The 72089-nt window shown below is 46.1% G+C and overlaps 3 protein-coding genes and 2 non-coding genes across 11 annotated transcripts in view; 4 read left to right on the forward strand and 1 right to left on the reverse strand.

Annotated features, from left to right (window-relative positions):
- The window catches only part of LOC119442530 (HIRA-interacting protein 3), a 36778-nt gene extending 29046 nt beyond the window's left edge, over positions 1-7732 (forward strand). For all 7 annotated transcript variants that reach the window (XM_049662220.1, XM_049662219.1, XM_049662222.1 and 4 more), the window contains one exon: positions 854-7732. The gene's annotated coding sequence lies outside the window, so the exon portion shown is untranslated. The remainder of the gene's footprint in view (positions 1-853) is intronic.
- A 7574-nt stretch (positions 7733-15306) lies between these two features.
- Positions 15307-15428, forward strand: LOC119443252 (U5 spliceosomal RNA). Its single transcript, XR_005190215.1, has one exon. It is a non-coding gene; the product is annotated as a U5 spliceosomal RNA (small nuclear RNA).
- A 4648-nt stretch (positions 15429-20076) lies between these two features.
- On the reverse strand, positions 20077-20197 carry LOC119443251 (U5 spliceosomal RNA). Its single transcript, XR_005190214.1, has one exon. It is a non-coding gene; the product is annotated as a U5 spliceosomal RNA (small nuclear RNA).
- A 9604-nt stretch (positions 20198-29801) lies between these two features.
- LOC119442534 (uncharacterized) lies at positions 29802-58213 on the forward strand. Its single transcript, XM_037707447.2, has 3 exons — positions 29802-30062; positions 52045-52127; positions 52532-58213. Exons 1-3 carry the CDS (start codon positions 29896-29898, stop codon positions 56356-56358), a joined length of 4077 nt encoding a protein of 1358 aa, XP_037563375.1. The 5' UTR covers positions 29802-29895; the 3' UTR covers positions 56359-58213.
- A 12478-nt stretch (positions 58214-70691) lies between these two features.
- LOC119440688 (sodium- and chloride-dependent glycine transporter 2) overlaps positions 70692-72089 on the forward strand; it is a 15840-nt gene continuing 14442 nt past the window's right edge. Inside the window, exon 1 of the mRNA XM_049663138.1 lies at positions 70692-70890. Within this exon, the coding sequence (XP_049519095.1) occupies positions 70724-70890 (167 nt within the window). The 5' untranslated portion in view covers positions 70692-70723. The remainder of the gene's footprint in view (positions 70891-72089) is intronic.

Consider the following 72089-nt stretch of genomic DNA (forward strand, 5'->3'; position numbering starts at 1 on the left):
TGTTAGTTTCTATGCTTTAATCGTACATTGAGCAGGAGCAAGCAAAATTAATTGTTTTAAAGCAGTAATATCTCTTCAGTTGCTCTAACCATTTGAATCCAAGGGAAGCATAGAGAAAGTTAACTGGGGCAGTGCATTAAAATGTAGAATTAAAAGGAAAAAGGGAAAGTGAAAGAAAAGACAATTTGCTGCCGGTGGGAACCAAACCCACAACCTCCACAGGACACATGCAATGCTTTACCCCGATTGAGCTACCACAAGTGACTGTCCACTTTATCGGGTAGTTGTGTATGTGTACTAAAACCTGGCCCAATGGAGCTGTTATTTGTGGAGCTATTATTCAGCTCCACATTAGCCAGCACAGAGCATCACCTGCGTCGTGCAGAGGTTGTCGGTTCGGCTTCCACCGGTGGCACATTGGTTTTTCTTACACTTTGATTTCCCTTTTCCGTACTAATCGCACGTAGCAATTAAAGAAATACAGTTACTTTCCTGTATGCTTTCCTTGCCTTTGTTGTCTTTTTCATACGGTTGTTACCAACAAAAATCTTGCCCCTCAGTTTTCCTTATTCTACAGTTGCAGCAGTTATCTAAATCTAGAAACCACAATTCAAATGTAATTTAACTGCTAACTTGCATGGCTCAAAAAAATTCTACATCATGAAGGCTAATTTAGGGCTATAATCATTAGCAGATTGTTTCAACTCTCATCTTCCAGCTGATACATTAGCCACACTTACCAAACAATGTGATATAAATCCTGATGGAAAAGGTCTTCCCTCTCTGAATACTATTTACAAATAATAATAAATGCAAGATATTATAGCTCTTCCACTTTGTTCTTCTGTTGCAGAAGCTCCTTTCACTAAATACTACTTTACCACATTCTCTGGCATTGCTAGAAGACACGAATTACTCTACCCCTCTGGTATGTCTTATCAAACGATCGATGAAAGCAGCTTGCAAGCTTATTTCGGCGAGCCATTCAATAAATGTTTGCTCATTGGCGAAACTTGGTGGCAACCTACATTGGGCTTGCAGCATTATTTTGTGCCTGGCGATGCCAAATTTTCTGGGCAACCCTCGAGCTACTTATTTGCTGTGTGTTTGTTTGTCCTGTATCCTGTAATGTCGCATGTTTACCAAAAAAATAATTCTTACATAAATTTTAACTTATATTTATGTTAGCTTTGGATGGCTTTGTGGCTTCTGGCTGTCAAGCGTGTGGACATGTGGCGTGTGACGTGTGTCAGTCTTGCTTTAACACAATGGTCTTAGAAACTTTACCTCAGAGACGTAACTCCGTTCCACTGCGATAAAAATATGATCATGGCATAACTCAGTTTCACTGAGAAAAAAATATGATCATGGCACACAGTCATACATTCATAATTTCAGCTGATATCTCTGCCATTTACTTTTTTTCCTCGGCTTATCATGTTGCCGAAAATTATAATTATCGTTGCAGAACTTCTTCATTCTAGATATTTTCTTGTTTGCCATGTATGTCAGGAATTCATGGTGCAATTTACACTCATGCTAACGATAAAGAGGCTTCTGCAGCAATTTTTATGAAAGACATGGGACGCTGTAGTAAAAAGCACCGCCTCGTGAATCTTTTCCAGGGATAACTTCTTGCACGCACCTTGTATGAACAGAGTTATCCGGTGTCACTTGTTGTCTTAGCACTGGGCTAACAGTGTGTCTGTTTGGACTAACACTTGTGAAAGTGATTATGAATAATGGCACGAGAGATGCATGGGCACTCCATCAAGATTGCTGTAACCGTGACAAGAGGCATATCACAATGTTTCAGCACAGAAACTAATGTGCTGACTCCTAATTAACGAATTTAGGCACTTTTTCTTAACTCGAAAATCATACATCAAGCAAGTTTGTTACTTTCTTTAGGATCACAAAAGCAAGTGCCATGACTTGGTTATTTCTGGCTGATTAAGTATGTGCAATAAAAATTAAATAGTCAGACACAATAATTCATACTTGCATACCTCAAGATTAGTGTAAATTAACAAATTCCAAGTTTAGGTAGGGTCACTATATTTTCTTTGCTGTAATTGAGCAAAGTCTTCTGTTGGGGGAATGCTAGTTGCACTCTTTGCATGATCAGTCGTAGTTTTGCGCAACAAATAAGCCAAAATTTCATCAAGCCTCAGCATCTGATGAGCTGACGTCATGTTTCTGCAAACTTAATATAAAGAATTTCATATCATGCTAAATAATAGGCTACAAAACTCAAAAATACATGAGCTATTGGAATGCATGTGTTAAAATGCCACATTTACCTAAACCTTAGCTGATACTTTTGTAAAATGTGCAGACGCAACTTTGGGATTGGCTGTAGACGTGATTCAAGGATTCTAAAAGTAATCATCAAAGTTGCCTTCGGCAATCTGTTTGATGAGCACAGCTGCATCACTATATCAAAAGACTCGCTTAAAAAGTGCACCATTTAAATCTTATCAGCATCGTTTCAGTGATCATGCATCACTAAACATGTTGCAAACTGGATAGCCTGCCATGTGAAAACGCGTCCTTGCTAAGCTAATCTCATTAATTTCTTATGAAATTGTGCATTTAAAAAGCAGTAGGCAGAATTGAGGACAGCACATTGTCTGAGGAACAGAGCAATCACATTACATCGATGCAGCTGACATGTAAATTTGGGTCATAAGAGTGAACTTTCTATGTATCATACACAATTGCCTAAGACATTTGGGATTAATGCTGTGTAGGTAAGAATGTATGACACTTTGCTTTGGTTTATATTTTGCTCAGCTCAAATTTGGGAAAAACATTTTTTGGAGAGGGAACTAATTTTTTGGAAGGGGTAGATAGTCGCAGGATCAAATCCTGGTCACAGCAGCCGCATTTCATTGATAGTGAAATGCAAAAACGCCTGCGTACTGTACTTTGGGTGTACGTTAAAGAACCCCAGGTGGTCGAAATTAATCCGGTGTCCCCCACTACGTTGTGCCTCATAATGAGATTGTGGTTTTGGCACATAAAACCCCAGTATTAAATTTTTTTGTTTTGTTTCTAGATCACAATGACTTAGCTGTTGCCAATTTCACCTGCTTTAAGAACTTGTTTGTATAAACTTGCTTGAAGCAAGTATTCCTCTTGCATACGTTCACCATCAGAACATTTGAAATGGAAGGTCAGAGACCGACCTGCAAACAGGTTTACAAACAAAATTACTTTTTCATAAATCTTGACACAACATTCGTAAAATCGTAAAATGAGCCAAAATTTGTAAACTTTGTGAAAAATTCCAGAGAGTTGGCGGGTGTGATCATAGCTTTAACTCGAATATTTATTTTCCAAACTTCGCTCTGCAGGCTTCAAGTAATGCCTTATAGATGTTATTGGGGTGCTCTTTCTCTTATGTTGGTTGCTAGTTACCATGCATCGGGCACGACAGCTTGTTTCTTTTGCCTTTGTTCTTTTGTTCAGTCTTGTTGCTTCTTGATTTTGATGAGCTAGCTTGTATAAAAGAAAAAAGAAAAGATTGGTGCATTAGAATAAATGCATGCTTCACAATGGCCTTGGATCCATATGTACATAAACACGATTCCTCTGTGCGTGCTTAGAAATGACATCTGCAGGTAGGCCTTGAGGGCCATATTAAAAAACAATTTTCCAGCAGCGTGAGCTTGCCAGCTGTTTATATGCCTTTAAGCATTGGACACAACATGAAATTTTATTTTATAACCATGTGTTTGAGCCTGCAGTTGAGTCTTCATATGTGCAATCGTAATGAGTCACATCAAATCATTCTGAAAAATGCCCATGTCCTTTGTCTTTTGGCAATCGAAGATGACTACTAACTTAATCTGAGGCCACATTCCTTTGAAGTTACTTCTTGCCACATAATTTGTTTCGCTGCAGGCCTAGAGTGCTGATAGTGGATGTGTGACAATTTTGACTGTTGGTCAAAATGTGGCATACATGGCACAGGGACTGATGTATTATTTCTTTTCAGCGTTTTATGGCCAACTAACTTTCTGACAACCAGTTATCAGTTCATTTCAAGGTTAATGGTTTACTGTTCCTAAAATCTTGTCAGCAGCTTCTCAAGATTGTTTTATTCATCCAGTATGTGGCAGTGTCGATTCAGGTTTGGTTTCACCCTTCAGTTGTGCAATGCCCTGCCCGCTGGGGCCTTTTCTACATGTCTGCATAGTGTATGAGGCGGACCTCATTTACCTCCTGCTAATAATATTAAGTTTGTGCAACTTGCTGGAAATAACCAGTGCCACCAGTAGACTGTGTGACATGCACAAGAGGCTGTCACATTGCCTCCCTTGCCTCTACACTGACTTTTTTAATGCTTTGATAGTGCTAAGTTTACATGTTCTTGTGTTTAGTTAGCATGATTATATGCTTGTGTTGTCAAGCCCAATGGTTAAGCTTGAGCCGGCAGTTCTGTTTGTCGAAGTCTGCTGTGTTCTATGTGTCTGCAGTGGAGACCACTTGTAACTTGACTGCTTGGAGTACAGTGCTGAATATTGTTTGACTTTTTCTCATGACCAGGCTTTGACCAGGCTTTCTTCCTTTCCATTTAAACTATTTATGTGCCATTTGAGGAGAAGGTAAATGGGAGTGCTAAATCTACTGAACATTATAAGCAAACACTATTAGTAGCATTAAAGACTACCCATTAGTGAAAAAAAAACAAAATGCTACTAAAGCCTCATTTTTTCACTCTCTCTTGCATATATAAGCTATGCTAGTAATGATATCATGGCATGGTGTCACAGACATCACTTTCTTTTTTCTGTCAATTTGTATCATTTTCCTGCAGAAGGATGAGACTATAAATAAAGAAGAAAGAATAGATGGTCGGGAGTTAAGCATAAGTAAGCAGATGCATCACACCTAAAGAAATGAATAAAACATAAAATATCAGCATTAATGATAACAAAACTGAAAAAATTCTCTGTCATTGTCACTCGCTACAAGTGAGGCAGAACAACTCCCCTACCTGCTTCAAAATGTCTGCTAACTTCTTCGCACGCAGTGTGTCCCATTTCACATCTGCAATGTCTTTATTATGTTACGTGCATTCTCTGTGAGGCAACAACACGTCAGACGCTGTAGATATACTGTGTGAATGTGGCATCGTGGTAGGCAGTGGGAATGCATTTGTTCACATTTTCAGTGGTGCGATTGCTGCTCGAGGTTTTTTCCAACAACATCAGAACTGTTTTTTCCCCTATTGGGCAAACATGCACTACTCTCTGCGGTAAACTTCATATCCGCCTTGGGCTGAATACTGTTATGCGCTTGCGTCATCTGCTGAAGGGCACTTTAAATGCTAATATTATTTTGTTTGTTTTTTTTTCACCTTCAGGCACAAATTTAAGGCCTTCAAATGTATATGTCTTTTTTTTTTTTCTTTCCGTGGGAACACGTGGCGAACTTTCCAGAAAAAAGTTTTGTATCTGTAGCATGAATATTTAAGTCACGTCAGGCTAGTTGTCATAATTACAAAAGTTATACATGCATTGACCTCTTAAAATTTTTGCATCACATCGTGAAAAGAACTTAAAAAATTGTTACCAGTAGATGGCTTGGGTATCATTGTGTAGAGGGCCTTCTGATGCAAGAAAGAACACAAATTAACAATAGTGATACAGAGCAACACATTGCATTTTTCACCACACCTGGTAGCACGCTGCATAAAGTACGATTGTTTTGCATTACTTCCTGCACTAAAGTTACTTATGACATTGTTTTTGGTTAGCAGAGGGTTACGTTTACATTCAAAGCCACGTTTAAGATTTTTTTCTTGTCGCCACTACTCGGAACATTCAAAAGTAAATTGCGTCTGCACATGGAGATGCCGTGACTGAAAGGGCTAAAGACTACAAAATTGCCAACCCTGTAAAATCAAAGAGAATTTTTCATGCCTTTACTTCACATTCGGAACCACTGTACAGCACCTCATTTAACCATCCATGTCGTATACTGCAGCACATCTGAATATCAAGAGTTTGAGATTGCTCTCCACCATATACGAAAAGAAAGTAAGGCTGTTTGCAATTTGCAGCGTAAATTTTCACGCTCACCGCAGTAGCTCTGTCGCTGTGGCAGCATGCTGTTGAGTACAACATTGCCAAAACAAATCCTGGGTGCACTTGCTGCATTCCACTGGAGGCAGTAGTGCTAAAACATACGTATGCTTAGATTTAGCTAGGTACAGATTAAGAAAATTCCCAGACAGTCAAAATTAAGCTGTCACCCTTTACAACGGTATCTGCTAAAGCACACACTGCAACCTTCAGGCATTAAACTGAGGACGTATTTAGTGAAAACACCCGTGTACTTAGATTTAGGTGCACGTTAAAGAACCCCAGGTGGTCCAAATTTCCAGAGTCCCCCACTACGGCGTGCCTCATAATCAGATCGTGGTTTTGGCACGTAAAACGCCATAATTCATTAAATTAATTAGTGCTAATATTCACAACTCTCCTACTGCTGTCTAGGTTATAAGTGGTCTGCACTGTATCAACTATGGTGCTGTTTAGGCTGTTCTCATCGGAGCGGCAGTCTTGATGCAGCTAGCAATAGACTATGCACTTTTGTTTCGCTGTTGTTTTTCCATGGTTGATCACAAAATGCAGTGAATCATGCCCTCACAGTGGCATGAGTATTTTTGCAGCCAGTCATTGGGTTTACCATTTAACTTGACTAAAAGTTTCCTTTTCATGGCTTTGGTTGATTCACCCAGCAATATTTCGTCGCATAAGACATTGTGGAAACTTTGTTACTCCGCTGCTGGTGCAAAATCATGTTCTCGCGTCCCTGTAGTGTCGCTTTCATTTTGACTGCAAGCCATCATCAACATTGCAAGAATGTGCCATGTGTAATAGAAGTGTAGTGAGAGCATTGGAGGAAGGGGCTGTACATATTGCAGTCTTTGCATAATGACCTTGTGTTGCCTTGGTGACGGGACCTGCAGTGTGAAAGCTGTGTTGTGCGAATGAAGGTGCAAGTTTTATTTGACACTAGGTAGGCTACTGTGTCCTTAACCAAAGCTTGTCACGGGACTGTGTGGCGGTACTGCTGCTGCTTCTGTGCGTCTGGACTTTGGATCTCCAGTGATTGCAACTGTCCCGTGCAATCATTTCACAAGCTGCCTGAAAGAATGTCAATCGAAGACAGCATAGCTTAATGAAAAAAAAAGGGGGGGGGGGGGGGACAAAGTAGCGGAATGTTAATTCAATGGAGTCCTCTCCATGTTCTTGGTGCACAAGAAGCGTTGCAGCTGGACACAGACCACACGCACCTGTGACAGCTCCCGTCAGAGTCACGTGACCTGCATATTGACGCTGAACGTATGAACAGCATCCTTTTTTTTTTGTTCATCCAGAAAGAATGCCTGTGAGCGTTGTGGAGGTTGTCATACCATGTCTTGTGGCGAGTGTGTGTTTTTGTATGTGTAGAGGTGTGCTTTTGTGTGCGTGCTTATATATGCGTGAAATTGTGGTGGTGAAAAGGGTGAGTGCATGATGCGAACCGGGTGGTTCTTTGTACATTACACTTTTCCTGACCTTCCATCCATACTGAAGACGTCTGGGCAGAGGGTTCGCGCTTTCATACGGCGTTGATATTTCTGTTTTAAGAAATACACTTGCATACACTATATACATTATGTATAGTGCTCCGCTGGTCATGTAGAGGAGAAATAAAATCCAGTGATGAAACACTCTTGCCTCCCTTCTTATCATTGTATGTGTGCTGGGTGGCATAAGAAAGCAAAGGCACAGCCTCACACGCTCGGACTACACTGGCCAGCGTCTGCTGCCACGATAGTCACGTGATAGCCACGGTCTCGTGACTAAGTCAATGCGGCTGCGATTAGCGCAGATTCTCGGTGGAGCCGAGCGAGAGAGAGAGAGAACGATTACGATGCACGAAATTGACTACGCCCATGCAAAGTAAAGCTCCGACGCCTATTCTGCGGCAGGAAAATATTGCCGCTCACCTGTGGCACGCGTTTTGGGGCTAGTGTGGCTTACCAAACAGTTGCTGTCCGAGCTGGTGGTCTTAACGGCCAGCCGCATATGGGATGTGTACTTCCTACTTCGGTGCGGCAGTCACTATATATCTCATTATGCCGTGTTGAAGTTTGCTGCAAATTATGATATGCGACCACGTGCAACATGACCACGGTTACATGACGCGGCGCAAATATTTCGTAAATATACTTCAGTATTAAAGTACTGCTCGTTTTGCCATTTTTGTTTGTCTGTGTTACGACTTTGTAAGCAGAAATGCATTCCACGCCGTTTGCTGCCTAAAACTGTTTTGTCATATGGCGAACGCTTTAATTAGAGATGATGAAACCACTCAAATATGTGTAGTAGTAGTGTCCTTAAAACCGTCCATGGCAGACCCCCTTGTTTAACGACGACGAAAATGCTTCGTGACCTCTGATATAGGCCCTCAAAACAGGTGTGAACATGTTCATTGATTCTCAATTTTATTCAAATGTTTGCACACAACGTATCATGGGGCGCCCGTAAATTCGAAATAGATGCCCGCGCCCGGCGTGACGTCAACCTACCTGCTCGCTAGCTGCTAGTGACACCGGCGTCGGTGATATGCAGACAAAAACAACTTCAATTTGCAGCTTAGAAGTGCCTCGCACATGCCAAAATGATTAAAGGCTATGGCATTGTATCAATGTACACACTTTCCACACGCACGTCCTTTGAAGGCCGAGAAAAAAATATTAAATTATAGGGGTTTAAACATGCCAAAACCAGGATCTGATTATGAGGCTCGCTGTGATGGGATACTCTGGAATAATTTGGACCACCTGTTCTTTAACGTGCACCTAAATCTAAGTACACGGGCGAGAAAAACATTGATTCGGGATATATACATGGTAATTCATACCTTGTAAATTTTGAAGGAAATGTCTATATCGGGCAAACTGAACGATGCTTAAATGAACGTCTGGAAAAGCGTAATGCTCTAAAAGGAGGCGAAGGTCACCTTGCGCCTCATTGTTGCTGGTGTGCGTGATATTTTGGCAACACGGTGGTTGTGTTTCGCGGAAGAGATCGCTATGCGCGCGGCTTTGTCGAGGCAGCAGCAGTGCTGAGTGATGATTATGAGTGTCTCAGTTCACCTTCAGCTAAAGAATTTGATTTTAATAGCGGGGCTGTTTAAGCCGACCGTCAGTCCATTACGGGTGTACAGAAAACCTCGCTGAACGATGACGTCACTGCGCGTTGCCTAGCAACCTCGCGGAGAGGCGTGCGCTTCGCCTCCTCTCGGTGCCGTGCACATGTTTCCTTGACATGGCACGTTAAGGAGAGGGAAGTAAAGCATGCGCGCGGCGCCCGCTATGCTCGGGAGAGAGAAAGAGAAAATGATAGCGAGAGAAAAATTGTAGCAGCACCAACGAGGCAGAGTTGCTGACGCCGTCCGCGTTTCCCCGCGTTCGCACCGAACGCGCGCGGTGTCCGTGACTGCAGCCGGCGGCTCGGCAGGTTTCGACCAGCTATGCCCCGGCAGCGTATTTCCAATTGCTAGTAGGTACAGCGTTTGACCGCTGGCGCCACGCTGCGCCGCTCGCGCGTACCATGTTTCTAGCCGCCGCCGTTGGAACGGAGGAGGCGTTGACGGAGAAAACGCTGGGCTGGTGGTGACTGCCTGCTGTTGGAATCGGTGGTATTATAAACGCATCACTGTTTTGATGATCCAAATATAATCTCACTATCAGGGAGGGAGCAGTCTACCTGACTGGAGCAGTATTTTTTTTATTTGGGGTGTTGCTACGCTGCGCTCCGCAACACCCCAATGACCGCCGCTTCGCGTCGGCGCCCGGTACCACGGCTGCCGCCGTGGCACCGGGGTTCAAACGACCACGCTGGCAAACAGAGAGAAAAAAAAAGAAAAGCGTGATATTAAGAAAAAAATTCTAGCCCGGGCGGGACTCGAACCAGCGTATGCATAATCCCAAAGCGAGCGCCGTAGCCACTCAGCCATACACCACTTTTTTTTTTTTCTTTGTTGTCTCATGTGCAAAATTCACTCATTTATCAACAGCCCAGTTCAACGAAGTAGCACGTGAAAATCATATGTAACATTTACCAACCAGCATTATTGCAATCACATCAAAATTCTCTTAATGTTGCCAAAGGTTCTAACCTTGACAACCACTCCGGGGCGCATTCATGCACTTTCTGCCAAGTTGCATTCATGCGAACCAGCGGTCAAACGCTGTACCTACTAGCAATTGGAGTGTTGCGCCCCGGCAAGTGTGGAGGCGCAGCTTGGCCGTGACGTCACCGGGGAGATAAAAGCTCGGAGCCGCCGCGATGGCGGCAGAACTGTAGAACATGTAGCCTTGACATGGGACGGCCAAAGATCCGGACACCCGAAGAAGCCGCTCATCTTGAAGCGCGTGCCGCGGCCAAGCGAGAATCTGCGCGTCGGCGGCGAGCCGATTCGGAATACCGTGCCTAGCAGCACTTAGCATTTCCTAGCAAAACTTGGCCAAGCCTAGTAAAACCTGGAAGAAGCTAGGTCGATCACCAGCTCCGCTGTTTACTCCAGCCTTGCACCACTAGTGCAAGCTGCCCACATTTTGCCAGTAGAAGCGTTTAGCTGACCTAAATCTTCTATATAGCACTTCCATGACACGGTGTACCCATAAAATAGTGAACAAGTCGTAACTGCACCATCGGCGCAAACTTCAGTTTTAAAGACCCCGGTAGGTTTCTTTCTCAGGGGATTTATGTAATGCATTTAAACACAGTGCGATCACTTCTGTATATTATGTTCTGTTTTTCTTGTTGCTGTTTGTGTGTAAATTTAAAATTACTGGCACTAAACATCTGTAGTTAGCGCTTAATGTGCGCCTGTCGTTTTGCTTCGACGCCCGTCCTGTTCTGCGCTAAATCTGATCTAACACCTCATTTTTAATGAGTTGTTGCGTTAGAAACGAGGGTGGGAGGCGAATAGGCTTTTCTGCATGCTGTGTCCCTACTAAGGGTGAACCCAAGAGTATCTATAAACGTTGGGTGGATCTGTAACATATGGAGGCGCATTATACAACCTTTTTATTATTATTATTATTATTATTATTATTATTATTATTATTATTATTATTATTATTATTATTATTATTGTTATTATTATTATCGCCTGTGACATGGGAGTGCCAGCTAGCACATTCCGAAAAGTGCGCGTCAAGCAAGTAGCCCGGGAATACGTTGACTATAACAAGGCATTTTGTAGCGTTAGCTACACTGGCCTAGGCAAGCCCGTTTCGCGTGGCACATCAAGAGCCGTGCTGCGCATGCGCAAGGATCAGTGATGTCACACGGCTTGCGCATCACCGGAGCCACCGGAGCCGGCACCTCTCGCGCACTCCGCCGCCGCCGCGCGCGACTCACCGTCGCCGGTCTGCGCATTCCAGAGTAGTGACGTCGTAGCCGTGGTAGATGCACTGGCGCCGGCGCGCGTTCGCTCGCTGTGCAGTCGCCGTAACACTGCGCTGGAGCCGCTGCGCTTCTGACTGGCGTTTGCCAGTGTGGTATAGCCACGGAGAAGGAGAGCGCAAATGCTGCTCAACAGCGCAGAAGAACGGAGAAGCTTGACTCATCGGATCCCGAAGTAGTTGCCTGGCAATTAGCGGTTGAGCGTAGGAGGAATGAATACATGTGCCACATAATACGTATACCGCGTGTGTGTCATTGGAGCAGCAGTAAGCATGACAATCAAGCTAATCCTTGACAATCTAGGCAACTAGGAAAGCTAAGAATAATCAGCTGAACCTTTGCTAACGCTACGTATATCCTGGCATAGCCGAGCTAAGCCACTGCAACTTTTTTTAAACAGATTTTCGAGGTGGATGTCGCTAAAATGAAGCTAGTCTCTGGATTTCTGCTAAGCAGACATTATATTCATTACTGCTTGGCTGGAATTTCGGAACTGGGGCACGTGTGGTCAAGTACATATTTTAGTGAATTAGTGAATCTTCTTAATTAGCCACTAGACATAGCGATTTGTCGTGCTATAGTAACGTCCGCCTCTTCGTGTAATCAATGCGCTCCTGGCGATTAAAAAAAAAAAGTTGAAAGAACGTTTAGAAACCTGCTAAGCGGATTAGTCCTGGCACTGCAGCACCTCAATTTCTTGAACTTCTTAACAGAAAAAAAAATAAAAAAAAGTTCTTTTTCTATCTTTCTTTTACCGCTGAATGGTGGAGTCCCCTCTACTTCGGCACTTGCGGAATGGACGCATCCTTTAAGCGGAGCACAACTCGCCAAATTGGACGCACATTTGCGACAAGCATTTAAAATCCAAAAAACAGTCGCCTACTATCCCCTTTGTTTCGAGAGTGTTCGAGCAATTACGTAAGTTCCCTCGGAGGTTTCTCAGGCGGCCCTCTCGTTTGAAGGTGCAGCGGCGCTCGCGTTGGCGCTGCACCTGAAGCGATAAACGCCTCGGGTCGAAAACAATCAGCCACCCGTGTCTGAACGCGAGGCTAGAGTGACCTTAGCGAGGCGCGCGTCCGGACACAGCAACACCCATCGCCTTCCATAAGCATCGTCTCCGTCTTGCGAGGAGAACGGCGGTTTTTTTTTTTTTTTTTTTTTTTTTCGCATCGATATCGGAATGTAACTAGAGTTCTGCGTTTTCGGACTCGTCCTTTAAAAAAAAAATGCGGGTAAGTGGTTTGTATTTATAGTAACCACATACTTTAATTATTCTCTTAATATATTCTATTTTGTGTTCACTGGCGGACCTCCGGAAAAACTCAGAATTTCGGAGCCCTCAGTTGAGATCACGTGAACGTGACGTGATATATACCAGAAAATAAACTTCGAGAAAGCGAAGGCGTTCGTCTAGTCAACAAACTCCTCGCACAGCGTGATTATCAAGCTGAAGTTCCTTATGTAGAGAGAAAAGTTTGATGATATGAAAGGAAGAGAGAGTTGGCCTGGGATGCATTCCTCTAGCCTGCTGTTCGGCGCTGGGGAAAGGGTTAGAGGGAAACAAAGAGGAGCATTATGGGTGACGATGACGTGTTCTCTTACGGGCAGCAGAAAATAGCACCTTCCTTACTGTCGAAGCGGGCAATGTCATCAATCGACCTCTCGCTCTTCCACGTACTGAGGCACCCACATAGCACATGCTTATAAACTCGTGGACATGGCACAGCTCAAAGTGTGGAAACACTATTTTTTTTTTTTTTTTTTTTTTTTTTTTTTTTTTGTGGTTGCCTAATTAGGGTGGCTAGGTCAGCCACCCTAGCCTAATGTTGGGGCCCAATCTCTGGAGGCGTCTGCGGCGAAATTCCGGATTCTCCCAGTATTTTTCTGTCGCTTTTCGTGTAAGACTTGAGCGAAAGCAGTTGGCGTCCGCTCTGAGGTCTTCGATTGTAAAGTTCAAATGAACTGCTTTAAATAATTAAGCAACTAGGAGCCGAGTGTACTCTTCGCATTGTGTGTACCGTGCACCTTTCCGTACATCCGCAGGTACCGTTAAGTCGATGGAAGGACGCATTTGTGACAACCTTTGCGCAGACGTTGGCTTATATCGTTGACTCGCAGAAACGATGTGAATTCATCAACAGCTTCCAAGAGTACTAGGCTGTTGTTGCATAGAAGTGGAGCCGTGCCCTACGGTGAAACATTCCTCACGACTTGTACTGTGCATCCGCGAGTCATTCTTGTGCCGCGCTCTGATCGTGAACCCAATCATAAAGCTGGAACTATACCAGCAGCGTTCGACACGTATGGGCAGTTGTTTTTGCCACTGAAACATGCCACCTTGCCGGCAGGCTGTAGTGTCATGACGCGTAAGCTGGTGAAGAAATAGTTGAGTACCTATAATTAGGGGTTTATGAATTATTTTAATGTTATAATTAGATCAAAAGTGTCAATGAGAAAATTGCAGAGCAACATGAAAGAAAGAAATTATCACCGCCCAAGCACTCCGCACAGCTAGATGGTTAACCAGTGAAGCTGAAACGTGCAGCCCCGTTGTTTATCACTGGGTTAATCCCGACGGTTCATTAAAGTCTATCTCAATTATTGGTTACGTCTTTGTGTTTCTTAATGAGGTTACACACGTTCGGCTGCGACGGAGAGAACGACGCCACTGACTGTATGGCCGCAGCACGCCGTTGTCGCATTGCCGCTTGCGATTCTTCAAAATCAAATTGCTTCAAAATTAAATCTGTCCATCACGGTAAGACAACGAATGCCTCATACCCCCTTAAACAATGACTCATACCCCCTTAAACGCGACCTCCCCATTAGGACGACAAAAGAGAAGTGAAATTCTACGCTGGAATGATGAGCGGCAATGGAGCCAGCTGTGGAAGAAGAAGACGACGCTCGAGCCGTTGCTGATGATGATAGTTTCTGCGCACATCGGACGGACGGATTTTGGTTTTGCTGTAAAACTCCCAATGCAGCTTTCTGTTGCTCAATACGTGCTACATAAAAGTTTTTTTTTTTTATGTTGTTACACAGTTGCCGCTTCCCGGCCACACAGTTGCCGGTCGCGGCAACTCCGATGGACGAAACTTCTACTTTGACTTCTCGGTCAGTCGCTGCGCCCGGCTCCTTTGGACGTCCACTCAAGTACGCGAACGAGGTCGAAGCGTCATCGGAGAGACGTCGCAATGCTTTCGCATTCATCCACGTAGGATATACCTAAGTGCCCCTGAATTTCAAGGAACCTACATGCAAACACACAACACTTGCATCTAGGCTGCCTACATACTCGAGCGACTGCGTCCGTTGTTATGGAGACTTCATACAGAGTACCCTAGGCGTGCGTGTGAAGGCTCCTTAGGGTTCCGGTGATGATGATGCTGATGATGTGGCTTTCCTCTTTGTATCGAGGGGGGGGGGGGGTGCAGTTTTGCACCCTAGCCGTTACGTCACAGCAAAAAAAAAAAAAAAAAGAACAGACGGGGGCAACACTGGGCGCCCTGTGATCCGTTTATCGAAAGCTTGCGCCATCTCTCGGTCTATTTGTCATTATAACACCAGATGCCACCGCAATCGCCTCTTGCAAGTTTGCAACTTTTGTGTGTGTAATTCAAAATTATAGCAGTTTGAAATATCAGAAGCACTGACCTGATTAAAAGAAATATTTGAAATATGTGTTCATAATAGACCAATGAAGCAAAGAGGCTTCCTTTTAGAACCAGTCATAGAAGTTTTACTTCAAATAGTGCGGATCACTGGCTTTAGTGGCACGGTCTTCATGCGTGTGGCCTTTGAGCCGCCGAAGTCCTTGCATCTGCTCAGGTCTCTCCTCATTCTTCGAATTATTCTTTCGCCTTTTACTAAAGAATACCGTGGGGAGGGACACTCAAATGAGCCTATAGGCGAATTTTTGGAAGGCCCTGCCCGTTTGGGCAGGGCCTCATTTATAAATGAAAAATAAGATTTCATGAACATTTGCGCCTGACACACTGACCGCGTTTACATGAACGCGACAACTGGCGCATCGCATCACATTAATTTTCTAGTGCATCGCATCCATGTAAACGGGGATAATGCGCTAGGAAAGCGCGTCGCATTAATGCGTCAGGCAGGGGTGGATTGAGACGCGTAAGTCGACTTTCGCAATGCATGTAAACGCGAATACAGCGAAGCCTGAGCGTGGCATCCGTGTATGTGAGCTCTCGCCAGAAGGTCTCGATGGGAGAGATCATAAGAGACCTCTGCAGCCGCTGCCCGGCTCCGAGGATTATATGTGGGGACTTTAACGCACACCATACTCTTTGGGGCGACAAGGTGACTGATGCACGTGGGAAGCAAATTGTGAGTGCCATAGACACTGAGGGACTCTGCGTGGCGAATGACAAACAACCAACGTTTTTTCGACCACCGGCCTCTTACAGTGTCATTGACTTGACATTATACTCAGCAGACATCCTCGCATCGTCAACGACGAGTAAAGATAGAATAGGTAGTGACCATTTTCCTGTCTTCGTCAACATTGCTGGATATACAACCAACGGCCGAAAATCCTGTCCTGTGACGCATTGGGATACATACAGGGACGGCCTAAGTGAATCATCTGGAGACCTGTTCGCGGACATGCTACGTAGCAAGAGATTAGCTACCGCTGAGCTGAAGCTACCCGACCACTTTCCCGCTCCGGATCTAAAGCTAAAAAATCTATGCGCTGCTCGTAGAAGAGCGGAACGGAGGCTGATGAGGACGAAGGGCGACCCACCAATGAAGACAGTATACAACAGAATTAACGCGGTGATTCGACGTTACACGAAGAAACTAAGAAGAGATCAATGGGCAGCATTTTGTGCAAGCCTATCGGTCTTCACGCCAGTTCCAAGGATATGGTGGGTCGTTAATAACCTTGCTGGAAACTTTCGACCAAACAAGCCATTTGAAGCCCTAGCATTGAAGTTAGGCAAGACGCTCGATTGTCTTGCGAATGCCTTTGCTCAAGTATACTCTTCTGGAAGGTCAGCCGGCACAACCAACCCGCCTCCGCCGCTATCGTCGTCTCCGATGGATGCTCCTTTTACACTGAGAGAGATGGAGCTAGCTATGAGCAGCCTCCGACGTCGCTGTGCGGTGGGACCTGACCGCATAAGTAATCAGATGCTGACGAACCTACCTATTGAGCAACGACGTGACTTGCTGGCATTTTTTAACAAAGTGTGGGCTAGAGGGGATATCCCACATTTATGGAAGGTAGCATGGGTGGTACCGGTTCTGAAGCCTGGAAAGAATCCTGCAGCTCTGGACTCATACAGACCGGTATCGCTGACCTCCTGTGCAGCGAAGCTAATGGAGAAGATGGTGTGCACAAGACTCACTTGGTCTGTCGAGCAGGGTCGAAAACTACCGCCGTGCATGACTGGGTTTCGCCAGCGTCTAAGTGCTCAAGACAATGTGCTAGACCTGCTAAGCCACATAGAACATTACAGTGCGGATGGCCTGTCGACACTTGCTGTTTTTATGGATATTTCCAAGGCTTACGACTACGTGTCTCCAACAGCCATCATCAGCCAGTTACAAGTTATAGGCGTCACGGGTCATCTCTTGCACTTCATACATACGTTTCTCAATGATCGCCGTATCAGAGTCCGTCTTGGTAACACTTTGAGCGATGAAATAGGTATATTTCGCGGCGTGCCACAGGGAAGTGTTTTATCTCCCTTATTGTTTAACATCGCCATGGCTAGCCTCCCAAGAGTACTAAACCATCGAACACCAGTGAAGATGTCTATATATGCCGATGATATCTGCATATGGGTCTCCGGCTACCAGCATCGGCGCCTCGCACGAATAGCCCAGGGAGCAGTAAATGCCATTCAAGGCCACTTGGCGACGCTTGGACTATCACTATCAGCAGAGAAATCGTCATTCATACTATTTCCTGGAGTTAAACGAAAATCTACACGCTTTAAGCTGAATATGGACGGATACCACATTCGACAAGTCACCAACGTCCGATTTCTTGGCGTTACCTTGGACCACAGGCTAATCTGGCGCTGCGCTGTTGACCACGTTGTGGCGTCATCGTCACAGAGGCTACATGTGCTCAAGCGAGTCGCTGGCATACGCTGGGGCAACCACCCGACATCGATGCTACGGCTACATACAGCGTTGGTTACCAGTCGGATCCTGTACCAGCTACCCCTGATGTCACCCTCAGATAGCCAATACGAGCGCTTAGAAGCCATCCACAGAAAAGGTATTCGACTTTGCCTTGGAGTCCCTCAGCCAGCGTCGAACAAGAAAGTGCTCTACGAAGCTGAGTCACGCCCTCTGCGACTTCAGGCTTCCCAGAGTCTCATGATCCAGTTACTACGATTGAATGAGTCTACGCCCGGGAAAGCCCTGTTAAGACGTATAAGTAACAGGCCACGGTCACATTTTTATGCAGCACTGAACACACTTCGCGTCTTAGGATTGCGCTGCTCGAGACAGAGGGAAAAGATAGAACCGCCCTGGACATTCGAGGACATCACATGCGACTTAAGTATACCACGATTGCAGTCAAAGAGCTGCATTCCATCTGCAGAAGCCAAGTCATTAGTCCTACAACATTTGCACACGACTTACCCGAACCACCTACAAGTATTCACAGATGGCTCTGTCAAAGTAGACGAAGATCGCTGTGCAGCTGCATTCTGTATTCCCTCTCTGAGATATACATGGTCTGGCCGTCTAGACTGTATGGCCTCGTCGACAGTTGTAGAAGGCGTAGCAATAGCTTCTGCGCTGCGCAAACTAAAGTCTCTGCCTTCGCAGAAGGTGGTTGTCCTTACGGACTCAAAGGCCGCGTTACAACAGCTATACCGTGGTCTGCCATCCACCAAGTTCCCACGCAAATCACTAGCCCTTGTGAAAGAACTCAAGAACAAAGGCTTCACGGTAAAGTTTCAGTGGATTCCCTCCCACATTGGTATTACTGGCAACGAGAAAGCTGATGCGCTTGCATACGCAGCGCTCTATCATCCTCCCAAAATCAAGGCTCCAAAGAGTAATCAAGTGAAAAAATCGGACATTCGAAATCACTTTGGGTCGCTTTGGGTTCCACCACATATGCCCTGCGTAACCAAGAGATTTCATCGAGAGGAAGCATCACTTTTATATCGAATCAGGACAGGATCTGCTAGTACACCGGCCTGGTTATTTAAGACGGGACGAATCAATTCTCCGAACTGTACGGCATGTGACGAGACAGGAGATATTGAACACTTTCTGTGGTCATGCCAGCAATTCCAAATTGAAAGGGACGCTCTCCTGGAGAATCTACAAAAAAAGGACCTTCCGCGTGCGTGCCTGCAACACCTTGTATTTCCCGAGGGATCAGTTATAGCCCGCACAGAAACTTCACGTCTCCTTATGGAATTCTTAAGAGAGACTGGTTTGATGGACATATGGTGAAACCATTCAGCGATATTGTAAGAGACGCTCAGGCGGAGCAATTGCCGGCCTTGATCGCCAGGCTAAACCCGCCTGTTGCTACAATCCACCACCACCACCACCACCACAGCGCATTAGGAATTATAGGAAATACAATTTGCTGTGGATCTGCTGGGCGCTCGCCGAGCTGCTTCGTGGCGTGACGCCGGAAGCGTCTGCAAGCGCTGCTTTGCGTTCAATGTGCGTGTGCCGCCACCAGCGCACCAGGGGTGATGCGCTACATGTAAACGCTAGCGCATCGCATTACACGTGATGCGCTAGGAAATGTGATGCGCTACTGTCGCATTCTGTCGCATTCATGTAAACGCTGCTACTAATGGCGCGAACGAAGCAACTATATATATATATATATATATATATATATATATATATATATATATATCATAAGAAGCCAACAAACATTAACACCAAGGACAACATGGGGGAAATTACTTGTACTTACTAATTGACTTAAAGAAATGATAAATTAATAGTAATGAAAACGGATGAAAAAACAACTGTCCGCAGGTGGGGAACGAACCCACGTCTTCGCATTACGCGTGCGATGCTCTCACCATTGACGCGGAGGCGTTTTCCCATCCCAGGGTATTTATGTTTTACAACTAGAACTAACCCTGGGAGTGTTAGCCAGCGCCACCACTCATAAACCTAGGGGTGGATGTGGAACATCCTTTCTGCCGCAGGCGTCACGAGCAAGTGATCTTTTTGGGTGATGGCAGCTGGTCAATAAACCCACATATGCTACCTGAAGGCATCAATGTTGCCGAATGGTGAGAGCGTCGCACGCGTAATGCGAAGACGTGGTTTCGTTCCCCACCTGCGGACAGTTGTTTTTTCATCTGTTTTAATTACCATTAATTTATCATTTCTTTAATTAAATTAGTAAGTACAAATAATTTCCCCCATGTTGTCCTTGGCGTTAATGTTTGTTGGCTTCTTATGATATATATATATATATATATATATATATATATATATATATATATATATATATATATATATATATATATATATATATATATATAGTTTCGTTCGCGCGCCATTAGTGTGTCAGGCGCAAATGTGCATTAAATCTTATTTTTGATTTATAAATGAGGCCCTGCCCAAACGGGCAGGGCCTTCCAAAAATTCGCCTATGGCTCATTTGAGTGTCCCTCCCCACGGTATTCTTTAGTAAAAGGCGAAAGAATAATTCGAAGAATGAGGAGAGACCTGAGCAGATGCAATGACTTCGGCGACTCAAAGGCCACACGCATGAAGAGCGTGCCACTAAAGCCAGTGATCCGCACTATTTGAAGTAAAACTTCTATGACTGGTTCTAAAAGGAAGCCTCTTTGCTTCATTGGTCTATTATGAACACATATTTCAAATATTTCTTTTAATCAGGTCTGTGCTTCTGATATTTCAAACTGCTATAATTTTGAATTACATAGACAAAAAGTTGCAAACTTGCAAGAAGCGATTGTGGTGGCATCTAGTGTTATGATGACAAATAGACCCTTCTTTCGCTCCCACTTACCCCTCCCCGTTGGCGCTGAGCCGTGCTCCCTCAAGGGCTGCAGAAGATAGCGCCAACCTTTCCCTTTCCCTCAAGAACCACTTATCATCATCAGAGATGGCGCAAGCTTTCGATAAACGGATCACAGGGCGCCCAGTGATACGCGCTCAGTGTTGCCCCCTGTCTGTTCTTTTTTTTTCTGTGACGTAACGGCTAGGTTTCAAAACTGCACCCTATATATATATATATATATATATATATATATATATTCGGCTGCTGTGCGTCGGTAACCATTCTGTTTATTACAGAGGTCCGAATTGTGTCGGTACAGGAAAAGCCTACCGACCCATCGCGAAGTGCCTGGAATCAGGCTAAGAATGCTTCGCATTGAAAGCTCTACGTCGGCGACAAAGTGGTCTGTGTACCACCGCACTCGTGTTTAACGGTTTTTAACGCGAAACATTATTTGCCTCATTCTTGGCACTTTGCGGTATAGGTAGGTAGGTGCCTGTTTCGCCTCGCTTTAATAAAAAGAAAATAATGTGCGAACGATGGCGGAATCGAACATCCGCTGTGGAGCACAGCAGCTTGGTGCTGTAACTACGATCGCACCCTACTTCTCTCGTTCCAAATGCAACCAGCTCTTTGAAACGCTCGCCACGTGTAACTTTCACGTCTTCTTTCTTTGTAACAGCTCGCGCTTCGAGGAGCCGTGTCGGACTGCACTATCTCCAGGACCGGCCCGCTTTCGCCAGCACTTTCCTTTTAGCAGTGTACGCTACGCAGGAACAGTGCGACCGTTCCGTCAACTTCATGATCGCCCAAGTTAATCATGTTTTAACATTTCTTTCCTGGAGTATAAATGCGATCGTCGTTTTAACATACACCACATGACAGCCATATATAGGTGCGTACCAATGTATAACACGTAGTTGTTGATGACATCTCAATCCATGTCAATCTCGCTCACGCTCATCCCACGAAGAAACCAACAATCATCATGTCGTAATCTCGCGTCGAACGGCCAGCGTAGATATCATGCCTTTGCTGCCATACGATTGTCTTAGACGTGATCGTCGTCGTGTATGCTGCTGTCGTCATACACACGTACTCTCGCAACTCACGCACACAACTGCTTAATTCACACGAAAACCAATTGGTTCACCTGGTAACGGTTTGCGGAACCCCAAACATTGCTGGATATAGCCAGGTACCTGCAAAAATGCTTCGCATAACATCAATTCCCACAGTGTATACGATCTGCACAAGTTCTTGCAAGCACTGAAGAATTATGTAACCACAAGCGATACGCAAGCCCCGATTGAAGTACCGAGGTCTATTGTAGTACCATGCATTCTGTATTGCTAAAGATCAATTGGCTCTGAAAGAAATTATGTCCGTGTGGCAACCACCACAAAGTGCCAACGTACAAACTCTCCGGAAGAAACCCATTTATGATGATTGTGTAAGTCATGCGAGCCCGTAAATAAATATCGCGAACAGCGTCGTCCGTGAACACTTCGCGCGAACAGCGAGAGCTGATCGACAGATCCCGCTGCCCCATCGAGTACGCATGATTAGGCAGTTCCATAACGGGACTAGGTAACGTGCTGAGCTCACAGTGGGCAAAGTAAGCCGAGGGATGGATAACGAGACCTCACTTATGAAACGAGGATAGAGACGTCATCTATGTCCTTGGGTGTGTTTTGTCCTTGAATGGTCGTAGTGCTTTCGGAAGGAACAGCAGCGTCACTCATGCGATGCCAGTGTTGCGTCAGAGTATTGATATACAGGGTGTGCCTTGTGTGTACCAAGTCCACCTTCTTTGGAACGGTTGCGTAAGGCAGGCGAGCACAAGTGGCGTATTGTTCTCGCCGACCCTTTGTCGTAGCTATTGCGTACGCCCTGTCTTTTTCCTTTTCGCACACCGGATACCGTCGGCTAAGCTCTCGCGGGACTTCATAGTTAGAAAGTTGTCATTGTCTGATTGAAACTGAATCTTCATTGACCTGTGTAACAGAAAAAGAAGTAATGCCTCTTATCATTATTTTCCCAGTGTCAAGTCCAGATCACTTAACCATACCACTGTTCTGATGCTAGAGCACTACACGGGCCGTTTTTCCTGGCCCGAGCCCGGCCCGAGCCCGGCAGTGCCATGTGTTGGCACACCCGAGCTCCGTCCGGTGTTTTCAAACCTGGCCCGTACCCGGCCCTGCCCGGTTCAGCCCGTTAGCTTAGCCCTTGAGCCTAAAGAAGCATGGTCCAATTTTAGATTATTGTGAAGACACCACCCGAATCATGAATTCAATTATGTTGGACTGATTATACGTGAGAAACAGCGGCATTATATTCAACTCGCTTGAACAAAGAATGAAGGCATTAAGTGGAAACAAGCAACGAGTTGCATTATGTGCCTTAGCACGCAACCTAATTTGTGAACATATATTCCAGAAATAATTTGCTGCTGCTAAATAAATTATTTCGTTGCTTAAGAAATTGTTTAAAATGCGTTTCATATTTTTATTGCATTAAAATGTCCCCGCGGGTAAGCAGTGCATGGCGGCACATTATCCAGTGCCACCAAAAGTATAAATATTTTTGCGCAGAAACAAACGATTGTCCAACGACTCCGCTTTAAGCACGTCTTCTGCACTTGAAGTGTGTAACCATCTGCACTGAAATTCCATTCACTACTTGTGCTTATGGCTGCTATAACGATTATTTTTAGCAACTTAAGAGAGTCTATAGGGAATTTTCTTTCTGTGAGCCTTCCACTATTCAATCAGGTTTTTGTTCTCTTCAACGCCATCGCTATCAAAATATATGTAACTACATTCGCCGTTGTCCGTCACCGCGGTATATTTATTGCACGGTTTATTCGACCTTTCGGTCGCGGTCAGCAGTAAAATGAGAACTCAATTTCAAATATGACTTCCTGATCTGTTCCGGACATATCTTCCGCGTAGTCGGGAGCTTTAGCATCAACTGACGCCCTGTAGGTATCCAGCAATTCTGTTAGTATAACTTATGAAAAAAATTCCTGCAGAGCGCATCTCACGATGAATGTCGACATTCATCGCATTGAAGCAATGTAGTGAGTGACACACCGTATTGCCGCCGCAGATATGCGTTATGCATGAGGCGTGTATGCAGTTACCCTTTCGCGCTTCCATCTTAGGGTGCCTCGATGCCAGCGCCGCCGTTCAGAACGGTGGCGCTGCCATCGAGGCACCCTATTCCATCTGGGCGTGCTGCGCTATCTAGCGCCGCCGCCTCGAAGTTCGCGCGTGGCGCGTGGGGGAATATAGTACAGGGTGCATGTTTTTTTTTTTTCTTCAATTTTTAGGCCATACATATTTTTATAAGAAAAAATATATGAGTGCAGGGAGCGTGGAGTTTTTGCAGAGGATTTGAGGTGGCAGACGTACTACGCCGCTAATAGCGCAAGCTTCCGAATATTAATCAACAAAAAAACCATTAGTTAACTTTTCTATTACTGCCTTGGAAGCAGTTGTTTAAATGGCGAATTTGCAGGCAGTTGCATTTTAATCTGCCCTATAATTTTTCTTTAATCTTCAAAGTCGCACGTAATTCGAGATATTCATCATCAAATTTCAACAGTAATTTGAGGCAATATCAGAGCCGAGCGTGTCGGAAGGGCGGAAAAGGCAGCCCCGCTGTCATATCAGACGGAAGCGCCCCGTAGGGAAAAGCATAGAGTGGGAAAAGCGCGACAAAGTTTGAAACTGAACGTCTCGGCCAGTCGCGGCAGGCATTGACACGGAGCGCTTTGCCTGGCAAGCATCTGCGCATGTGTGCCGTGTCATGATTTGCCGCGAGATGCCATCAGTCAAATTTCTTCACAGACTTCTTTACGGGTAGTTGCTTGCCGTCTGACGTAGCAGTGGGACGCGCTCGGTTTCAGTATTGCCTCGATTGAGCTTGGAAATTCGATGATGAATACCTCGAATTAGGTGCGATCTTCGGGATTTAAAAAAAAAATGGGGGTACATTAAAATATCCCTTCCCTCATATTTGTCATTTAAACAAACTGCTCCCAAGGCACTAATAAAAAAAAGCCAATTAGTGATTTTTTTAAAAATCAGTCTTCTGAAGCTCTCGTTACTAGCGCCAAATTATGCCTTCCTTGCGAGGAACTTCTCTGCAATAACGCCACGTTCGCGGCACTTAAATTTTTTTTTTTCATAAAAAATGTTTACGATTAAAAAAAGAACGCCCTGTATATCCAGACAAGATTGCCTGAATATACATATAACGCGGGTGCGATTCCGCCCTGCCCCGGATAAATGCTTAATGGTTGTTTGGCGTTGGAGGGTTGCACATAACCCAGTGACCCATATGTGACCCTATTTAGCGTCAAAGAGGCTCAATTGAAGAGCGGCACAAACCCAGTGTCACGTGCACAGTGACGCAAGTTGGCCCGGGCCTTCGGGTAACCCTTAGTAGCTGAGCTCATTCTAAAACGCTCAAGCATCCAAATTAAACACGTTAAAAGCGCTTTACTGCGCTTTTACATCCATTCAAGCTTTGCAGTATATTCGGTGCGCAGGAGAAGCGATATTCGAAGACACCGCACAGACAGTTAATTAGATGCGGTGGGTTGAAACTTTACAAAAGGTGAGCAGAGCATACGTAGGTACTTATTATTTGCCTGCTAAAATCCCGAAGCGCTTAATTATCAAACTTGTAACGTATCGTGGCAGCGCGGGCAGGAGCACTCGGGTGATCGTTAAATTATGGCAATTAACGCCTTAATAACTTTCGGCGATGTTCCATTCTGGGAATCACTGAAGGTATATATGTTCGTAAATGTACTTGCTGGCAGGAGTTGAGGTATTGAGGTGTAACCTCCGCTAATGGTGAGCATGCGCAGTGTAGTACGAGTGTGTTACGTGTCCGGTGAAATCCCGAACGCACGTATTGAACTAACGAAATTCCAAGGCGCCTTGCATTGCATTGGGCAATTCCTTGGAGGATTGATTACGAGTATGTAGCGCAAGGCAAGACTAGGACAAGGAAGGAAACAGGACGGACATTATTTTTCCTTATCATTTCCTTCCTTGTCCTCGTCTTGCCTTGCGCTACCATGCTCATAATGAGTCATTACCAACTACCAAGGTTGTCAGTCCTATTGTTTGGTGGATTGCTCTCAGCTGATGCTGTTATTGATGCGTGCCTACTATAAGCGCGTGCATCGATGAGAGCAGTGTTGCGGAGTTACCACTCCGGAATTGGAATGACTCCGGAATCATTACACATTTTCGCGACCCCGGAATGGGAAAGGAATGTCGACAACGCTTGTAGGATGGGAATTGAGTTAAGCGCCTTTTGCCCGGAATGGAATGGGAATGAAATTACGTCTTTTTCCGAAAATAGAGCGCTTTTTCGTCTACGCGCTGTTGTTTGCCAAAATATGCCGAAGAACCAACCAGCCCACGTTCAAACATTAGTAAGTCAGAGCCTCGAATTTAACAATAAAGCAGTATTTTTAAAATGGCTTGGCTAATTACAAGCACGGTACATTTATAAGCAACGCACCTACTACAATTCTGTCCTTTTAGACTGAGTATATAGCTCCGAAGTTTGTCATGCCATTGGTGTCCGTCGAGCGGAACTACGGCGACGGCATACTGCCCCCCCCTTACGCTTTGTTATTGTTTTTACCTCGGCGGCGCCTTCTCCCCGGCCGCCTGCATGTCACCCCACCCTTCACTTCTTTGTTTTCTTGCGGTAGCAATTATATGATCACTCCAAGCGCATTTCTGCCGGCGTCGCTGTCGTCGTGGCCGTGAGGTTCCGTGTAAAGTCCAACGGCGATAATATCGTCGCCGCGCACCATACGCTTTGTGTGCTAGTTGAAGCGTACGAGGGTGAGCCGGCAATCGCGGCTCAATGTAGCAAGACAGGCCGGAAGCGCGCGTTCTTCTTTCGTGCGCCAGGCACGGGGGCGAGGCGACAGAGAGGGAGAAGGAGGGGGATGAGTTCTGCTCCGTCGGCTGCTGCTAACAACGCGGCCGTGCGGGTGCCGTATCTTTAAAGCCCTTTACGTATCTTGAAAGCGATCTGCGATGTGGGCGAAGTGCACGCCCGCGCGGGCCTCATCTTCAAAGCGATCTGCGATGGGGACAAAGTGCATGCGCCGACTGCCGGTAGCTTCGTATGCGCTGTGCTTTCTACGTTTAGTTCGCGTTGAAGCGAGACGAGAGACAGCGCAAAGGTCAATTTGCCCGCTGCTGCTGGCGCGCTTTCTCCGTCATTCTCACAGCGAGTTTCCGCGGTCATCCAGCGAGATGTGTTCATGTTTGCCTGTGCGCGTGTGACACCGTGCTCGTCTATTTACTTAGTAAGCGATCGTGTGTCCACCTTCAATGTGTCCTTGTCTATTGGTGTTGTGTTCGTACCAATGAATTCGTACCAACTCGCCCAACTATCAGTTCTGCTGTAGTAAGCGAATGTTTACAACTTTATACGGCCCAATAAACTTCTATCCTTATTTCGTATAGCTCTCCACTAATTTGCTGTCGCAATCGATGCTGCGCCTTTTGGGCGAAACTGCGACTTTTTTTGCTTCTGTCGCCGTCGGCGACTCGGACGAATATTCGAAAAAGCGCTTCTCTAAGTTGTGATGCCTATTGACGCTGGCGCGATGCTTGTGTTCACAGCAAGCTTTCGCATACCAGCTTACGCGCCGTCTCACCTCGTACCCCCCCCCCCCCCCCCCCTCTCAACCCCTTTGAAATACTATTCCCCCTGTCTAGATAACGGACGCCTTTGCCCCAAACTCTGTCGACAAAGGTCTGCGGGTCAGCGCAGCACACAGTCGTACACGATGAACTGTGCGCCCTCTCCCTCCATACGCAGAGAATAAACTTCTGAAAGCAATGGTTCGGCAAGCCAGCCGAAGAAGGAGAGCCAAAGTAACTGCGCGGCCACGGCGGCGCCTCCTCGAGCCCCGACGCGACGATTCGCGGCGAAGAAAACTCGCGTTCGCTGTGTTCTAGGGAGCCCTGTTATAGGGTGGGGGAAGGGGTTGGGAAGAGGGAGGTCCTGGTGGCGCCGCCGCCTGTTGGCGGCTAGAGGAGCCCCACGGTTCATTTAGTAGTTCGCTCATACTGTGAATGCTGGACAATGCTTCGAAGGGACCTCGGCTTTCTGTGCTACCACCCCCGCCCTCCTTTCCAGCCTATTATGGCAAATAAAAAACGCTTCCATAATGCACTGCCACACTGGCTACTGCGCCCAGCCGCTCACGCACGCAGGAAGTCCGCCAACATGGCACATTTGAATCAATTTTTTTTTAAATTACCCGTGAAGAGAACAAATAAGCTGCACGCTTTTCGCTCCAAAACTATACATGCTGTAGTCGCAGTTTCATCTAATTTGATTCGGCACCTAAAAAGAAAGCACGAACGTGAGTACACGCAACAAGAGAAGGGGCTGCCAAGCCAGCCGAAGATAACGTCGGCCTTCATCGCTGGATGCAGCTCTGTGCCTGTTAATTGAAAGGCTGCTCTTGACGACGCCATAATATAAGGTCTTCTTGAACACTACTTTCGCCAGCATGAAAATACGCTACGTCGTCATTTTACCGTTAACACATTTAAGCTTAAGCAATATTAAAACATCACAAGCCGTTTAAGCATGCTGGCCATGCAAATACTATATGTAGCGGGAGAACTGCCCCTATGGGAATTTGTAGGGTGATTGTACTGTACGAGATATGTCACCAAGCTACTTTCCCTCGACCTTGATAACGTGTTCTGCGTATTTTTGCAGTTCTTAACGCGTCTGATGACATCATCTTTATGGTGTGTTCATCGTTAACTCGATGAAACTATCAAGATGCCTTTCCTACATTGAGGAATTACAGGAATAGAATTGAACTGCCTGGCCATTCCCGGAGTGGGAATGGGCTAAGTTTTTCATTCCGAGGAATTCAAACGAATGGAATTGTGGCAAGTTCTAATTCCCCGTAATGGAATTGGAATGGAATGGGGACGCCCATTCCGCAACACTGGATGAGAGGTGCTTTTCCTTTTAAGTGACAATAAATTCCTCGCAACGGTAAACTTAAGTTTATAGTGGTAGTCTTCAAATCTCCGTTTTCATTCATTTGGCAGAAAAGGGTTTGTTACCAGAGGACCCTTTGCCTGGTCAAACTTCCCCTTCCGTGAACTTAGCGTCGGTACCGCAGCGCCGACATGTTAGTGCGACACACCACAGATTGCATAGCACATCCTCATATTTTGGTTGATTTAGCACATGAAATATTCATAGTTACTTTAGAAGGTTGCCGTAATCCTTCCTTATAATAATACTTTGTTCTTCTTTAATCCTTCTCATAAACTATCGTTTCTTCTTAACGGGAGATACTGCCAGAAAAGAAAACTTTATTTGTCCTAAGATTTGTTCCTGAATTGTGCGAGCCATCGTGCCAGTTCGTCGCGCTGTCACCGCCGCCATTGGGTCAGCTCTCTTGGGTGACACTAAGCACTATCACTGAAGTGATCTACGATTTTTCTTCGCCTCTTTCTTTCACTCTATATATTCAGTGTAAGTGATAGCGTGTTATTATTATACCCTGCAGGGAAATAACGTTTTACTTTTCCACATACTCTCCTGAATGGGTGTTGGTTGGCCTTGCTGTAGGTTGCGAGCGTAGCAAATTTATTCCTGACGGTGTGTGGAGGCACGCTGTTAAAATCGCTTGTTTTCCTTTGAACGGGCGGACTTAATATATACTGAGTGAACAAAGTATCCAGTATCCGTACGTGCTGTCCTTGCCCTATAGCAAAATGCCTGGTGCGTGCGGTGCTAATTATTATACTCGACTGACAACATGCGTCGGTCACTTGCATTAAAGGGGCCGCTCGCGGATAGCATGGTAATAGAAGCCAATAGCGCTCTTCCTCTCAGCGTTGGTGACCTTTGCTTAATGGTACAAACAATTACCAAGGTGGTACCCGCGCCAAATGCGAAAGGGTGTCGCCCAACCAGCGTCGTGCGCTCCCCACAGACCTTCGCTTCTGTTCCCCGCGCACCGTATTTCCCGTGTCCTAAGGTCCAGGTAATACGAAACGAGAGAGAAAGTCGTACCTTCCCGCGTATAGCCGGCCAACCGCGTTTTCCCAATGACCCACATGCGACATCGGTAGGCGCCTCACGAGTGTTGGTAACCAAGGGATACGCGTGTGTGCGCGCCTGTGGAGAGAGAGGGAGAGGGAGCGTGTACGGGCGCTTCGGGAGAGGGGACACGTGACGGGAAGGCGAGGGCGTTGTTTCAGCGGGAGCTCGGCGCGGCACGCTTCGTCGCCGGCCGCGTTGCGTGAGCGTCTGTCACAGCGCGCTCGCGCGCCGTCCTGTGACGACGAGCGCTCCGTGGACGACTGCGACGACGCCATGTCGCGCGAAGTGGAGCTGGAACGGCCGGCCCGGGTCGAGCAGCCGCGGGAACGCGTGTTGCAGAAGCCAGCAGCGTCCAACGGTCCCGAACTCGGCGGCGACGACGAGGAAGAGGTGTTGCTGGAGAAAGAGGAGCAGTGCGTCTGTCAGATCTGCACGTGCGGGTGAGTTGCCCATGACGACACTGCACGTGAGCCGGCTGTGCGTACTTACTATAGTGCAGCGCATGCGACCTGCAGGTGCCGGCGCTTCGTTTACGAGCCGCTCGCTCTCGGAGGGCATCGCACACTAACCGCATGCGTTGAACCGCTGTGCTCTTTTACGCGCCACGTTGCGTGTCGAAACCACGGGCCTGGACTCGGTTTGTTTGTCATTGGCGCGCCGCCATTGCTAACAGCGTGTTCTCTCTACGGTGCATACACGATCCGCTTTCGTGCTCCGTGAATTCAGTCTGCAGGAGTATACGTACGAAGGAATTGTTCGTAAGAACGTGTGGCGCCGAGCCGTGTTGCGAATCCTGGCTGCTTCTTCGTAAGATCTATAGTTTATTGCTGGTCTCGTCGGTGTTTCGTATTGTGCGCTATGGCAGTTGATCGACTTGCATTCTTATAAACGTCACTTTATCGCGCGAACGTTTTGCGAATTCGAATCTTCAATGAATGTCGGCAAGTAGGAAAACAGTGCGTCCCTGTTTGGTGGATTGCTTGGAAATGTGCCCTGACGTTACACATAGATTGCAGTTGCAGCATCGCGGCATAGCGATTCTCTATGTTGAGTGAGGCCACACGTTTGAAATCCAGTACTACCAGCCAAGCGTTCATTGCAAGCGGCTACAAGCGAACAGTCGTGTCCCAACTTTCACCTCTCACGTTCTTAGCGATAATATTCGCTTCGAAAAGAGCCTACAGCTTTCTAATTTCCGTGCAACTCAAGAAGAAAAACGAACGTGAGCAAATATTGCTCGCCGGCGCATACGAACCAGCGTTTCGCTGTTAGTATATATAGATACCGCAATGGAAGCGTGTCTTACCATAAATCTGCATTTGAGAACCTTGTATCCGTGCATGCGTGCGAGTGGCTTCAGTGTCTGACCGCGTCGCACCTGAGTTATTGCCCCTTGGCACGCCAGCAAATCGTGCGACACTATATAGACTACAAGCACTTGTGTAGCTCGTGAATGATTCGTGTAGGGTGTAATGATGCTTCTGTCCGTGTTACGCGTCTGTCCCCTCCGTCCTCGGCATTTCTCTCTAAGAACTGTTCCACTTCCCATTCACTTCGATTTCTGTAGCTGTGCGGTCCGGGTGTTTTGAGTGCTGTGTATCATTTAGGTATGCGCACTGCTTTGCCTAAATTTGCGTAATTTGTTTGTTTTTTTTTTGTTTTTGCAGCAGCTTGATATTAATGTCACAGGCCCAAGTGTCGGGAAAGAAACAAACAATGAAAGTAATATTCGATCAGTGAAGCAGGACAGAACAAGTATGGTTTTATATGACACGTTTATATGCCTACCTCCCGTACGTTATACGCAAAATGAAAAAAATCATTTTACGACGTCAATCAATTTTCTCTTTTTGTTGAATACTGGACGAGCATCGCGTTCGTGTTACAACTTCTGATTTTACCCTTTCGTGAAACCTTTGATTAGACATCTATTACACTGCATAATGGGGAATGATTCTGGAATCACATTGGGCTACTATCCAAAATCAAAAAAGATGGCTGACTAATGGAGTATAGGAGGTATTCAATAAGGTATACAAAGCAACTTGTTTCTATAATATCGTGTCTTAAACGTGTGATGGCGCCGAGGAAAAGAAATATTCATATCCTTCTTCATTTCTTCTTATCACTGAGTAATTTGAAAATTCGCGGTAAAAGCTTTTGATTTAGTTTGAAGCAATAGGCTGCAATACAAAGCTTGTCAGAGCATGTTTCAATATGCATGTACATGTCGATGAAGGTCTATAGAAAATTTGTAATTGCTGTCATAAGGTCGAGGTGAAGCTTGACACATACACAACTCTTCAAACAATTATGTTTACGAGCACAGTCTATGTTATCTTGGCAACAACGATAACATAAAAAGTCCGGGCAAGTCACCATTTTTATTTAAATACAATTTTATGCCGCAGGGCAAGCGGCTCGAAAAAATTCCCTAATACCGGCAACTATTCTATTCCAATGCAATTCCTATTCGCGCGTCATATAAGTGGTCCAAGCGGCAGTCCGCCCACGTTATCAACGGAATCGGCAGGGAGTGAATGGTGGATGATAAGAAAGGAATAGAATCAGGTGAAAGGAATTCTTATACATTATACTGGCCCAGCTTTCCACCTTTTCTCCAACTTTATCTGCATTGTTGTTGTTGTTGATGTTTTTTTATTCTGCAAGATATACAAGTCACGCGGGATTCCGTTCTACGTCGTCTCATTGCTAGATTCATGACCGTTAATTTTTTAAAGATTATGATTAGGTACACGTACACGTGCGCGTGAGTATATATTGTATAAAATTAGTTGCTTTTCTGAGAAAAACTAAATGGCTGCAACTTCGCGCTTGTGATTTCCTTATCCTGCACTTGATTATCATGTATAAACAATATTGGACGTAAATTCTTCTAAGTAGCTGACAGTGCTGGTGTTAACACGTTCTCCGATCCGTCAATGCGTGTGTCATTGTGACAAGATTTCAACTAAAGCTAGATGACACAGTATCTCCACAGCACAGCAGGAAATTAATATTCACACGGTTAAAAAAAGAAAGAGAGAGAGAGAGAGGGAGACTGGTTCACTGGCTGCGACTTCGCAAGAAAGTGAGAATGTGAGTCGTCATCCTTGGAAGCAAGATCGACAGTCACTGATAATTATGCTCAAAAGTAAACAAACAGCAAAGTACAAAATAATTCACTTTTAGACGCGTATTTATTTATTTTTCACACTTATGATGACTGTTTAGAAATTCTCAGTTTCTAGCTCGGGTAGCAAGGAACATCTGCTGGCAGGGAAGTTTCTGTATGTTCGAAAACCTAGAGGATCCAAGTACCCCGAATCTTATACACACAAGGGAAGAAGGGCGGTCATGTCACCAAGAGGTTTTGCGCATGTGTGTATGCATGTGCGTCTGAGCTAACTTCAATAGGTCTGAAAACAATGCAATCATGTCGTGGCATTGTCGCCAGCACCCACCGCAGTTCTAACTTTAAAAATACCCCTCCTCCTCCCATTATTGCGATAACATTAAATACCACTTACCAGAGATACTCGTCCGCCATTTATTCTCGTCACACTGACCACTACATCCGTGTACCAATGCAGAAGCCATACCGAAGCTAATTTTCTTGCGTCTTGCGAACGTTTATGTACTCTCGTACCGAAATTTCCTTCCGCTGTTTTCTCTCTATTGGTCTGACTTTAATACGCTTACTACCTTTCCTGCAAGTTGGAATAGTAGAGTACGTACGCGGCGCCACCAACAGACATCAACATACCTTCACGCGATGCATTTAACAATATTTAAAAAATTACAAGGTCTATTACAATTCACAAGGTTAACACAAAATGAAATTTTCTGTTATTATAATTTTGTTCTCGTCGTGAACAATAGTATTCATTTTGAATAAGCGTTTGCGTAGCTGGCAGAAGAATAAGAAGAAAGGCTGGAACAAATGGCACGCGAACTTTTTTTTTTTACTTTATTAAAAAAGTTCAATAATTCCAGAGGCTTTCTGGAATAAGGGACCCTCTCACCTCGACTGTTTCAAATAAAGGTTTATTCATTCATTCATTAGTGTGCTTTAGACTTGACAAGTTATATTTTAACCCATTCGATTCTTGGCCGAACACCCGTAATCGGTATGACCCATATGTAGATGCAAACCAGCCAAACGAACTCTCAATATACTCCTGCTTTATTATTTTTTTTTCCCGCGGAGTATTCGTTCAATAAAGAAACAGCGCTCCGATGGGTGACTGAGTGGCACACATTTCAGTGCAGTGTCACGCCCTGCGTCACCTTCCAAGGTGCTAAAACGTAGCGACCCTATCTCTCTCTCTCTCCACATCTCAACACGAACGATCGGTAGTGCTGCTGTTTTCAGTGTCGCACATATCGCTCATATCGATCTTTCCCCCTCCAAGGTTTGGCGAGCCGAGACTATTCGTTTCACGAATCGGCCACGTCGATACGGAAGTAGAAAAAAAGAAAGAATATATATTGAAAGGAAAGGTAGGATGTGAGAGAGAAAAATGACAGTGAGGGAGGTGGGCCGTGGACGTGACTCGCACAATGACTCGGGCTCCGTCTGCGAAGGCCTCAAAAAAGTCTGCGCCCCTCCCTCAAACAGACCTATGGACAAGGGAAGAGGGATTGGAGTGGTGGGGCGCACTTCGCGAAAGCTGGCTTCGCTGCACAAAGGGGGTAGCTTGCGGGGAAGCCCACGTCGGTGGCTGTTTGCGGAAGCGTTGAGATTTGGTTGAGTGGTTCCCCGAAGCTTCCTCCTTTTTTTTTTTTTTTTTTTTTGCCGGTCTGCGGAGGGGGTAAATGGACAAGTTTTCTTGTATTTCCCAGTCGACACGTTTTAAATATTCATAGACCGTTCTCTCTTTTTCGTGCACGTTTTCTTAGCTATCCTCACGCGATTGGTTTATTTCATTATGTTCTTTGAATATTATTTTCCTGCTGTAGTTGGGTCTTTAGAAGAACAGCCGGTGCACTTATCAGGATGAATTATTTGGCAATGTTTGAGAACGCGCTGATACTTCCGGGTAGTTCGAAAACCTGGTGAGGCTTGGCGGCTTGCCGTTCGCCGCGGCTTTTCTCTGGAAAACTTGAGACACTATAGCCTCGAAACTATCGCAAAGCAAGGGCTACGAGCGCTAACGCTGACCTAAATTCTTGAGCTAGCAGCGGAGAAGCGTTGCTATATGTTTGGGCAGGTGTACGCGAAGCTTTAGCTACACATACTTTGCTCGGTTGAAGGAAACACTTTGCAATTTGTTATTTGTTATATCAAAGAGTTATTCGTTGGTGTTATATATGGCACATGTCTGTTAATTTTGAAAAGGCCGTTTTAATTAAAATTTCCCGTAAGCGTAACCCTCTTCATTTCACGTATTCAGCTCATAACATTTTTCTGTTGAAAGTGGACCACTACAAGCATCTTGGTCTTTGGATTTCGCATGACCTTAGCTCGACGAAACACATAGGCGCTGTAATTAGCTCATCTACCTATAAACTCTTCTATCTAACACGAGCTCTCAAACGTTCTACTCCCTCTGCTCGCCTTACTGCGTTTAAGGCAATTGTTCAGCCAACTTTAGATTACGCATCTATAATTTGGTACCGTTACGCTCAAAAACATGTCAACCAAATTGAAAAAAAAAATACAAAAGAGAGCGGTAAGATTTCTTTATAGCAGCTTTGGGCGAACCTTCCAACGCTAACGCAAAAAAAAAATTGTGTTTTGAGATTGAAATTTTTTTCAGTTAGTTAAAGGGTATTATAAGGTAGACATCTCGAAGTTACTTTCCTTCTCTACAGGATATGCCACAAGGCAGAAACACGCGTTGACAATAACCCGTTTCTTCGCCCGGAATAACACATTTAAGTTTTTTTTTTTTTCCTAGGACAATAACTGAATGGGAATAAACTTAACGATGAAGCCGTTTCACAATAATCCCTAATCCTTCTTGCCGCACATCTCTAGCAGTGATTTGTCTCGCATGTCCTGCTGAGCTTATTATATGCCCTCGTGATTGGTTCTAGTGAAGCATTGTGTTGCATTGCCACAATATGTACTTTCTTTCCCTGTATTTCTTTTATTGTTGCAGTTGTTTGACAATTTGCAAAGCCCAGCAAATGTAGCTCCACTCTGCTAAAACCGCAAGTCAGGGTTGCAGCATTTATAAATAAATAAATAAATAAATAAATAAATAAATAAATAAATAAATAAATAAATAAATAAATAAATAAATAAATAAATAAATAAATAAATAAATAAATTTTTATTTAGACTAACGCAATTAGCGTTGAAAGTGTGATCTCTGTGCTTGCTTTTTGTCAGGGTATAGACTTCTAAGACCCGCCGTGGTTGCTCAGTGGCTATGGTGTTGGGTTGCTGAGCACGAGGTCGCGGGATCGAATCCCGGCCACGGCGGCCGCATTTCGATGGGGGCGAAATGCGAAAACACCCGTGTACTTAGATTTAGGTGCACGTTAAAGAACCCCAGGTGGTCCAAATTTCCGGAGTCCCCCACTACGGCGTGCCTCATAATCAGAACTGGTTTTGGCATGTAAAACCCCATAATTCTTTTTATAGACTTCTAGTATCAGTGAAGATGTATTGAGAACAGAAACGAACTGGACTTGGGAACACGGTGTGTTTGCTGTTTGTTTCTACGTGCGTATGTGTGATTTACGATCGTTTTACGCTGGGGCGCCAAACAAAAGATAACAGACGTCACATTCGGAATATTCCGAGAGATATACGCTTTTCAGGACTCCGAATAAACGTATAGAACTTCAGGGTTGGTACCCTGAAACGTTTCGACACGCATCTAAGCGTGACCACAAGGCAGAACGGCAGTAACAATAATTATTGGAAAAAACGGCACGGGAACCATTCTGCGCGGGAAGTAAGGGGAGAAAATGAAATCTACCAATGTACTCTCTGAAAATACATGTAGCGTTCATCTCCACCAAAGAAACACGCCTCTTGTGTGAATGGACATGCGTCCAAAGCGTAAATCGAGCGAGGCCAAAAGGCATTATTCGCTGACCGAATTGGTGCACCCTTCGCTCTCCGCAACATTCTCTCCTTGATCGCAATACACATTTAGCAGAGGTGCTTCGCGGGATATGCCAACTCTATCACGGATGCACTGTGTTCACAGAGCAAAGCTGCTTGTGACTGTGTTATTTTTTGTCACCATTTCATTTACTCAATATCAATCCGCACAACCTTTTCCCTAGATTATTTCTTTACGTTACAGATTTGCAGTTATATCCACTTCAAGACATTTTGTATTGTTGATTGTTTTATACTTTCTTATTTTTTTACGGTGCAATGTTGACTTGTAACTTCCGTGGTTAGCGCCTTCCTCTGTGATGATTTGTTTGCGCTCGCTATCGTCGGAATGCTTATTAGTGTGTTTTAAGGGGTCGGGAACGCGGTCACTGTGTGGTATGCAGCGCGCGCAAACGAACAGGCCCCAATTAGTTTGAGCGTGCGCAGCTGGTGTCAAGTTCGTGTTCCGTACCGTATACATGAGAATGGAATGACGCGGTTCGCCGTAACTGTATGCTCATCATTTCCACGCAGTCGAATGAGTCCACCGGAAACACAGTATACCAACGCTGCACCGTCGTCGTCGTCCTTCGCGCTAAACTTTAACCGCACAAAAACGAACTGACGGCAACTAGCACAGCTCGCAGTTGTTCCGCTTAATCACCGACAACGCACCACGGCAACTAGAACGGCAGCTCCGCGTGCGAAAAAGCGGAACGTGCTCAGCTGCAGCCCACACGCGGCGATTCCCTGTAGGTGGCATTATAGGCGCATCTGCATCTGCCGCTGCTATATCAACCGGCAGTGTTTGACCTTGGCAGGGGCGGCAGCACGCACCGGGAATGGAGTACGAGCTCGAATACGTGACGGCGAGGCTAAGGTAGGAAGAGGGCTCCCCGACGCACCGGGGGTCGGCCCCCGGCCTAATCGTCGCATGGCGTCCACCGCCGCGACCAACCAAGGACGTGCGTACATGCTCTTGCGCGGCGGCCGCCTGCGTCGTCCCGAGAACTGCAACTGGAGCGTGTCCCAACACGGGAGGAACGCTCTCGCCTAAAAAAACCACGAGAGCTTCTGCGGCTAGCGGCCAGTGGAAAAGAGAGGAGCGAGCTTCCTTTCTTCCCTTCGTTCTGCGAATCCCTGATGTTGTACACGCGCTGGCGCCCCCTAGCCAGAGAATGTGAAATTATTTCTCGCTGAGGCAGGAGTGAGCGTTGCGTAACCCACGAGTGACGCAGTCAGTGGGCGCTTCACCGATAACGTTCTTCGCTTCGGTACGCGTCCTCCATGCCTTTGCACCGCTTGGGCGCCCACTATATCGTCCTAGGGCGCCTACCTGCATAAATATAGCGATAGCGCTGGAGACTCCGGTGTTTAGCAACGTCACTCGAAAGCAATGTGGCCTGTACAGGAACGCCTGTGTTAAACGCATTTCGTTTTAATCTTACATCTCGTCTCGCTACCGTAGCGAACCAATAGAAGACGTGCCAATCTCAGGCTGACGCAAAATGCATCATTTCTTCGGTTACAGCAAAATGAGTGACTGTACTTGACGTGGCTTGGCTCGGACAGAACAATTTAGCACCGTATTAACAAACACTCTCACGTGAGCGTCGTCCAAAGTGACTTGTTACGCTCTTACGTGGGAGAGGTTTTTCTGAATAGGGGCACTTTGTATTCTTCTGGAGCCACGCTACATTACCTAATTTTACCATTGCCACCAATGTCGACATTGCCTAAGAGCGTACAGTTGCGAGCGTGCAACATGCATAAACAAACAAAGCCCAAGTATTTTTGATGCGGTGAGCTTGAAACCTCAAAATTCTGTTTGAAGTGCGGGAAACTTAGCGCAAAGTGCGTAGGAGCATTTTTGATACACTGGATTCAATTTTCACTTGTGGATCGTTCACAAAATCAATTGCGATAAATAATAATTACTATACTAACCAATCTTAGCACAAAGTACAGATCATTTTTTTAGCGACCTGCCTCTTTTAGTTCTCTGCCTCTTTCTTTCTTTTCTTCTTTTTTTTCTAATCACTAATGGTGTTTTGAGGTTTGTTAGGGCAAGCGAAGAAAACGTATGCTGGATGTCCAGCAAAACAGACATGCGGGGTGAAACTAGTCGTTTGACCGAATGAACTACTGAAACCCGTAAGGTGTAGGCAGATTTATGAACGGGAAAGCTGGTGTCCACCTGACTGCTCCAAAGGAACTTCGCGCGGGTTCCTCGGAAATAGAGAGATTCGCAGTTGAAGAACAGAACTGGCAGACTACAGCGATTTCTTCCGATCTGAACTCATTTATGTGGAACAGCAGTAGGCTCGAACAGCAGTAGGCTCTCGTAGTGGACACCGCCGCCTCCTCAAGAACAGTTCATTTGCGACGCGCACACCAAATCCATGCCCTATATCGACGGCTGTTTTTCTGGACCGGTAGCAAAAACAGATCACGAAGGCTACGCTTTTGCTACCTGCACGCGACGGAAGCGATTGCGGAAGACAGAAACACGTCATGGACGCCATTTTTTGAATATCACTTTTCGCCTGCTGCGGCCTCCGAAATGCTTGCACAGCAGACGCTGCCGCTCTCAAAGTCTGCATGCCGCACACGATTCCGCAGAAACTGATATTGCCCGCAGGTGCGTGAGTTCAATCCTTCAGAGGCGGTCGTGGGCAAAGTCGCGTTTCTCTTCTCACATGGCGAGGCTGTAGCTGAGAATGTGGCCTGAAGATGACGTCATGATTATCACAACGAGTTGATGTCGATGACGTCACGGAAATGACGAAACGGACACAGCGACATCAGTTCATTGTAAAGTAAACGCTGCTCGGGTGTGCGAATATCGAAACTTTCGAATGCAACTCGAATATATGCTTTATTCGAGTCGGTCATCGAATCTAATAATCGCTATCTTAAATGCGAATATTTTTCGAAAAGTTGTCGAATACTTCGTATCGCCAACTGCGCGCGATCAAGCACGAAATTGGAGCAATTGTGCGACGTTATTTAATCCAGTCGGCCATGGCAGACATAAAACACGATAAGTTACGTTCTGGAGCACGCTACTTCGCTCGGGGAATCAGATTTTCCGGAGTAAACCACCATCATGCGTGCACTCTCCAGTGAGTCCTGAGTATGCGAATAAACTGCTTATTTGCTCCGAATGCTACCATTTGTGCTCACTTTACAACGTGCTACTACTTCACAACGTGTCATCTAATGACAGAAACTTGCTAACGTTGTGAATATACTAGGACGTGAAGATAATTTTTATTAACGATGCAAACGACTGATCATTATTCGAAATAAGTATTCAATTCGATTCTATTCGCTTCTGGCACTATTCGATTCGTACTCGATTTGGCCTCGAAAATCGCAATTCGCACGCACCTAGTGGACAGGTTAACCGGAATGGGATCCGATCGGCTACGCTACACTGCGAGAGGGAAAATAAAATAAGAAAAAAAATCACAAAGAACAGAAAGAGGCCCGCTATACGTGTTCCCAATCAAACCGTTTTTCAGTTAATTACACGCTCTGAAAAAGTCTAAACAAGTCGCACAAAAAGCTCTCACAGGGGGCTTCACAAACAGTTTATAAAGACACTCTACTTGTCAAACAAGAAGAGTGTCAAGGTTGGGAAAAAAGCAAGTCTTCTTGTTTATTTGTTTGTTTGTTTGTTTTGTGAGAACCAGGGAAATACCGATGTGCTATATAGTATACGGCCAAGACCGCGAAGTGAGATCTCAGTGCATGTTTTGAGCGTTAACCCGAGTCATTCTAACAATTTTTGTAAGTTTTCAGGATAGCTGTGCCGATCACTGACTGTTCGTTCGCGTTGGACAGCGTACTTACGAAATCTAGAGATCACCCGCTTTCACATGTGGGGATGAAGCTTTGAAGGTGCAGGAATTCAGAGCCTCCTACAACAATATTTTCGTTATATCATAAGGCGCTGTGACAACGTTTATTGCAACTGATCTGCGGTATACTTTTAACATTCGCAATGGGAAATCCTATTAACGACTTTCTGTTTTCATTGATAGGAATACATACTACTCTGCTAATTCTACAATATGCTATTTAATTCTAGCCTTCATCTTCATCATCATCAGCTTATTTTTATGTCTACTTCAAGACGAAGGCGATCTCCAATTACCCCTGTATTGCACTAGCTGATTCCAATTTCCACCTGCAAATTTCCTAATTATAGCCTTTAGCCGGGGCAAAATGTGCAAATCGAATACCTGCATACTTAGCAAAGTGTGCTGGAGAGAAATCTCTTTATCGAAGAAGATCATATGTCGGCGTGTCATTCGCCTATGTTCTACTACTGTTTAGTTGAAAGAGAAGAGGAAATACGTTAGAGGTTAGAAAAGGTTTTATGCCGCATTTTTGCTCCTGAATTTTAAAAAATGGGTAGCTTTTTTTTTTAATTCAGAACTTCTATGTAGGGCCTATATAGACTGTAAAAATTGGCTTTTACTGCAGGGCTTGTGTGGGTGATAAAATTAGGGAGACATTTTGGTGAGCAGAGGAAAGTGACATTCAGAGTTTTCATAGCAAATGTTCTACTAGTTGAGTATAGGAAAAGGCAGCGTTTAAGCTTACGAGTTGCAATGGGGCGGCAAGTTCCGTGGCAAAAACGATTCGAACGTTCTTAGTAACACGCCAGGAGTACGTACTGCACGTAGCTCAAACCTACGCTATAGGAGCGCAGCCTTTTCACCAGTGACGAGCGTTCTCTTCCTATTCCAATCCCCATTCGCATCCATATAGAGCAAGTTTCCGGCATTAAAATACTCTATTGTTAATACTCCCATTCATGTCGGTGACGAACGCCAATGTACCATGCAACGGTTGAGCTAGCGCGGAAACCGCGTTACTCAACAACGGAAGCACGTGTTCAATTGTGCCAAGTAAGGTCCGGCGTCTTCACAAGTCGCGGCAGGCGGAAACGCGTTCGGGTAATAAGTGTTCATCGCGGCGTCACTGTCGTATATACTTTCTTTTCTCTTTTTTTCTTTTCCTTTTCTTTTTTCTTTTTTGCGCGTGTGAGTGTGACCGTGCACAAGCTTTAACGGCGCTTCTCTCCGTACTTCCACAGCACCAGCTCGCGTGCTTCAATCCACTTTCGCCCGACTCAATCGATCCATTTAGCTGCAGGTGAGCGCTCTGCGTCGCCGGGAGCCTAATTTGGCAGCTCCGTTTCATAACAGATTGATATAACCTTTCGCCGAAAGGGCGAAGAAGGTACGCCCCCTGCTCTTCGAACAGGCTTGACAGCGAGAGAGCCGACCTCCGAGCTGGCAGCAGCCCTCGCCTTGCGTGCAACAAAGCAGCTTAGCGTATGTAGGCTCTATATGGCCTCAGCAGTGGCAGCAGTGTAGCGAAAGCCGCCGTGAATACAGGTACACCGCTACATAGCGTGACGAGCAGCCGGGTACCCTCTCACCCGCGGTAAATGGCAACCGTTACGCAAGAGCGACTCGCGCGCGCGAGGCAATTATAAACAAAGCGACGACGGAGAGCGAGAGCAGGCCGTCGTCGGCGCGTAGCACAGGGAAGCACAGCGCGTGGCGGCACCTTTTGTTGTTGAGTCAAGGACTTATTTTTTAAAAAATGGGGGTCTTCTTCAATGGCAAGGTCGCTCCGCATATTCCGCCGCCGCCCTCGCCGCCCCCGCCCGCCCGCTTCCCGACCTGTCCGCAACAGCCGGTCCCGCATTGTCCAGTCAAGTTCCGACATCCGGGAAATTCCATCAGCTCTCCCGCTACCGCGTTCTCGGTATCGAGGTTCCTGCGCGCGCTGACACAACAACGGTGGCAGGAGGGCACAACTCGCTTTCTTTGATGTTTCTTTTTTTTTTCTTATTTCTTTATTGTTTCACTCGGCGTCGTGTTGTTACGCTCGGATGAGCTGCGACAATTTCCTTTTTTTCGCTCTCTCTTCTTTCTATTTCCTGTCGCTGCCGCATCGTTCTCTCTTATAAGCCTGTGCCCATCGCTGGCACGCGCTCGCGTTCTTTACGAGAGAACCAGCGAGCGCAATGAGTCGCCGTGATTTCTCTACGCGTGTTGTACAGACGGCTCGCCAGGTATACCCCTGCCAGATGTCGCTGTAGAAGAGCCACCTTACGAGCGGCGGTGGTGACAGTGAACCGGAGGAACTGTTACGATTGGTATACCCTGTTGAGACCTCGTGTGGTTGATAGCTCTACACCGTTTACGAGCTGTAGATCACAAAGCATAATTTTTAACGACGAAAAACATACGCCACACAGACAGCACGGCACACGTACAAGCGCCTCTACCAACTCCGTGCTTACATGTTCAGCGAAGCTGTTTAGCATGTAGGCGCGTTGTTCTTTGAGAGTCCGGACTATATGCGGCCTCCGCGTTACGTCAACAGAAGAGAAGTGAAATTCAAAATGACAACGGCAACTCGTCATTCTGGTTTTTTATATGCATTCGCGTGGAGCCGGAGGAAACTAGACACGTGTGACGTTTAGATGGCACCGCCACCATGGGAGAGTGGAATGAAAGGAAACTAGATACGCAAATGCTTGGAACGCCGACAAAGAGAGGGCAGTGCGGATGTAACATGTCCGACGCAGGTCGCACAGTGCCAAATCTTTGACAAACCTTTATTATCTACCTGGGAGTGTACTGATCTTGAATACGCTGCCTATTGATAACTAATCTACTCAAAATGCATATCCGAGGGACGCCGACGAGCCAGCTGTGGAAAACGACGACGAACGCGCGAACAGTGGCACGAGCGCGTTCGCGCGGGACCTGAGTATTTGTTGACGCAGAAGAAAAATGCATGGAACCCTAGCCATAAACAGCTTCGCTGTAAAATGTGCTGGCTTGGCTACAGGAACCAGGCTGGCCGAAAAAAATTCCCAGGTGTCCTTAGCTATCGCCTAAGAGACGCGAAGTTGAAAGCTTGTAAAGCCTACTGTAATTCACCTTAATCCACCCTAATCCACCAAATCCTCCTTATTACACCTTAATCGACCTTAATCCACCGTAACTCTCCTTCATCCACCTTAATCAACCCTAATACTTCTTAATCCACCTTAGTCAACCTTAATTCACCTTGATCCACTCTAATCCATCTTACTCATACTTCATTCACGTTAATTACCCTGATTCACCCTAATCCACCCTCACCCACCACAATCTAATCACTAAGCAGCGATCATTAATTAACTTTGCTAATCGTTAATGATCTTTTATACGCGGCTGGACATGATTTGGTTCGCTTGCGGCCTTCCTTGGGTCACGTGACTTTCTGTACCTCACAACGCGACCTTGAAACATAGATATAAGGCATTCGTCTTAAAATAGCCATACGCGTCCATCAGCCACGGACAATACAGCATGACCAGTGACCATTGCTACCATTGCCGAAAGAACTCATCAGAACTCATTTCCAATGAAGGAACTCCCTTGGATCCTGCGGTTATTTACTTGTTCTCGACAAATACCTTCACATTTGCCATTCACATAATGCTCGAGATTCACCTTTGTTTCACTGGATGAAGGGAACAATGAAACTGAACATCTTGGCAAGTATTATACAAATACCTTCACATTTGCCATTCACATAATGCTCGAGATTCACCTTTGTTTCACTGGATGAAGGGAACAATGAAACTGAACATCTTGGCAAGTATTATAGCAGATCATGTATCAGTACTAACCAAACGTAAAACTTTAGTCAGAAACAACGAGATTTTTTTATTTTCCATTAAGCCTAGCATTTACGTTAAGCAGAGTAAAAGCACTTTGGCTGGGAGCGGACTCTGGCTGGCCTGGCTTTCTTTCAGAATCAGAATGAGAATCTGTTTTATTCTGGTGATTAGAAATATTACAGGATGTTAATATACAGAAGTAGGTCCCGACATCAAAAACTGCAATGGGACCTCCTTTCCAAACTAAACATAATAAAGCACAGGTTACAGCAATTGCAACAAATCGTGAACAATGAACAATTATAGGTGTTTAGCATAAGTAGCATAATTAAAGAAATAAATGTGCATAAATAAGAAGCATATAAAAGAGCACTGTAGCATAATCTCGTTAAACAATGATAAATTAACAGTATAAATGACACGACGTAGATAGCATAATTGGCGAACTCGCATACGTATGCATAACAAGGACATCATACAGCAATATAATGGTATTACAATGAAAACGAATTGAAGGCGCACTGAAAGAATGGTTATGAGCATGAACTGAGCATATCAGTATTGGACAGAATATATTATTTTAGTTGTTTCTCAATTCGTGAATTTTGGATGGTCTTATATCTAATGTTAGTGTGTTCTAGAAAACGACGGATGAAAAATGGACGCTCTGCTTACCATAGTTAGTGTGTATTTTGGGTAAAATGTAGTTCCTATTTATTGCAAACCTGGTAACATTGGTATTTATTAGAGAAGATTGCGGTATCAAGTTGTCGCATCGTGTGTAATTGATTTGTCGGAACAAAAAGTACCGAGGTTACATTTAACGAGTTTTGCGACTGAAAGAATGTGATTAGTTTGTAAAAGATATGCGGTGTTGGGGTTGTATGGGCTAAATGTAATTATCCTAATAGCCTGATTTTGTAGGATTTGCAATGAGTGTAAATGGGTTACGTAAGTGTTTCCCCAACAAGTTACGCAGTAGTTAATGTGTGAATGAATAAATGAAAAGTATAAGGATAGTAATGTTTGATGGTTAATTATGTTTCGTCTTTTTAGAAGCACCCTACTCCCGTGGTAATCTTCTGTTTTACTTTAGATATTTGTTCGATAAATTTAAGATTTCTGTCAAGTTCTACACCAAGATAATTACAGGAAAAACTTGCAGGGATATGGCTGCCGCCAAGAAAAATAGGGGGAATGGAGTAAAGTGTTCGGTGGTGGGAAGTGAATACAACAAATTTCGCTTTCTGTGGTTTTATCAGTAGCTGGTTAGTATGGCACCACTCCAGCAAACTGTACAACTCATCATTCATCATCATCATCAGCAGCAGCAGCCTATACTTATGTCCACTGCAGGACGAAGGCCTCTCCCTGCGATCTCCAATTACCCCTGTCTTGCTTTAGCTGATTCCAACTTGCGCCTGCAAATTTCCCAGCTTCATTAAAGTTATATATTAGAGTTTTAAGACATTATCAGAGTTGATGATAGTAGCATCGTCTGCATAAAATGTACATTTCAAAAAAGAAAGGCAGTTAGGCAGAACACTGGCAAATATTAAAGATAAAAAGCGGACCCAGTATGGAACCCTCGGGCACGCCAGTATTAGTAGAACATGTTTTTAAAATTAAAAAAAATTGGGGTTTTACGTGCCAAAACCACGATCTTATTATGAGGCACGCCGTAGTGGGGGACTCCGGAAATTTAGACCACCTGGGGTTCTTTAACGTGCACCTAAATCAAAGTAGATGGGCGTTTTCGCATTTAGCTTTTTGGAATAAACGCCATAAATAGTTATTCCCTGCATTCCGTCTGTTCAGTAATTTTCGAGTAACAGTAGTACTGGGTCGGCAATTCCTGATGATTCAAGCTAATGAAAGAAGATATGATGATTTATTTTCTCAAACGCTTTCATTAAGTTCACAGATACAGAAGCTGCATAATTACCCTCATCGATAGCACGCTAATTAGTTGATCTGTTAGCACAACAAGAGCAAGCTTGGTCCATTAACCCGGGCGAAAGCCATATTGTAATGGTGAGAGAATGTTAAATTTTGTAAGGTAATTAGTTAAGTGTTTTTCAATAAATGTTTCAATTACTTTGCTAAAAAAGGCAGTACATAGATGGGGCAATAATAGGCGATTAAATAGCGGTCACCGTTAAAAATTGGAGGACGCTTAAGCTTCGCCTTTAAGAGTAGAACGCGATAACGTTATCGGGACCCGTTCGCATCGCATCGTTCGCATCCGGCAAGTAGGCTTCATTCACTGCAACACTAAACGTGGGAAACCCAGCTTACAAAGAAAGACCAAGCTTACACCGATCCCCTTAAAGTCGGCTTCACTTTTAAACTGAAATGCATTGCTGGAAAGACGTTTTTCAGGGGCAATATAAGTGGTCTTATATTAAAATGTGAAGGTCCTAGCACCTTTTTTGTTATTTTATTAATTGTTTGCTATTGCCCCGACGCGCGCAAGTCTGGTAGATATGCTGGAAAAGGGGTTGGTGTTTTAGTTTCCTCGTAGCAGAATTAGGTTTTCTCGTACATTCAAATTTCAATCCGACGCCCAATCCGGTAACCAATCCGACGGCGAATCCGACGCCGAATAGTAAAGTCGTATTTTACCATTTTTCTGACGGATTTCACTGTGAGAAATTCAATTTTTATTCACCAAACCCTTGCACCACGAGGAGGGCCTGCGCGGTCGATGTGGTTGATGATTTTCTCCGCCACCCGCGATCACACGCCGGTTGCCGACGCCGGATTTTCTGCGACATATGGGGTTTGGTATGATCCTGCCTTGTTTGAGTTCCTGTGGAAAACTGTAGTGCTGGCTTTACCTCTGCTGGTAAGAAGCAGCGAAGGCTGCCACTCCAGCAATGTTACAGTGAAGCTGTTAAAATAATTTTTAGTGCCGTTCTCGTTGCTTTGAAACATAAGAATCAATGGGTGTAAGATAAAAGTTAGCTTGCGTATATCTTGCTCAAGTAGAGGGCAACTGATACGCGCGGTTTTTTGGACCGTTAATCTGTAATTGCTTTGTTCTCTCGTCGCATCTTACCGGCTCCACGTTGGAAGTCAGCTACAAACTAAACATCGCCTTTGTTTGAGCTCCATAGCGGCTGCGTTGGTTGCCAACGCAGCTGTAAAAGCTGAGCGTCGAACTTGTGCGTATTCCTAAGCGGTTGCGTTGTTTGGCAGCGAGGGTTATTACGACCGAAGTTGGCAACCAAGTATAGGGTAGCTGCACCAGGATTCATCAAATAGGATGGATGAAAAAAAAAAAAAAAGACCATGGAGATTTACGCTCATGGCAAGAAAGGAGTCAGAAAGGAAAATCTGTACGATAACACACAGAGCAGTGCCTTGCTAATGGAGGCCCGAACTGGCTGCCTGATGATACAAAATACACAGGTGCAAATATACGCTACAGGATGAGGCATGTGTCTGCTGCAGCAAACGTTTGGAAACGATCCAGCTCATGGAAATGGAATGCCAAGATATTCACCTCGCTAGAACCCTAGGGAACGTCTACCTTCCAGAATCACTGGCATTCAAAGCGGATGGAAGCATTAACTGATCAGCAGACGAGATAAGCAAGATGCGTTTACAGTATTAGTGGGAAAAAAGGAGCAAATAGATTTACATAACCAGATATGTTAAAGGCATAAGGCAACTGTACGATGCAGATATAAAGGTTTTATTGAAGAGAGAAAATAACAAGGAGAGATATGCTAAATGCTTGACTGATATGCATGTACGTACATACACAGTGCACGATTAGCTCAAGCAGTCTAGGGAACGGACTATTTGTCGCCGCCCCGTTTCGAATGGGATGCCAATAAATGATGATGATGATCGTCATCATCATCATGTATTTGATCTACTAGTTGCGTAGATTGGCATGCATCTGTGAATTATGTCTTTTTTTCTTGTTATTTTTAATTCCGGTTTCAATTCAAGCGCAAGCTTTCACGGGCCAGCTGTTAGACCTGCTGCAATGGGCACAACAGGATTCGCGTAGCGCTCGTTACAATATGCTTCAAAACATTTTATTTTTTCTCTTCTGTCTTCTGATTAGTGGAGTAGCGTGCCCACTGGGAAACATGAGGCGCCCACGCGGTACGCTTGCCGTGAGTGACGCAGCCAGGTCATCGGGCTCTGCAGCTGCCCCGTCAAGTTCCTCCTCCTCTTCCGCACCCCGATATACCGGCGGGCTCGGCGTGAGCGCGGACTCAATACTGGCTGGCCGCTTCATTGCACCCGGCTCGCGGGGCTGCCTCGGGTCGTGGCCGCCGGCACAAACTCGAAATCTGGCCACGTAGTGTGCAGTGTCGTTGCCCTGATTAAAATCATCGCGGCCACTTCGGGCCCAAGCTGAACGACCTGCACTGCGTACGCGGCCTGCCTCTCGCCGCTCGCCTCTTCACAGTCCCGTCTACTTCCTCCTTTCTATATATCTCTCTCTTTCCTACTCTGTACCTATAAAGGTTTTTGCTAGAGTTTTTTCTTCTTAGTTTTTTTTTTTTTGAAATTACACCGAGATCCCTGTTATTTTGCGACTGGCTTTGCGAACACGTCCCCCAGCAGTGCCGGTTGGTCGACACAGAAAGTCATTATTGGATGCCCCAATTCAATTTGAGGTTCGTTGGCTAGGCTTCGAACGCGGTTTTGTTTGCGCGTGGTTTTTACGCTGTCATTCCAGCGGGGCTTGCATGAAAACGAAGGTAGAAGGCTGTGGCTTCAAAGATACCTCTTACGACCACAGCTGTTACGGACTCTTGACTCGCTTGGATTTGTCTGGATTTGAGGTCGTCGACGCGTCTGTCGTAACAGGTTCAACCTTATGTGCTCGCACCGGGACAACGATTGCTGGTGAGAAGCGTACATTCACGTGCCTTTTTCGCTCGAGTAACAGTTGATCATTCCGGGTTCATTACAGTGTATACTGTAATAACTGTAATAATATGCCTGTGTGAACCCATATAAGCGAAACAACCTGCGTCGAAACTTATCCACGGGAGCGGTGACTGCCACTCCTGGAGGCAGCGTATGTTGTGATGGTTCACCATTCTAGATGGCAGTACGTCACACGCACATCGACGCAATTCGTGCACATGTACCTAAAGAAGTACATGTGGGAATAAAGAAATTGGCCAAAGCAATATTTTGGGCTAGTTTGTCTGTCACACTGGGAAAATGAGTAGTGGCAAAAGGACACGAACCGGCATAAGAACAGCGCTAACTTCCAACCTCCAGTTGTTTATTTCGATAGAAGTTAGGAAATTTGCAGGCGCAAGTTGGAATCAGCTAGTGCAAGACAGGAGTTATTGGAGATCGCAGGGAGAGGCCTTCGTTCTGCAGTGGACATAAATATATGCTGATGATGATGACACATTTTTATATGGACCGGATTACGCATGGCTACTGGGGCATGACATCATGTCAAAGATGGAACACGTGCTGGACTACTCAAGAACGCCAGTTACTTTAGAGATGGGGTCGTTTTAATGCTTTAGCACTCTTAGGGCACTTCACGCGCTTTCCGGGGGCTAACTATCTATTTATCTATGTTTGCATGTAACCGTTTCCCAGCCTATCTGAGTCACTAGGGTAGTCCGTGGTCGAATAGGTAGCGCATCGGGCTGCTATGCTTGAGGTAACAGGGTTTGAAACCAACCACCGGACCAACTTGGGTCACTGAGTACACCCTTAGCACGGTAACGTTTAAGTTAACCTATCGTGGCACTGTGTACATATGAGCCACTCTTCAACGAACCTCTTTGACACTGACAACATGGGTCACTGTAAACGCACGGCTGGGTAGGTATCGCTGTTCGAAGAAACTCTTTGACGCCCACTTGGAGCACACTGCAGGGTATGTGCCACTCGGCCTGTGCTGGTCTTCAGTGGACCTCTTTGATGCCAACTTGATAACTGGGCATGTGCCACTGGGAATGTTCCACTCTACAGTGACGAAAACGATCGCTTAAATTTATCCGATGTTGAGCGGAATCGAGCCCACGTCGCAAGGGTTCCTCGAGGACAGCAACGAGACACGTTAGCGAGCTGCACCGTGAATGCGCTGGGTATGTGCCATTCTTCAATGAACATCTCGCCGATTTGGGTCACAAAGTATGTGCCTGCTGAGTGTGCGCTATAAGCGAGGGAACAATTCTCAGCGTTCACAGGCACCGGCAATCCGCGCTTCTCGTCTCGGAGGTCACGCGTGGACTTCTCCGCAGTGCTACTAGATGGCGCAGCGTGTCCAAAAAAAAAAAAGTAGGGAGCCTACATGCAACGCCGGCGTTGCATGTAGGCTCCTTAAGGAAGACGCGAAAGAGGAATCCCTCTGCAGTACACGCTTCATACATAAATTCGTTTCGATGGTAGCAATGCGTTGTGTCGCTATATTGATTCTATGCTGAATATTGAATGAATTCATAATGAATTCATATTGAATATTTATAATAAATTCATATTGAATATTCATAATGAATTAATATTGATTCGACAGTAATCGTGAGATGGGTTCTGCCGCTTTTTTTAGCACGAAGCTTTTAGCTTCGTGCTACATACGGGTGGATGTCAATTTTTCCTTTCATGAACCTTCGTCCACCAAGCGAAATTCCGTAGAACTGATTTGCTACATACATACATACATACATACATACATACATACATACATACATACATACATACATACATACATACATACATACATACATACATACATACATACATACATACATACATACATACATACATACATACATACATACATACATACATACATACATACATACATACATACATACATACATACATACGTTTCCCCTAGCATACCGCTATCACGTCCCTCTCCATCCCATTATGTTTCTTGACGAAGAACCGCTTTTTAATACCAAAGCAGTCCTAGGTTTCTTGAATGACGTCGTCATTGCCATAATCTTATTTACATGGAGATTTTACGCACTTTACAGCGACTATTTTAGGCCCCCTTACAGCCACGCCAATTCGAACTCATTAACACTGGCCCAGCGCTGTTTGGCCATACTTGGCCCTCTCGCTACAAAACACTACATTCATCACATATATACATACAAACTGACAATCCCGATCGGGATTGGCACAGTATGTGTACATAAATTGATGTATGAAAAAACAGTCTTGATTACTGAAACTATAACCGCGAGCACAAGGCGAGTGATACAGGGTAAGTAGCCAGATTTCCAATAATGTCGCAGTTCCTGTGGTAACTGCTGAATTGTGCTAAATGAACCATTTAGAAAAGTTCCAAGTTAGCTTCGTAGCAACCAATGGAGGATCACGCACTGTTATACTACTAATTAACGCGTGGCTAGTGCAGTGTTCTTGCTTTCGTGATTTCCTTCCCAATATCCCCGTGGTACGAAATGACTGTCTGTTTACCCAGCTGCCCAGTAATCACCATTTTATCAACATGAAGGCCCCCCGAACGACATGGAGGCCTGCACATTGCGGGAAAACCAGCTTAGCAATTTTCTAAACGTTTGCTCAGATATGCTCGTAAATATGCGTGTGTATCTTGCCTCGCTGCGCAGAATGTACAGAGGAGGCTACGGTCGTGATGGGATCTGTTGTTAAATTATTCATATTTTTTTCTTCCACGCAGGAAACACCGCTGTCGTTCTGCCTCAACCGGCTTCTTCGCTAACGATGCACAGGAAACTCTGCAACAAAGAGCACGCACAAGCTGTAAGTCCTCTATAATAGACGTCTATGAGGTGTACTAAAGAGATGAGTTTGTTGCGATTTATTGTTAAAGGAACAACTTTGTTTTCTCTTCATGCGAAGTATTATAGATAGCTGCCTGTGGCATGTTGATGCGAACGGATGGATGATACTAAATGACGTCAAAAAGGCGTTGTGTGTGACCTCCAGGAGTGTCACAAACATAAAATGTGAGGAAGTAGGCATTTCTATAGAAGTATTCTCAAATGTTGCACTATGTACCGTAGCAACCAATATGTCGGCACTTTCCGATAGGCGGATTTTAAGCGCTACTGAGAAAACATGCATTTCTCGTGATCTGAGTATTAAACGTTTTGGTTCATGTTCACACGGCGTGTTCATGTTCATACTGCACGTCGCTTTTCCAGGTGAAAAAGAAGCCGGAAGGAGGCAGTGGGAAGTATCACCCGACACTGTACGCCAGATTTCGAAATCTTATCGCAGCATCGAGCGTCAAGATGACGCAAGCGAAACGACGACCGTCTGCGAGCAGAGAATCAAAAACCACGAGCGTGCCTCCGAAAGCAAAGTCTTCCATTCAGACGCCATCGCAACGGGAGGAAGGGGTCTCGGCCATGAAGGCAGAGCCCAGACTGGCGGAGGGGTCGTGGACGGGCTCTCCTACGAACAGGCAGTTATGCGCGAAGATGTTGCGGCCACCCATCTCGTCCAAAGTTCCGAATTCGCAGCTCATGAAGCGGAGGAGCGCACGAAACTGGAGACACGCCACTGCCACCACACCCACCATCACCACGACCACCACGACCTGCACAGCTCATCGGGGAGGGGGGAGGTCCAAGGCAGAGTATCGTCGCTGTACCGTCCAAGAACGTCGCTGAGGCTCGAGGGTCCGGGCGAATACATTACCACCAGTTCTGACTACTTCTCGAAGATCGACCAGAACCCAGTCTCGAGAGCAGAACAGTATCGCTTGGAGCGGCAAGATGTTGCTGCTGCTGCTACTGCTGCTGCTAGTACTGACGCTGCTACTGCTGCAGCTGCTGCTGCCGCTACTACAGCTGCTACTACTGCTGCTGCTGCTACGGCTGATACTGATGCTGCTACTGCCAGATCCGGTTTGCGGCACTACCCACTGACTCGGCCACAGACCAGCTTGCGAACTGGCGGCAAGACTCACTACTCTACCACCACTGGCGAAGACTTCAAGCACCGGGAACAGACTGATAAGGTTACTAGGAGGCTGCGACCACGAAAGTTCGACGATCCATCTTACGACAGCTTGCACGCGGACGTAGAAACGGACGTCAAGAAGAGGCGTACCGAAATGGAAGCCGAGGACCAAGCTTCAGCGGATGCCGTCCAAGAGGAAAGAGAAAGAAAAGCCATAGATGAAGTCGCTCATGGCCGCGAGTTTCGGGAGGACAGGGGAAAAGCAGCCACACAAGAAGTCTTTCAAGGCCACCAATTTAGAGGGAAGGAAGCAATTTCGACGGAAGCGCAAGCGTTGGGAGAAGCGCACCTCGAAGCACGTCACGATCATCGGGCAACATCAACTTATGAGGAAGCGCGTGACGAATTCGAGGCTCCTCTTTATCAAGACGCGGAGAGACCGAGGCCAGTCGACCGGCCATCGACAATGGCGAACGCGGAGGCGTACTATCGTCCCGAAATGTCCATCCCGTTCTACCCCAAAGACAACCTTGCGGTGTCGTCGGGTCAGATGGATCTACGCACGACGAACGACCTAGAATTCTACAAGAAAAAGATGGAACGAGTCAGGCCTGTCAAGCCCAAGTCCCTGTCAAAGTTGTTTGGCAGCAACGGAAGCTCGTCCGAAGGAGATACCCAAATGGCAGCCTCGCGCCGCCTCAAGGAACACAGTGTTGGAAAGAGCTCGAGAGTGGGTCAGAATTACAGGGTGGAAAAGTTACAAGCAGCCGGGCTTAGCTCCACTTACGAAGACTCTAAGATGCACTTGGGTGCTAACAATGTACTCATAAAGCGGAGGTCCAAGGGCCAAAGAAAAGCCCACTTTGAGGACGATAGCGTGAGGTGGGAAGGTCCCGGCACGTACTCAACGACGACTAAAGACTCGTACAAGAAGCCCGAAAGTACGCATGCGAATGTCGCTCTGTGCAGGAGGCCACAGAGCCACGACGTCTTCCACAGGTTTACGCAAACAGGAGATGAGTTACGAAGAATTAAGGGGAAGAAGAAAGACGCCGATGAAATTACCATGTTTGGCCGAAAGGATTCCGCAGAGCTGATTGCCGAAATACAGGGTCTTTTGGGCGCAAGCGGAAGCAGGCGCTCTGAAAACAAAGCAACCAAACAAGACGCATCTGCACGCAAAAAGGGTGGTGTAGAGTCGACATCAAAGAAAGAACGCGCTGTTCAAGCAGTGCAAGCGGACAGTTGTAAAGAATCGCGGCAAGGAGCGCACGAGCGTCAAAAAGGACAGGATAAGGTTAAAGGAGCTAAGAAACATGGACATCAGAAAGCCCATTTTGCTGAGCAGGAACCTATCGTTGCGAATGGAGAAAGTACAGCGGCACTCAAGAAAAGGAGCGCAGAAATTTCAGTGGATCAGCGCAAAACTGAAATGCGGATCAGAGAAGTTAGCGCCGGACAGCAAGAGTATCTTGAGTCTGCTGCGACCGCGAGGAATTTGGAGGCCGTGCACCAAATACGAGCGAAGACAGAACACGACGTTCATAGGAGTGAAGAGATCATTGTGGAAGGTAACGAAGCACAGGGCTACTTTGGTCAGGGTGCCTTGAGTTCTGAAGCTCAGCTGCAGACCAGGAAAAGTGCCGAGACGGCCGTTGAGTGTAGGCAGGAGGCTTCGCGTGCCTGTCCGCATGTGAGCAGCGCAAACCGTGAGAGGCTTCGCTTCTCTACGACTACATCGGACAGCTTCAAGGACGTTAGCGAAAAGATACAGCCCGCAAAGCCTTTTTATCCTAAGCCAAATCTCGCGCCCGAAGGAAGCATGAGCTTTGAAACAGTCCACCACGGAGAGTTCACTCCCAAGACAGTCGACGAAATGCCGACGCCGGTCAGGCCTGTGTCGACGCTCAAGCTGAGCGATGACACCTCCTACGTGACCAGAAATGAAGACAAAATTGGCTACTCCAAGACGGCTCCTTTCGTTGGCGGAACAAGGTACTCTGTAAGGAAACCGGAGTCCACGCTTGTACTCGGCCAGGACTCCGCAGACTACAAAACGACTTCGCAGCTCGAGTACAAGGCACTCGAGGCCCACGAACTAGAGGACATCTACAAGAAGGCTGTCAAGGTTAGGCGGGACAGACACAGGACGTACATACGAGGACAGCACGCCGGAGCTGCAGGGTTGCCAACAGGCGGGGCGCAGCAACAACGCCGTCGTACTTCCTCAGGCATCGAGGAAGTGACGACGACGTCGCGGGAGGCCTTCAAGCCAGTGACCGTTGAGCGGCCCCAGCCGTATAGGCCGCAGAGCTGCCTCAAGGTGCGAAGCGCAGAAGACTCTTACGCCGAAATCTCGACGACGATGAGGGACACGTTTAGGCGTGTCACGCCCACGGCAAGAGTCAAGCCCATCAAGCGCGAGGCATCTCTGAAGAAGCTCGGCGACGACACCGACTACACGCCCAGAAAGACGACTACCGGTGAGGCCTACAGCGAAGTGAAAATCCCGCCGAAGCCTGTGGCCTACCGCCCCACGGACAACTTGAAGGTGACCGGAGGGATGACGTTCTCGACTACGACTCAGGAATCGTACGCCTCGCGGTCGAGCCTGCAGCGTAACGCTACCGAGTTCGTCGAACGCGCCAAGCCGATCAAGAGAGACGCAGTCGCCAAGGACATCATCTTCCCGGTTGACTCTTCGGGCACACTCGTCCAAGGAGGCGCGGACTACTGTTCTATTTGCAAGGCAGAAGAGTCGGCTGGAGTGCTGCGGTCTCTGGAGAACACGAGTTCTTATGCGCGCATCAGCAAAGCCCCGCGCGAGAGACCGCGGACGCACCAGAAAGTGGGAGGAGGCGCGTTCGAACACACAACCACGTCCATGGCTGAGTACCAGGACCCGAGGACTCAGTCGTGGAAGCAGCGCCCGATGGCCACTGGCCGCCTGGTGCGAACTGCGAGCGCCGAATGCCCGGCCGCGTTCCTGAACACGGACAGGTCGGAGTACGTCTTCAAGGAGGTCGTCGGCAGCCACAAGTTCTACCTTCCCGCTGTGCAATGATATGTGGGCCGGTGCCTGCTGGAGAAGTTTTAAACTGGGCGCCCCGTAGCAATGTCTTGGAAAGTTGTCATCAGGAGGAATGATGCACTCAGGGGTAACGTTCAATGACATGTGTACCAAACGGCGTTGTGTTTACGAGAGACAAGTGCTTTGCGTGTCCTCCAAGACCCACAGCGAAGCTCACGCATGGAGAGCGCGCAGAGCTGAAACACCAATATAATTTTCAGTGCATGCTTGGCGCCAGCTTCGCACAAATTGGTAAACACGTGGGCTGACAGTGATCGGTAGATGATTTACTTATGCTATGTTCAGACGGATTCTTATGAAGTTTCCTTATGCGACAGGCATGGTCACTCTTAGTTTCTGTGCTAAGCCGGGTAATTATGGGGATGACAAGCAATTGCGTTTGTTTAGAAGCCGTTCATCTAATGTTCATTTGGGCCTTTTTTCAAGCTCAAATAGGATATGCACTGTGTGTGTTCGTTATGGTTCAATTAAAATCTGATCACTCATGAGAGTTTAGGCATATCTCTAACGAACATTGTCGCTTCCAAGCTAAAAATGTTACTTGCGAATTACAATTTCTTTTGGTGGCGAAAAAGAAAAATGAAAGACGACGGGGGTTTGCGCATTGCATTGAACTTATCGTAAAAACATTGATGGATACTTATTGCTCTCTCGTAAGGTTTCTGACAAGACAATCAGTTAATGTTTTGCTGTTGGTCTATCTGCATCACAATAATGCGGTGACTTTTAGTCGGGGTCCCAATCACGATTACATGGGCTCGTAAGCCTCGTCTGATTTCTCGCCGTGAATGAAATCATGATGGAGGGCTTTTTTTCGGTGAGTGCTCGAGGATGCATCAGCACTTCAGAACACACCTCGCTGTGTTCCCCCAAGTGCTCTAATCCTCCGACCGCAACTCAGTTTAAAAGTTTACTCGCGTATCAAACTTAGACGTTAGATAACCGATTTTGCAAAAGGAAATAATTAGGCAATGCGAATAAAACAGTTGAATAACTGGGAGGTTATGGCAGGAAAGTATTGGTTCTTTTGGCACTTATCAAGTTCTTTGATCTTATCAAGTTACTTTGACCAAATTGACAACGCAGAAGATAATAATAAGAACGAATACCAGGTTAACCTTACGGTAAGCTACGATTTTGATGGAATGAACGGCGGAAAGTGTTTACCCAGGATATGGTATCCACTGAAGGAACGAAGAGAAATGTAACTAGCAGTTGCATGCACATCGCTTGAATAACGCACGCTAACTTTGCCGGCATAGGTTTTTATTACGAGTATAGCTTCCAATAAATGCTGCTTCGCGCTATTATTCGTTCTCGCTTCACTCTTTTCGAGCATATTTAGTGTCGTTTTAGCAGAAATTACGCCAGGAAAACGTAATAAGCGAATAAAATAAGCTACTTTTCATGATGCCTATGGATAAAATTGGCTTTTTTTTGTTTATACCACTGGTGATGTCTATATATTTGCATGTGTTACATGTGTCACGTGTGCCACATGTGTCACGGGTGACCAATGGTGACAGCACAATGGAAGAAGCGTCAGCCTGTGGCCAACGTTTTGACAACAGGACTTTCCAGGCTGATACGTCCCTTGTTCGGCGTTGTTCGGCGACTATAGATCACTTCTTGCATCCATCTTCCTGTAAACCCATTGTCACAAGTACTACATGTGTGAAGGTGCATCGGTCATGGTATAGAACAGCCTGAAAGCCTCCGATGATTTGAAGCAAAGGTCATTATTGAACCTGCTTCCACTTACGTATAATCATTACGATGTAGTAATGAACGCAAGAATGGTGAAAATAAAACAACCGTTTTCAAAAGATCTGTTTCGTTTCATCACTTGCCTCTAGAGCGGAGAGACTTCTTGGAGACGAGGTAAGGAGTGATGACCCGCCGTATGAGTGATTTGAAATTAATTGATTTCTGACCTACAGACAACGGACCACGCAACTGATAACCGCTTCCTCGATGCAGCACAATTACACACGTGGAAATAGTGGATGCAACAAAAGTTGATGTATTCTTGTTAAGGTTGAGTGACTACGCATCTGCATAGCTGTGCGCGATGAGCTGATATTGAGCCGGGCTGGCATAGATGCATGCTGACGGAAACAGCGCAGATAGACGCGGGATGAAGAAACACACAACGACGCTGTCTGAAACACTGATCTCTACTAAAACATAGTAGAGATCAGTGTCTGTAAACAGCTATACTTACCATTTATCACATAAGCAGAACAGCAATATAGAAAATAACGGAAACACGCTCACAGACATCAGCGCCCATACAATAATACTTGCACATCGGTAAAACTAATTAAACTTGAAATGCTATCCGCGAAAAGCTAGGATTTGTAGCTGGTATCTCTGTGCCGCCGTTTACTTTCCTCCGAAGTGCGCAGTAAGCGCCTTGGAAATCTCCGAGGTAACCTTGGGTTCCCTGTAGCGGTTTCCTACCAAATTTCTAAATTCTAACTTAATATTGACACAAGGTGCCTTCAAATCTCGCGCGCCAGCTGTCTCCTGCGCCCGTCCATGTGTTTACGGTTACGTAGGAAAGATAGCAGCAGCGAAGCGGCCAGCACGTGCTCACAAGGCACGTGCGATCGGATCAAGGTGTCATCAGCGCGGGGCACGAGGAAAAAGAAAAAGACGTGTGGAACTCTTGCGAGAAGACTGTGTACGTTGGAGCGAGACTCTCGCTTAGCTGTTTGTCGGGCACAAGTTCGCCCAACGTAAGCTAATTAAAGTACCTTCACTCAACTGTGCCTTACAATATGTTTATTTCTTCACCAAATTTAGTTTGATTCGTGTTCTGATTTATTCTTTCATTTTCATTATTACATACTCGCGAATATGTGGTTATTTTGATTCTAACCTACCTCTCTCCTCAACTTGGGGTTAACTTGTCTGCATTTAGTGTATTCTATTATATTGGGCTGCCCGATTCTTGGCCCATCCCCCATTGTAGGTACGTGCCATGTTACAAAGTCGCATCATTATCATCATCACCACGATCATAGAAGGATAAAAGGGATCAGCCAAATTAAATATAGGTAGTACTGATCAATAAGGTAAAAGGAAGCAACAACTTCATATTATATTTCCATACCGCCCAATTCTTGGCCGATCCCCCACGGTGGGTATGTGCCATTTGTACTGTGGATCATCATCATCATAACCATAATCATCATTGCGACCCATAGCCAGTCCCCCCCTCGTGGGTACGTGCAATGCCTTGAAGGAAGAAGAAGACGAAGAAGAAATCGCCCACGTTCGGCATTAGGCTGCTTGCTTGAAAGTAAGCGCTTCTCCAGTTATTTCTTCTGTTGGACTGAAAAATTCCATTGCCACTTCCGTCAGACATTCCTGCACAAGGTGAGTCAGTGTCGCAGCGGTAGTGAAAACAAAACGCTATTCGATGAACAGATGGTTTCACATAGTAAAATCTGCTTACCCGGTGCTCGTATTCACAATACCTCTCTTGCGGAAGTGCACCTCATGATTGGCCGGCGCACAGACGTCGTGAGTGAGTGTACTGACCTATGGCCGGCCATCACCGCGGCGACGGCTGGTCACAGAAAACTACGCTTGTACAGTCGAGTGCAAAAGTTTACGGACCAGGGGTGCCGCTAATATGTTTTTATTTTTTCTTCACAGCCTAGGCATAATGGCTGAAATCAACTGGTACTGCCTACGCGCGCCTGTTTGAGCAGCGTCATGACGCATTAATGCAATTTCACGTTGCACCGCTGTGCTAAAAGTGTTTTTTTTTTTTTTTTTTGCTGATGCCGTGGTCTTCAGAGTTTTGTACTCGACTGTAGGTAAGAGAAAATATGTCACTCTGTAGCCTAAGCCTCAAAGCTGCTGGTTCGCTGGAGCGTTCATAAAAAATAGGCATCAACCGATAGTCAAAGCGAACAAGCCAACCAACTACAAACAGCTGTCACAAACGAAATGCGCATTTGGCCCCTGTGGCCTGGTGTATTCGCACCCGTCTCGTGAATTTGTGCTCTTCTGCAACTTCGGATGTGCTTTCAGAAGATCAACGTGATCCCTGTCCATTATTCATTGTTATATATTTATATACATGAACTAGGAGAATTCAAACATATGGGCTCGATTTTTGTTAATCACCACCATACAAAGCCAGCAGGCAATGAAGTCAAAAAAAGCATAGGGGTAATTAGTTGTGGTTGTAATTGTATGTAGGAAATGCTGAAGAAAAGAGGAAATGGACGTGGACGAAAACATAAAATTTCCCCATCAATGACAACTTATCTTTTCATCCACTTTCGTTCCCCCTTCATTACGTTCTACATGACAATTTTAACCATGCAACCACTGCTAATTAATTACCCCTATGCTTTCCTTGGTTCCATTGCCTGCTGGCTTTGTATATATATGAACGAGAAGAAAGAAAACCGAGGGGCTCGACTATGCTCAACTTTCTGTTCATTAATTGGGATAAATGGAATCACACTTAACGTAAATAGATTGCTTTCGCGTGTAGTAATCTAAGTAAAGGGAATCCTTTTTACGCTATCTCACGCAGCAACGCGCCACATCGCGCGCAAATCGAGATCCCTCCCCATTTCTCGTTCCCGATCTTTATGCAGTCGAAGCTTGTGCTGATGTAACAATCGTGTAGCACTACCGCGCCCGCTGCAGTGTTACTCGTCGTCATTGTTTGGCACGCATATAACATTGACGTGGTCGATTGTGTTTGAGGGCAATGCACCCCCGCGTTGCGCCCAACCGCTGCACTCATTTGAATACCCGCCCGGACGCAGCCATGGAGGAACGAGACCAGTGGGGGAGCAAGTGCACTTTCCTCCTCTCCCTCATCGGAATGTCCGTCGGAATGGGAAACGTCTGGCGGCTCCCGTACGTCGTCTACGACAACGGCGGTGGTGAGCCCGGCCAGCAACATTTCGAAAGCGCAGCTGCTGATCGGAGTCGTACGGCGTTTCTCGGGTGTAGCGGCAGGTGGCGCCACCAGCTCGGACGCACGTGCGCGCGTCGCCCCATCGCTTCTTTATTATGTGCGTGGTCTCCGAGATTGCATCAGCGGTGCAATCTTGGAGGCCACGCTATGCGCCGCCTGGTGATGCTGCACCGCAGAGCGTGCAATGCAGGAAAACCGTAAAATAAGGGGAAGCTGTACATTTGAGTATATATGCTCTGTCGCTACTGTTGCATAACCCACAAAGGAACGCATGGCAAGAAAACACAGATGATTTGCATTGACGTCATCGTGACTGCCACCTTAGGGTACTACGTCACGTCGATAAGGAGCGTAAACAAGGAACGCGACAGCACAACAGGCGCGACTTGCGCCGAGCGACAAATCGTTCCGGCGAAAAAACGGTCGCCGTCAAAGAGCAAAACAATGTACGCGTGATAATATGGTGCCATTAGGTCATCCTGGCCGCCATGTTTGGGAACTAGCATAGTTTAAGCACGGTGAGAAGCTGCGTCCGCGATGTTTCGTGAAAACTATCTGTACACATGCAAACGTACAGCACAAGCGCGAACTATCAGCTTGAAATTTTGCGATTGTGTGTTTGAGGCTGTGAGCCACACTTCTGTATGGGTCCTGTGTAGCCACAGCTTCAGGCCAGTATGAAGAAAACTAGAAATATAGGAAATATTCATCGACTATATGAGGGCAAACATCAGTTACTTCCGACCAAAGTTGAAGATGCGAAACAGGAGCCATACCGGAGATGAACAACAGACGCTAATCAAACAAATCGTACAGCGGCAGCGCAGTCATTTTGTGGCGAAACAGTTTTCCTTTAAATTTCTTTAAATACCTTTAAAGAATTCCACGTGAAAGCTTTACAGCCATGACTTTACTTTATTTCTTTATTTCTTTCTTTCTTAGGTTAACTACTACCAAAAGGCAGCTGATTAAGCTGCAGCAGTACACGTGAACAGGTCACGTCACTTATTTGTGGCAGAAAAAAAAAAAAGCGAACCTTTCCACTATATTATAAGCAGACAGTGCTATGGCATGGGACGAAACAAAAGGAGTACACACACACACACACACTGGGCGCTGACTACAATTGTACGCATTTATTGACACGCCTTGCCTTTTATGCACAGATAAAGAACGAGACAATAGCAGCACAAAAAAAAGAAAAGGAAGAAAACACACACACACAAACACGGCAAAGCACTCACGGCCTCCTATTTATTACGCATACATCTGAATACATCTTGTTATTAAACTGTATATAAAAGACAAGGCGCGTGAATTAATAGATGCATACAGCCGTTAACGACGTTTCTCCTTTTCGTTTCGTCCCATGTTGTAACGCTGTTCTCATCTGATCATGAACCAACTATAGCATAACAGTAAATCCTCGCTTTCCACTATAGCCATAATCCTAACTAAGGCTTCGCATGCTCAATTGTCGAATCGCATTTATTGTAGTATTTGACACGTTCTTGTTTCCGTCCGGCCTCCTTCCCTGGCCAGAATGAAAGAGGGCTTGCGACGATGCATTTGCGCCTACGCGAATACAGGACTCAGTGAAAGAAAACTGCCGGCGCGCAGTTGTTTCATGCTCAGATAACGTAATTAGACAGCGGTCCTACAGAAACATTTCTTGCTGGCTGATAAAAAGGCGCGAACGCCTCAAAACGTATCAGCCCCCCTTCCGCCTTCAGACCGCATTGCAGTCAACTGCGAAACAGCGGATCTGATTATTATTTGCTCCTTTCGTTTTTGTCCGCCAGGAGCGTTTATTATTCCGTACATCACGCTCACGATGATCGCCGGAAGACCGATGTACCTGCTGGAGCTCATCCTGGGTCAATTCTCCGGTTACGCACAGACAAAAGCCTTCGACGGATACCCGATAGCAAAAGGCAAGCTGGAAGAGCGTGTTCACGTGCCTGCAATTTCATCGTGTTTTCTTTCATTGTTTTCTTTTCCTTCTTTCTTTTTCATTGCGTTTTTTATTTTCTCATTCCGAAAGGGTAAAGAAAGTCGCTCTTCGTAAAAGTATTAAATGGTACCCGCAAGAACCGCACTTCATGGACAAAACGTATACAGTCGAAGCGAGCAATACCTGTGTTACAGCCTTGGCGCCTTCTGTGGAAAGCATTGCGTTCTTGTTTCCTTTTGACCGCAGAAGACACCACTCTCTCGTAGTGGATTAACAATGCCTCATATCACGCAAAACCCGTTCGTATGAGAACGGGCATCAGCCAATTGCTGCAACGGGGCCGTAGCCATGGCCATAGATGCCATGCAGCCAATTGCCGCATGGCGCCTGCCGCACTCCGATATTGGCCGTAACGCAGAAATAGCAACGCAATGAGTATTGCATTAGTGGCGATAGCAGTGAATGCAGTTCCCAACTTCCCTTCCTCTAAAGACCTCATTTATGGCCCAGTAAAGCATTGAAACGGTAAAATAAGATTGGTGGGTCGTTCACTCGATCAATCAATCAAACAAACAATGGAAAACAGTTCGCGCGAAGGATACTGGGCCACGTTTGTTACACGGACGGCTTCAAGCGTGAAATCTGCATTGATCATTGCGAGCATGGTTGAAACACAAAATGTGAGAGCTGGATTCAGGTCAAGGACGCTCGAAAAATGCTGTTTGGCAGTGCTCATCGGTCTGCAGCATCGAGTTCGATATTCATCGACTTGCTCCGGCTCGAAAGCGCCCGTGTTGTACGAGGCCTTTCGTTGCGAAAGGACAACTGCGGACAAAGAGCGCCAAAAGAAAATAATCATTATACCTGATATTGAATTCTGACTCTGTCGTCAGGGGAGCATGTTTTGGTTGTGAATTCGTCGATAGAAAAGAACGCACAAAATAAGTGATCGCGTAACGATGATAAAAAAGCCGTTACACGTGATATGCTACGACATTTACTGGCAGAAATCTTAAACCTATTAGACTGTACACGTGGGCTAATAAATTGGTCGATCCTAATTTTAACGCATAAGTCTGCCAAAAGAGTGAATCACATTAAATGTGACGTTACCTTACTACTTCTCTATGTGCATTCAGAGGTGGTCTCTGCGTTTTAAATTCATTTATTGAGCTCTAAGAATTTTGTTCTTCGTAAGTACAATCATTGTCCCATGATGAACCAACAGCTGTCTATTGAAATGAGTATATGAGACCGCGTTCACAAAAAAAAAAAAAAATTCTATTCCGTAGAATTGTTCGTAAGAGCATTTTCCAGCCAATCACGATGCTGGACATGTCATTGGCGAAGGCGTCCATCCAAAGGCAAATAGCGCTTATGAACGATCGATAAGCTTTTTTTGAATTCGACTCTGATTTTTATAACAGTAGATGACAAAGTTTCGTGAGAACTATAGCGGCAGACAGTTTGACTTTCGGCAATTTCCAATTTTACGATATCAGCCATGACAGAGAGAGAGAGAGAGAGAGAAGAATGCATGGAAAGGCAGGGAGGTTAACCAGTGGTAGTTCCGGTTGGCTACCCTGCACGGGGGGAAGGAGTAGGGGGACAAAAAGAGAAAGAGAGTGGAAGGGCGACAGAGAGAAGAGAGACGAGCACAAACAAACCGCGTTAACTATAGAGCGGCAGGGGGCGGCGTTCTTAAGTCTATCGTGAAGGCCTGTAGACCGCAATAAACTTAGTAACGCGAGTAAGGCCTTCAGCGCGGATGCGCGGATGTTCATTCGGAGCACTGACCTAAAGCTTTCAGTTCCGTTAATGGACGATTATCCAATTGGTCCAACACTCTGCACAACACTTGTCTTTCGGTATTATAGCTCGGGCAGACAAAGATAATGTGTTCGAGCATCTCATCGCTGTTACACATGTCGCACGTGTGGCTGTTGGCCATTCCAATAAGGAAGGCATATGAGTTTGTAAATGCAACGCCTAGCCACAGACGGTATACAGCATGGTCTGTTCACGTCTTGGTAATCCAGGCGGTAGGTGCATCCGTATATCCGGAGACAACGAAAGCAAACGACATGGTGAAAGTGTTCGAGTCCAACAGGGGCAAAGCACATTCACGGGACATCAATCGCAGGCCAGCCGCAGCGTCTGTTCGCAAAAGTGGAATCAAGACAGATCGACCACTTTCATGTGCAGATCGGGCGGCTTCGTCGGCTTGGTCATTCCTGCTGATGTTGAAATGACCTGGAAGCTATTGAAAAACTATGTTGTGTGCCTTCTTATGAATGCGATGATATATAAATCTCGTATTTCTGAGGCCAGTTGTTCATTGGGTCCGTGGCGCATTGGGATTTGTATGGACTGAAGGGCTGCCTTGGAACTTTCGTTGTTGCAAGTGACCACAACACACGTCACAGCTGCGCGTCTGCGCTTTAATGTGATCACTGTCCTGTCTCGCGCACTCTCGGGCGACGAGTCAATGCGCGGTCACAAGGGCTGACAAAAAAGAAGGGGGGAAAAACTAGAAGAAAAAAAACTTGGAGGAAGCTTAAGCTTCGCATTTAAGAGTATAACGCGATAGCGCTATCGGGACCCGTTCGCATCGCATCGTTCGCATACGGCAAGTAGGCTTCATTCACTGCAAAACTGAACGTGGGAAAGCCAGCTTACAAAGACCAAGCTTACATCTATCTCCTTAAAGTCGGCTTCACTTTTAAAATGAAATGTATTGCTGGAAATACGGTTTTCCAGGGGCAATAGAGGTGGTCTTAAATTAAAATGTGAACGCCCTAGCACCCTTTTTTGCTATTTTATTAATTGTTTGCTATTGCCCCGACGCGCGCAGGTCTGGTAGAAATGTATGTCTCTCCTCGTAGCAGAATTAGGTTTTCTCGTACATTCAAATTACAATCCGACGCTGATTGGTAAACAACCCGACGGCGAATCCAACGCTGAATGGTAAAGTCGTACTTTACCATTTTTCTGACGCATTTCAGTGTGAGAAATTCAATTTTTGTTCACCAAAACCTTGCACCACGTGGAGGTCCTGTGCGGTCGATGTGGTTGGATGATTTTATCCGCCACCTGCTATCACACGCCGGTTGCCGACGCCGGATTTTCTGCGACATGAGGCCCTAAACGCTATCGCGTTAAAAACGCCTAACCTTGCCCTTGGCCTCGCAACGCTTGAAACAGCGAAGCTGAGCGATCGTAGCCCAGCATTTCCCGGAAGTGCGCGCGAACTTTTCATCTTATTACTCATGATGATGATAATTTATTTTCGCGCGTCTCAGACTTACGACCGTCACTGCGCGTTGCATAGCGCAGCTTGCAACACTCGACACCGCGTCCCAATGCCGACAACGCATTCCAGCAGACCGGCTCCGTGATTATAGGCACTATATACCGTGAATTCGTCTCTCTCTGTCGCTCTCATAGCGCGCAAAACCTCTTCACCTCGCAGAGCACGAGCGTGCGAACGCGCCTGCTGTGGACGAAACGACGACGCTCGAACGCAATTATATGGTTCCCATAAATGCATGATCTGCAAGCGTGGCTGTATAGCCTAGTGGTTGTGACGCTCGCCTTGGGACCGGGGGTATACGCGGGTTCGAATCCGCCTCGGCAAGAAAGTTTATTTTCTTGATACGCACCATGAAGGCACAAATTACGGCTGGCTTATACAGCTTCTCAGTAATAAGGCTCTTCTAGAATAATCTGTTTAATAGAATAGAATGTGACTTTGTAAAAAATTACTTATCACTCACGTGGAATTCTTGCATATGGAGAATATCAAGCTCACGCCTTTCTTTCTTTTGTAAGGTCTACACTTTTTTGAGCGTCATATTGTGGTTCTTATCTGTGCAGCTGATACTACGGGACCGTGAAATTGTCTCGCTGTCTGGTAGCTTAGATCTAATGTCATGCATTAGAAATGTAATAAAACTAACCACCAGCGTAGACCAGATGTTTGGTCAAAGCATCGCCTCTTCTCAAACTTGCAGATAAAATGCTTTTAGTCATTAAAACTGCAGGCTGAATCGTAATGACTAGCTCTGTGGCATCGCCCCAGGCGTGGGTTGGGCCATGGTGTACGCGTCGGTGTCGCTGGCAGTCTTCAACAGCATGGTGCTGGCCTACGTCATCATTTTCCTCTACTACTCGCTGTGGAACGCAACGACGTTGCCATGGACGCAGTGCGACCCCTCTTGGGCCGACGAGCAGTGCTACGTCAAGGAGGAAGGCATTGTGAGTAAACAATGGAGAACTTTGCTATAACAAATTTTTATTTGCTTTCCCCATTGATCCAACGGGATATTTTTTTTCGCTGTTTCTTGAAGAAAATGAGCCTTTTTGTATCCCCGCTTTTTAGTAGATATATTCTACATGGTGTCTTTATGGCACTTTCACTTCTGAAAACCCTTTTGGCCAACGCTTCGCGCAAACTACGTCACACAGAAGCAACAACAGTTGCGGATATTGTTTTAACAGCGAAGCTGTTTAAGCTGGAGGTAGTCCGGTGGTGTACGCCCGAAATGTGCGCCGATCCTGGAGGTAGCGCAGAAAGGGTCCAAGCGCAATGGCACATACCCCTGTGAACTAGCGAAGCTGTTTAAGCTCGAGGATGGTCCGCCGATTGTACGCCGCAAAACCTCCGCCTGGCGATGACGTACCTATGCGTCGCCTAGCAACGCTTCGCCCCAGCTGCGCCAACCGCGCCAAGCCTCGCCACAGCTGCGTGAGCCGTGGCGTCATCGCGCGCGCCGCATCGCTTCGCCTTAGCTTTGCCGAGCCATGACGCCAGCGCGCCGTGCGGAGTGGTTGCCGCGGCTGCGCAGAGGCGGAGCTAACCTTTGACGTCACTGCGCCGACCCACGGGATATATAGCTCCGCGTAGCCGCCGCGGCGACACAAAAGCCGCGCCGTCTCCGCGACGAGTACATCGCCGCGAAGATGGTGAAGCGCGAAATAGCACGGCGTGTGCCGCTCTACAGCGGCACCCCCCTTGTCCGGGAAGGACCGTTGGCCCAAATCAAAGCCCCCCACCCAGTCAGCCCGGGTAGGGGGGGGGGGGGGTGCCGGGGTCAATGTACCGAATGATGCTGGGTTGATGAGTACATGAACGCTCTGGGGCGCGGTACCTACGGGTGCCAAGTCCCCTTCCCATCTGACAACGGCACAAGATGGGGCGCCCGAAGAATAGCGTCACTCCCAGAGGAAGCGCGGCGCGAATGCTGCCGCGCCGCTACTCGCGAGTGAGTGAAACGACTTTGGTCCGATCCCGAGTATCGCGCCGCCGAACAGGCGGCGGAACGTCGGCGATTCGCAGAAGATCCGGAGTTACGAGCCTGCGAAACCGAGCAAAAGCGTTTGAGCGTCCAGAAGCGTCTAGCTACTTTAATGACCGAGTGGTCGTTGCTGCTTGGGCTGTCGATGATTCCGGGTTGACCTTGCGCAAAACCTGGCCAAGTCTCGAAGCATCACCTCGCAAAAAATTGGCCGAACCGAGATAAAGCTAGGTGGGGTCGCCAGCTTCTCTGTTTGCCCAGTCTTCGCATCACTAGTGTGAGGCTGCCCCTAAATTTTTTTATTGCTTAGTTACGAAGTCTTAAACTTTATGCTCTTTTTTTTCTTCATATTTGGCCGATTTGTTCTAAGTGTGCAGTTTAAATAAAAGATCGATCCCCGAAAGTTCATAATCTCCAGCCTTTCTTTTTCCAATTTCTTTTATAATTGCAGACGACGTCAGTGTTGGTTTAGTGAATGCCGACCAAAACGATGTTTCCGTTCACGTGTACTTAGATAGGGCATTCTGTGGTAAAGCATTCTCTCGAATAGACGCTATAAGCGACAGCATGTAAGTTAAGACGCATTAAGATGCTTCGTAAGCCAGCAGACTCGAAAAGCGAAAAACATGTGAAGACACCTCTCGGGAAGTTTCCTGCACCACCTGACCGCGACGTCACAAATTTTCAGAGCGTTTACTCGAGTTTAGGTAACTGCTTACTTTGAGAGCATCATCCCTCTTCATGAACGGTAAAATACGAAAAATAAGTAACCTCGATATCTATGACGTCACATTACGTTCTCGGCGCTGAGGTTTTGGCACGAAATCGAAGAAAGCGAAGTTTGATCCATATATTTTTCTCCGCTAATAATCAGTAATCAGCTTTTTCAAGCGAAGCTTGTATTGCCTCACAAGTGTCGGCGGCGTCGGTGGGTGGTGGTGGCGGTGGGGGTGGTGCTGGTGTCAGGCTCAAACCCTATCGAAAACCTCTCCAAAACTGCTGTGCCACCTGTGACCGATTGTGATTGTGTATCTGGGCTCCTTTCTTTCTCTATCTCTACTTTCCTGTCACTTTACCTCCCCCGCCCCTCTCTCCCCAGCGTAGGGTAACAAACCGGATCTTCCCATCTGGTTAACCTCCCTGCCTTTTCCCTTTCTTCTGTCTCTCTCTTCAAAACTCGCGTCTCGTTCATTTGGTATATACCATTATTGGCATGGAAAGGCACAAATGTATGGCTGATAGGTCATGACATCAATAACATGATATGCTCGTCAGTTACGTCACGATTAACAATAATAAAATCACGTGTGGCGCATATCCGCATTGGATACGCAGGTATGAATGAGCCAGGGACAAGAAAGAAAGGAAGCAAGAAAGAAAGAAGGAAATCACGTGCGGCTCATACCGGGGCCGCACATTTCAACTCCGCTGGTTTACCATTTGTACGGGGTACATAGCCGGATCACGTGACGCGCGCGACCAATCAGGGTCGTTTAGTGTGTCGCGGGGATGGAAAGGGGAGGAAAGGGGTTGGCGCGCGCCGGGCTTCCTTCGCCTCAGATCAGTTTCTGCGATCGGATGGGAAGGCCGCGCGTGGTGCGTTCCGCCGAGGAGCAGGCTTCGTTTGAGCAAAGGCGGCGCGAACTCGCATGGGAAAGGGCTCGTAGTTGACTTGCCGATTCTAGCGTGAGGGCTTCCGAAGCCCAGGCGAAATGTCAGCGAAGAGCCACGGTCCCCGAGTTGGGGAGCGCGATGTTGAGGCCAAACGTCAGCGAAGAGACGCCGACCCTGAGTTAAGGGCAAACAAAGCAGAACGCCTGCGACAGCGTCGTCTTGCCACAATCTTTGCTTAACCCCATTTTCTCGATAGGGGAAGGGCTCTGAATTTTTTTTTCTGCCAGAAAGAATGGGAAAAGAGTTTTAAATGGTGGCTTTAGTATGGTATGGTAAAACTATGTCCTTCGGAACACGCGTCAGCACGTAGCGGCTCAGCACGTAGACTAAATTAATTTAGTGCTACTCTAGAGTGTCCTTTTAACGAGAGGGCAGTAACCCTTCCTGCTCCTAACGGACTCACACGCGCCACTTCGTCTTTCCTCGGTTGGCCAGTTTTCCTGCAAGTCGGTGGAGCAAATGGCGCTAAACAAGTACAAACCAGAGTGGCTGCCCAAGTTTACGCCGCAGGGTCTGCTTCCCCTACACGACGGAAACCACACCTCGAACCGCACCATCTTCGAAGGGAAGCCGTTCGCCAGCAACTGCATCAATGCCACTCAAATATCGTCGTACCATTTTTTCTAGTAAGAACCGTTCTTGCTTTGTTATTCGGATTTGTTTACTTGTACAATTATAGACGTTATATATCGGTAGCAGATAGTCTGGCGACTCTTTTTCGTCGAATTCAGTCTTCAAGATTAGTGGTGTAGAGATCAATCAATCAATCAATTTTTATTATTAATACAAGAGCAGTGATACATTGGGAAATGTACAGGAGGAGCTCCCAAGGCAACGAATCGCAGGCAAGACCTCCTGAAATAATTCAATAAAAAAAGTAATATAGTGAACAGTCAATAAATACTTCAATCAAGATGTTAACAGTTACAAAAACAGCATGAAACGATCTGAGTGGTTACCATAAAAATCATCATGAAACACACAGCGTTAAATGAGTTAATGAACACAGCAGTTATCCACTGGATAAAAACAAATTCTGGCTTTAGCTTAATTACATGAATGGGCATTATTTCCATTTTGTTAAGTGAAAGTAATGCATGGGAAGTTGTATAAGAGTGCAGGCGAAGAGATAAATAGGTTATTATTTCGGCAAAGCAATATAAGTGCCGACTAACATCAGAAGTTGTGCTGTTACATAATGCAACTAACTCTTATTTTATTAATCTACTTTTAAGCAGATTAAGTGATTGATTTATAATTATTTTTGGACAAGTGTTGCTATCGCGGAGTTGAAGCCAGTTAGTTTTCGAGGCCTGTCCATTTAGAATACTTGAAACCACTTCCAATTTCAATATAGCATCTTAACCTTGCGGCGAAATACACCGGTATTCCCCCACGTCTTAATCTCCCAGGAAATGGTCCTTGGGTACAGTTGGAAATCAGTGTGACTAACACATGAGTCAGGCTTACCCAAATAACTATGAATGTGTGATAACGGTGCGTGGGCCATAATAGCATACTTATTGACGAATGTCTTTCTAGGCGGGGTTTCTATAGTAGATCAACGCCGAGCGATACTTTGACAAATCCGTCATTAGTTTCCAGTTCCTCAGTTTTCGCGACGTGCTTTTGCCATCGCTCTTGCTTACCATTGTTGCCAGTGTCAGTAATGAACAGAACAATAAAAGGAACGACCGGCAGACGGTATCGGAGCCTTTATAACAAACCGACAAATCTTACAACATTATCATCACTAGCACCGGTTAGACTGCATCCTTGAATCGTAGGCTCGCATTTCGGTCTCTCTGTGTACTACGGGATGCGT

Source organism: Dermacentor silvarum, chromosome 2, assembly GCF_013339745.2.
Source record: "Dermacentor silvarum isolate Dsil-2018 chromosome 2, BIME_Dsil_1.4, whole genome shotgun sequence".
In the NCBI taxonomy this organism is placed as follows: Eukaryota; Metazoa; Arthropoda; class Arachnida; order Ixodida; family Ixodidae; genus Dermacentor; species Dermacentor silvarum.

Bases quoted from the DNA above. Each gene is read 5' to 3' on its own strand.
- LOC119442534 (XM_037707447.2), top strand. From the start codon at position 29,896: ATGTCGCGCGAAGTGGAGCTGGAACGGCCGGCCCGGGTCGAGCAGCCG. The intron at 30,063-52,044 runs GTGAGTTGCCCA...TCTTCCACGCAG, and splicing joins TGTCAGATCTGCACGTGCGG to GAAACACCGCTGTCGTTCTG. The intron at 52,128-52,531 runs GTAAGTCCTCTA...TCGCTTTTCCAG, and splicing joins ACAAAGAGCACGCACAAGCT to GTGAAAAAGAAGCCGGAAGG.